The 63423-nt window shown below is 39.2% G+C and overlaps 1 protein-coding gene and 1 long non-coding RNA gene across 2 annotated transcripts in view; both read left to right on the plus strand.

Annotated features, from left to right (window-relative positions):
• On the plus strand, positions 36446 to 60457 carry LOC110405361. The gene is made up of 3 exons (XR_002442834.1): positions 36446 to 36554; positions 60024 to 60096; positions 60328 to 60457. It is a non-coding gene; the product is annotated as an uncharacterized LOC110405361 (long non-coding RNA).
• Positions 62592 to 63423, plus strand: part of TRPC7 (transient receptor potential cation channel subfamily C member 7) — a 69208-nt gene continuing 68376 nt past the window's right edge. Inside the window, exon 1 of the mRNA XM_021410853.1 lies at positions 62592 to 62620. Within this exon, the coding sequence (XP_021266528.1) occupies positions 62592 to 62620 (29 nt within the window). The remainder of the gene's footprint in view (positions 62621 to 63423) is intronic.

Raw genomic sequence — 63423 nt, forward strand, 5'->3', positions numbered from 1 at the left:
TTGCAAATGCTGCTGTCTCAGGCTCAGAACAGAGCCTGGAGGGAAGTTAAAAATGCAGTAATTCCAAGAAGAGAAGGGGAAGTGGTTGCTGCAGCAAGCCCTGCTCAGGTCTCCAGCCCTGCAGACAGCACGCCTTGGGCTCACCCAATGCACTTTGCATTGATTCTCCTCGCCCTGATCCCTTGCTAATGACCGGTGCTGGACAACCCTAATCACCAAAAGATCCTGTGGCTGAGTTCAAATTCCTCGTTTCAGTTACAAATAGGAGCAGATTGATGGGGGACTCTATACCTTTCATCCACCCCTTGCACCTGCAGCAAATTTCTCAGCATTCCAGGCCCATGAGTTCATACCAAATCTTGAGGGCAAAGGAAAGATCTCTTTGACATAACCATTTACTTTTCTCCCCTTTAAAAAGCAGACTTTTCCAGAAGTAGAACATTCTGTTTCATAAATTTTCATTATTTTTTTTTTCATGGCTTTGAGACCAATCTTTACAGTTCTCTGTTCATCAACACCACCCAATTAGCTACATTAGACTGAAATAGTTGTTATCAAACACTGTGCTTTTCCTCATCTTTTGGAGGCTGTTTGAACCGTATTTTTGCATAAATATTTACTATGTTTAATGGTGGTTTAAAAGAGAGAAGGATGCTTGCTGAGCATTTCTACTATTTTTCCCTCCCCGCCTTTGTCTGGTGCTTACCCAACCAACCTTTTCACAAAGCAGAGCACTGGGAATTGGTCCCTGTGATGAATCACCCTGTCTCACAATGCTCAAAAGCCCTTCTGTGCCATTAAATCAGCCTGATTATCTGGATTTTCTGATATATGGTTCAGTGCTTCAGCCGAATATAGGTGAAGTCAATAAAGACATCTCAGATGTACTGCATCAGCAAAGGTGAGGTGGGGGATGGAGTTGGAGCTGCTCACACTTGTGGCTCTGAAGTACAAATCTGGGAGGTTTCTAGTTCTTTTTTTTTACAGGCAGATTGAGCAGTTCATGGTTCAGAACTGAGAGGATGAGTCTTCTGGAATATAACTCTTCAGCTTATTCCTAAATTTAAGTATCCTCCCTCAAGAAAAAAAGCCTCCATATCTGTTTAAAAGAGATATGTGCATTTGACTCTAACTAATTTCTCTTTTCTTCTGCTTACCATTCCATAATTTCAAAACGTATGTTCACTTGAACACTGTGTATGTGTTTGTCAGTGGAAGATGGGGTAGGAGCTGGGGCCTCTTCTTGTAGATTTAAAGACACACTGTGAGGAGTGTTCCTGAGATCTTCAGTACTGAACTGGAATGATTACATGACATAAAATATTAAGATTGCTTGAACTTAATTTCTCAGGTTCCTAGATGATAACTTGAAATGACAGGTTTACACCTGTGAAAGTACACAGAGCTCCAGTGGGTACACAGCACTCTGTGCTACTGGAGAGGTCAGAAGCTGTTTGCAAGGAGAAATCCAGGTTCTCTCACGAGAGCCAGGGAGAGCGGGGGAGGTGCTTGTCTGCAGCAAAAGTTCTCCAAGGGATGGAACTCCTCCCCTGCACACAGGTTGCATAGGGAGCTGGTGTTGGCCAGACCCTGCAGACAGCCCAGGTCAGGCTGGAGGACTCTGAGCATCTGATGAAGCTGTGGGTGTCCCTGTTCACTGCAGGGAGTGGGACCAGATGGCCTTTAAAGGTCCCTTCTAACTCAAATGATTCTATGAAATATTGCCTCTGTTCTTTTCCCTTTGTGCTAAAAAAAATAAAATTAGACCTGGCACATAGTGGGGACTTATTCTGTGTTCACACTGAAAGGCAAACCTGAACCGGTCAGTTTTACTGCTACTTTTACAACACGTTTTTAAATGCAGTCATGCAAAACACTCCACTGCTGGAACTGCTGAGGAGAGTGTTTTGAAGAGTGAAGGAAGATGGGCATGTGAAGGAATTAGCTATTAACAGATGAGTCCTGGAGAGGAATGTACTAATTAAAAATCTGAGGAATAACTTCAGATGAAGTGGTTTTCTTTCTAGAGAAACAAGAATTCTCTTAAGGAAACTGATGAGGAGTTGTTAAAAAGAAATACAGCTCATCTTGTTTTGTGATGTTTTTATTTCTAATACAGTCCCCTTCAAGCAATTTTCAGAAGCTTTTATATTTTATGGAACAAAGATAAAATCTCAAAATGGGCAGAAGCTCAAGAAGTGATATAAAGACAAGGATGGAGTTACTTTATGATTTTGATATATACGTGAAATAGAAAAATACATTCCCCCATTTTTCAGAGAAGACCACGCTCCTCAGAAGGGCATACTGTGCTGTTAATTCACATACTCCTCTCTCAGACAGGAATTGGTGCTCGCAGTATGCAACCAACAAATAAATTATACTAAGTCACATGTGTTCCCAGCTTTTTGCTACTTTAACAGCTGAATTTCATTGAGTCCCAATTTACACCCATGGGGAAATGAAGGACAGAAAAGTCCAGAGGAGGAAAGCAGTGGTTCAACCTGCAGAGAAACATCCCCATGCCTGTTCCCTACAGTGTTGGACTGAACATCATCAGAAATGCTGTTTCTGTGAGCTCCCGTTTCATCCTGTGGGGCTGAAGATGCAGAAAGAATGCCTTTTGGGAATAGCGCATATTTAAGCTGCAAACCAGAAGACAAAAAGAAGAAAGAAAGGAATACTAAATGTAGAGCCTGCTCTGATTGCAGGGCAATATCTAGTGGGTATGGAGAGCTGGCGTGCCCAGCTGCCCAGAGACGGTCCATTGCCAAATCCCTGCCTGGAGGGTGCTGCTATTTCAGCTCATGTAGACATGTGGGAAGTGAGACCTAACGCTGTGGATTGTTCTAGAGGCAGTTTCTTCCCCCAGCAGTTCCCACTGTGGTACCCCATTAAATAGCAAGGGATGGGGATGGACCATCCTGAAGCTATCTCAAAGCAAGCACCTTACTGCGTTGTTTTGCTACATCTTGTATAGAAATCTTAGCCCCAAAATGCTTGTAACTGAACACCTTGAAAAGACATATTAATGATGCTCTGAATTTCAAGAGAAAAAGTCCTTATCTGGGACAGAAAAATGTCTCACAGGAAGATGGTGCTGAATGTGAGCAGTCTCTCTGGAAGATCATCCTGAGCTGCATAAAAGGCCAAACAGCTGCAAAGGAGGAAGAGTGAAAATATCCTTCCTTTCTCTCACGATTTTTCATCTACATGTGAAGACCTGTCACTGCATATAGCCCCTTTGATCATCTTCCTTGCCAGTTTCAAACTGGTGTGGTCAGAAAAAGCTAATGTAGAAAGACTTGATGCTGAGAAATTAATTGAGGCTTTGTCTCATCTGCAGCTGCTGAATTTTGGTGATGTTTCACAGACTTGATTTTCTCTTTTTTTTTCTAATATGGCACACCTGTGGATGAAATAAAGTCCTTTCTCCTTTCGTACAGATTATGGATAATAGCAAGAAAAATACAGCTCCTGACATACTTTTGTTGGAGCCTGAGACCAGGTGATTGACAGGACTGGTAACTGCAATCAGAAATTGTATACTGCAAAAGAGGTTTTTGCCTGGTTTTACATATCACTAGGGCCATTATTCACTGGAGAAAAAAAAAACAAAAAACAAGTGTATGGTACAAGTATTGAAACAAAGAAGAAATTGAAAATAAAAACCTTTGAGAAGCATAAGCAGAAAGACAAACAGCCTTGAAAGGAGATTGGCAAACTCCATCACAGCTTATTTTCCAAGTGAGCTCTGTATATCTTCCTTAAAGTAATAACCTATATATAAGACAAAACAACAAGAATAACAATAACAGTCGTAGCTAGAATAATGAACATTCTCTATTGTTCTTCAAATGAGGAAATGTGGTTTTTTTTAAAGAAAAAGACATAAAAAATATTGCAATTACATTCCTTTTTTACGAGTAAGTGAAGTAATGGGGAAAATTACCACTAATTTACAAAAGAGAGATAAGGATAGAGAAGGGACTGAACAATTCAAAATCCAGCTTGGTTAGTGAATGAAGATGTGACTGGGAAAAGGAACTGAAGGTCTCTTACTGGCTCTGTGCTGCCTTTTGACACAGAGCAGATTGATAGGGAAATGTACTGCTCCACAGAAAAAAAAAATGCTTTTCAGGGGGATAGGTAGAAAATTGCCAAACCAAGGTATGGTTCACATTAATTAATTGTAGAGCAGGTGCCACTCTATCCAGGTGTGTCAGATTGGTCTGCAAGCAAAATATTTCAGACCTTTCTGAAACTGCTGGAACTGGATATTCTCAAACCCAGATTGTCAATCTGACATAGACCTGGGGTATATAAAACAGTCACCAATTCTTTTGTCACTGAGAGAACTGATTGTGAGTGAAGGGATTGGTGGCTATGGCCAGCCTCCTCTGAGAACCTCAGGTGAATTGAGAGAACCACTGAGATCTGAGAAGCTCCCTGTAGATTAAATACACCCGTATTTAGCAAAAAAGCCTTTGTTTTTGAGTCTTGGCATGCATTCAGATGTCTCTTCCAGTTTGCTGTCTTGTGATTTCTGCATTGAGGTTGAGAAGTTGTTGTGAGGTAACACCAATTCTATTTGTCTCTCTGATGTTCTTGGATTTCCTTTTTGTACCGTAGGTCAGTTCAGTCTAACTCCATTTTGTATTTAGATTAAAAGGAACAGTTCATGTGAAAAACAACAACAACGACAACACAGAAACAGATCTGAAACAAAGTGAAAGGCACAAAACTGTGAATTCTACTTTATATTTGTCCCTTGTCACGGCCTGCAATTTGCACCTTGTGCTGGGCTATCTCACCTAGCTGCCTCCAGCATAATTACAGCGAAGCATGAGCAGAACTACGTCCTGGTGGCCACTGTGCCAAACGCTCCGAGGCACAGTGAGTGTCTGAGTCCATTACAGCATGGAGCCACACACCCACAGAACTGCTCTGTCTGTGGTCATAAACTTCAGTGGTGTTCCAGAGCTGAAAAATGACTGTTTCTTTTGCCTGTATAGTTGACAGAAATACCACAGTGGATATATAACATTTAGACATGATCTCCAGCAAGCAGTAAAGTCCCGCAGATTTTATAGATATAGATGCTGCCTCCAAGACAGCCTCCAGGTTTGGAAGTCCTTTCTGGTCATTATTTTTTAATTTCCCTTCAATCTTTCTTTAATGTTAAGATAAAACATCACCTGTTTTTCTTTGTGGAAGATAGAGTGTGAAGAATGGTCCAGCTGAAGAGTGGGCCTTGGGCCTGGCTGCAGGATCCACGTCACCCACCTCAGATATTCAGGTTTTAGTGTCCACTATGGACAGAGCGTGACCTTGTTCAAGTTTTCCCATGCAGTCATCCGATGTGGAAGCCCAGATGCTTCCTTACAGAAGCTGTAAGCTCAAAAGCTATGACAGTACAGATCAACAGGAATAACACAGGCCATGTGTGGAATAGCTAGAGTCTGTCACTGTATGTGTGCAAGAGCTGACAGATGCACCTTTGTGCAGTTTACGATCTTTTTAGACCTTGAACATACAACCTTAAATATGCAGGAGCTTCTCTCTTGCATGGATGCATATAGGCAGGTTGCTTCTTTTCTTGCTCTCTGTGTCACAGTTGCTTCCAAGTTGTGCTTTCAGTTTTAACATATGCATGGTAGAATTGTTTGTTTGTTTCTAAAGCCTTTCTTTTGGCTTGCTGAGACTTTTAGAAGTTATTATTGAATGGTTAAAGCAAGTCCATGATGTGTTTGTCATTAGAGCTGAACTACTGTGTGCTCTGGTTGAGAAAAAATCATGCTAACTTATTGAAATATGACTTTCTTAGTGGCAATTCTGAATCTTTCAAACTTCTTGCGTTTTATTTCTTGGGAATAGTTATGCTAATGGAAAAGATAACTGCTGGCAAGCTGCAAATACATGCTCTCCAGCTACAGATACTGGAGTTCCTGTACGGTCTCTCAGACGCTTAGGATAACTGAGCCTGGGACTTTCTGGAAGGCATTGTTCGATGCTGATACCAGCAGTGGGGAGATCTCAGCAGGTGCTCGCTGTGGCAGATCTTTAATCTGAGAACAGCAATTTAGTTTTTGAATGGCAGGTTTAAGTGACTGAGTGAGACTTAGTCTGTGGTTCTACTGATACAGACAAGTTGTGCGTTCACCATTTCAGCTCAAGATAAAGATTGCCCCTTTAAATACATACAACTGTTTTACCTGTGAAATACTGCCTTGTCTCTGCTCTTTACCTGCGTTACGGAATTAATCACAGGCCCTTCATGCTCGTGAATTAAGTCTATATGAATAGCTTGTTCACTTCTCACTACCTTTCATTCATGTGGTAATTTGCCTTCCTCCTTTTACACTGTTCTGCTCGGCCACCTCCTTCCTACGCAGCTTCTGTGCAGTTCTCTTTAAGTCCCTCCTTTCCCCCCCCCCCAGTCTTTATTCATTGTGCAATGCTGACTGTACTTCATTAATAAGTGTTCCACACAATGTCCCTCTTTCCACAATACAAAATTACTGTTAATCAGTCTGTCAGTGATACTCATTACTCATAAACAGATGCATGCTGCAGCGCTGAAAACAGACTATCTGTCTTGCTCTCACTTAAGATCCTTCTAGATCTTAAACAGAAGACAAGGAACAGTTTAGCATGCTCCATATTTTGAAAGGAAAAATCGAGCATCATAGGCCCTAGGAATTTTCCATTTGGAAGCCTCATCCCAGTGCTGACCATAAAGATCATGCAGTGGTCAGAGGATAGGAGGAAAAATACACTATTTCTTTATTTTGAAACATCTTTGCCTTCTAATATTCAGCAACAATCACTGTTGGCCTTTCCTTTCCATGCCTTCAACTGTCCTGAAGCACAGTTAAGATAAAAAGGAGGTCTATGAAATGGTGGGAGTGAAAAGCAGAAGAAAAACAGATGTAACAATTGTATCCAGAGAAAATTAAAGAGAAATGAAGGCTGTGTGGAGGCTTTGAACCACTAGCTCATTTTCTCCATCCTGTAATTGTTTTGTCAATCTCACCTGTTACATCACTGCTCATATAAAAGTCATGCTTTTATGTGAGTGATAACTTTTATTGTGTAAAAGCTCTACTCTAGAATTGCTAATGCTTGGATTCATTAAAAGTAACAGAGAAAGTATTATTCACTCAGAAATGGACTTTCACAGCTAGAAAGGGATCATTTCTTATGAGTAACTTCAAGGTAAAGAGTTCACATACAAATTTTTGGAGTTGGAATTGGATTAACTTCCTTCTAACAGAGAGGCACCGTGCTAAATTTAACATTGGTTCTCTTCATGAGCACTGAAAAATAAATAAATACTAAATCCTCTTGTTCTTGAAGCAAAAGCTTTGCATTTTAAGGTTTCCAGTAGGCACGCATTTGAACCTAAAAATCTATTCTTAGTAAATGATCTCCAAATGCAAATCTCAATCACCTTCCCTGAAGGGTTCGTAGTGATTGATAGCATTGACAAACCAAGCCTTGATGAACTTTGGACTTCCAGGTTCTGGGAGATGGGGTCAAGGTCATGACTATTCCCTGCTTCTTGCATTTTGCTCCTCCTCGGAACCACTAGTGAGGAGTTCTGTGTTACTCCTTTAAATGGGTATAATGCACAGAGATGCAGAAAGAGGCTGTGCTACCTTAGGTAATGACCTGATCTGCAAATCTTTTTTTTTTTATGAGTTAAAGAAGAATTTGGTTTGTCTGAAGGGTGGTAAGGGTGTTGAAAACTGAAAGGGGATATGTAGGATTTCAAGGACAGTGTTGTTTGGTCTAATGTTGTTTATCATTAAATATGAATGAAGACTGGGTTCTGGTAACTGAATTAACGTGTCTGCTTCAAATGAATTTGTTTTGCTTAGAAGAGGTGTGATGCATAAGGTTACTCACTAAACTGATGGATGAAAAGAGGAAAATTTTAAAGTGGATTAGTGTGAAGTTCTAATCTTTGCATGCATGCAGGCATAAATTTAATAATGAGCAAATTAATGTTTAATACAGTGAGTTGCGTGATCATTACCATTGGAAAAAAATGGTTATTAATGTTAGTGCTGAAGAATCAATGTTGAAAATTGAAAAACATGACAAAACTAATCTACTTTAATATTTCTCTGTTTTTGCTTAACTATTGTAAATCGATTCATTACAAATCCTGCTCAACTGGATCCATAACAAATAAAGACACCTTTTAATAAATAAAGAATATTGCTGGAGGCCTCCAGAGGAGTTACCTGAATATTATTAACTCTTAAGGGAACACTTTTATGTGGATGGAATCTTCCTGATGTGGGTACTGTTAATTCTTACACACTAGGAAGGTTATAGGAAAAGAAAGTAAATGAACAACAGCAACAAAAATGAAACCAGCACCCTCATCCAAGTTTATTAGCTTTATGAGAATATTTTATGGATGCTTATCTACAGATCTGAAGGACAGTTCCCCTCTATTCTGCTTGAAAGTAACTTCCTTTTCCTTTAAAGTATGGTATTTGGCTCAATTGCTCTTTGTGTTAAAAAATGTACAGCGCAATGATACAGGCTGTCTTCACAGATAAAGTTATGGTTTCTGACAGTGCTTTACTCTGCTTGGCATGCTCTCCATTGAACCAACCTACAGCAGCATCTCTGTCACTTCCAATAATCTCTTCTCCCTTCAAAAAAAATTTATGACTTTATATATTTACCAGATATTAATCTATATTCCTAGACTTATTTCTGCCACCATGCGACTGCGTTTATTCACGAGACTCAATAGTTTTCTCTTCCTTATAAAAATGTTTCGGTTCCTCCGTATCTACAAATAGAAACTGAAATTTAAATTTTAAATTCTAGATTGATTCAATTTTACGAGTCTCATTTTTTGATAACGCAGATTTTTCTCAAAGACCATCCCCTAATGAACTGAATTCCCTAATGAGTCACAACAGATCTGTCCCTGGCCATTTCACACTTACTTCTTACCTTGTTCCCACCAGATTGCAGTCTTCAAAGACAAAAGTCCTCCTTGAACTTCTCGAAGTGTACAAGAAATGCCCCTGGCCTGCAGAACAATAGAAAGGAGAATTAGATTCATTTCAGAGAGGTTTTTCTGGAGAGGTTTGGTCCAGGAAATGATGGCACTCAGATTCTGTGGTTTGATGCAACATCAGTTATATATATATATAAGTAAAATCAATAAATACATAATTCATCCAATTTAGGACTTAATAACAAGAGGAAAAGAGACTAGGAAAGGTTCTTTGTATGGAACAGGAGAATCAGCTAGATTTCATGTTTAAAATATGTTTTTTCAGTAATTCTCACGTACAGAGTACTAAACATTGAGCACAATATGTACACATATCTGTGAGTATGTGTTTTATATTTGAAGGAAAACAAGTAGGCTCAGGCAAAATGTTCAAGTATTCCCTGGGTGCAAAACATTTTTAGAGCTGCTCTAGCTTCTGCATTGATATTATTAATGCGTTCCATAGAGTGTATTGCTGGAGAACTGAGAACCACAGCAGCCTGTATGAGCTGAAGGAGCAGTAACAAACACTGCTTGTGCTGCTCCATAGCTATCCTGCTCAGTGCAGAGAGCTCAAAATGAGTTGTGAACGGAGAGAAGTTGATTGAAATGTCAAAGTGCTCAGAGCCCCATGGAGCTCCTGCTGAAGAGACTCTCGCAGCAGAGGATTGGTTTGACAAAGGAGTCCTGCTGCATGAAATTTGCAGCTATACCTTGTGATGAGCAACCGCGTGTTAGATTCGGCAGCATTCATCTTGCTGCCCAAATTGTGAGACATTACCAGGGAAAACTGCTCTAAAACCAAACTGCTCTTACCAACAGCAAGTCTATTACAATCAACGTACTTATACGAAGGCATTGCCTCGTTTTATGGTCTTTGAAGTCCATTCAGGAAAAGAGGCCATGGCTGTGAACTGGAAATAAGAAATCCATACTAGAATAAGGGAGAACATGCAGCAGAATCCACAGGCATTATGTGAAGCAGAAAAAAAACCTGACTGTGCTAAGGTCTTTTGGGGATTTGTGGTGCAAGCAATAAAACTAAATATCTGGTAATATACTATGTCTGATTTCTAAAGAAGTAAAACAATTGATACCCGAATTTACTGCAGTGACCTTAATAATGCAACAAATTGGAGTTTGATCTTCTAACTGAATGTATTCCTTGCAGTGAATTAAAAAATGTGTTTTCTTAGTTTCCTTTTAGATAAAAAATAGAAGCAATCTTGACACTGATCTAATAAGAAATACAAACATGCATATGTATTTTCTTGCATGGTGGTTGATGGAGCTTTGCAGCCAGGAAATAGTTGGGTATATCTGCACTGAGAAGCTGGAATCACACCTTGCGTTCAGCTTGTCTCTGATTTACAGAAAATGATGAACTCAGTACTTCATGAAGCGAAGTCTAAAGGAATGCATTCATTTCTTATTTGTTTGGGGCTTTCCACACCTCTATTTATCAATTCCTTGTGGCAGGCAGTGTAGTAGTTCTACTCCCACCAAGAACAGACAGAAAAAATTGTTCGCAAAAGAAGGCGTCATCCATGAGCAAAGAAAACAAGTCTTGGGAGCTAGAGAAGTGGGGTACATAAAATATCGATGTGCTAAGTATTTTAGGAATTCGAGGAGGATGGGCTTCATCAGTGTCTTTCCTTGTTCTCTAATAGATGCTGGTTCATTATGAAGGCAGGGGAAATAAAGAGATAGTTGGATGCTCCGGAAAGGCTCACTGTCAGCACCATTCAGTAGAGCTTAATCTCTCATGGAAACACCTAGTTGTGTGAGAATAGGTGCTGAACAGACTTGAATTTTTCTCTTTTGTAGCATTGGTACTGCATTGCAACAAGCCTTGTAAATTATTAAACGTAAGAGGATGTAGGAAGGAAAGCATGGTCAGGGGAAGCAAGTAAAGTGGGGTGTGTGTGTAGCAAGAGAGGGTATGAAAGAAATGCATTTCCATATTGCCTCTGGCTGACAAAGAGGCAGCTGGGGCTCTCAGTTGCTTAGAGCAAAACATGTACATGACTTCATGATAACCCAAGATAGGGTGAAGCTGAAATTTTCTATAAATTCATCTCTCTCAAGTCAGGCTGTGGGCTTTCCAACATTATTCCGTCAGCAGCAAAATTCATTACCAACCTGACTGCTCAAGCTGCAAGCTGTCACCGTAACAAATTGTTCTTCACTTGGCACCTCTGCTACAAGTGTTCTGGAGGAATGAACTATGATGTTTTTGTGGTATCAATTTGGCATTCAAGGAAAACTTGATAACAACTTAGTACAGAACAAAGTGTCTGTCACAGAAATGAAAATGTGAATTACAAATGCAGAGGCTAACTGTAAACGTTTAGCTTTGCTCTTGCTAGTATATAGGTGGAAAAGACTATGCCACTACAGATTATGTTGGCATCTTTTTGGGAACTTAGAGCTCGCATTTGGTTTGAGCAAAATGTAGAAAACATTAATTAATCTTCTAATATGTAGAAATATTCCCTGTCCAGAACACTCATCCCAACAAACAGTTCCATATCTTCAAACCCTGCCAGAATTCACTTCAACCAAATGAATGCTTTTGCATGGCAGGAGAGATGGATTTTAGTAAAGTATGAAAAAAAAGTGGAAGACAATGGCCGTGTATTTCGGGAAGCATTCTTTTATTTTCTCTATTAAATCTGCTTTTAAATGCTTCTAAACAAAACTAAAACATATTTGCCTCCCCTTTGCATTCACATTACTGTAACCAGCAAACTTCTCTAAGGTTTGAGCTCAGCTTGGCTATGCGACATGCCCCAGTTTGGATGCCTTTCTGAAGTCATCAAAGCATCCTGGATCAGCCAAAATTTGCTTGAGAACTCTTGAAAGAGAGCTGTCTCAGGAGCTTTCAAAAGTTACTGGCTTCCAGTCACATTGCAAATGCCATGGAAACAACACTTGTAGCAGTCCAGTTCCTGGCTTGGCGTTTGGAAGGAAAGGAAAAATGACAAACTGAAAAAAAAAAAAAAAAAAAGAAATTTAAAGCTCAGTAAATGTTCAAGTGTGGCTTTAAGGAAATGCTAGTAGATCTGCATTTAATCAAACCTGGTTTTGATTTTATTTTTTCCTTTTGTGTTCAAAGTGCCCACGCAGTGTTATTCTCCTTCACGTTTGGGTTTTCAAAAGTGCTCAGTGCTGCCCTAAATCTGTTTTCTTTAAAGCCAGTGGGAAGAGTCTGCGTTTCAGTGGGAGATGAATATTTTTAAAATCTTGCTGTGACTATGTGTTTGATCAAAAGCACTTCCACCTAGTGCTCCTAAAGGAATGTGCACGGGTGTAAGAGTGCTTCCTGCGAGAGGGGCAGGGAGTGGAGTGCATTCTTTGGAAACGAAGAAGTTAGGACTACCTAAACCTGATAAGGATTTTGTCCCTTCTTGGCATTAAAGAGATGGGGACATCAAGACATGGCCAATTCATGCACCTGATAGTCAAAGCTCCTGAGAATCTACAACTTGAGCTGAAATTCCTAAAGTTACAAGCTTTTCTCAGGATTCGAGGAAGAAGTGAGACCATAAATAAATTTAAATTGAGAGAGTCCAAAAGGAGCTGTGTTTTCAAGAAGAGGAATTATTCTATTTGATAAGTATTGTAAGATTCTTTAACTCAGTATGAAAGCTGCTCATTTCTCCACTAGAGCTTCCTTCTTCCCACACACCTTACCGCTGCTGCTTGCAGAATGGAACTGGCATAATCTTTAAGCAACTCAGTGTATTCTTCACCTAGCTGTGAAATTCTTAATCTCTTCTGGGCATGAGGAAGGCAGGATCTAAAAGGAATACTGCCTCTCCAAAGAACAGCAGGGTACTTCAGACTTGGCTGAGCACTTAGTTACAAGAAAGACACCGTTTGTTGCAGGATTGCCCAGGTACCTTGGCACCAGTAGAGGTATTGTGAGGTGGTGGGCTCCCTGACTTTGGTGCTGCTCAGGTTGGCAACAGCTACAAACCTGTAAGAAGAAAAAAGATATCTTCAATCTAATGGCTGTGGGAAATGTTGCGTTTTCAGGATCCATTACTGAGAAGTGCTTTACGACTAGAGCATAGTTTTATGGTGGTAGTGGAAGGCCAGTACTTATATAAAGGAAACACTTTTCAGTATGAGTGATTCCAGCAGTGTTTGGGAGAGACTTGGATGTTGTAAATTAGAGACCTGAGTGATTTGATAGAAGTTCTCTCAAGGCTGTGAGAGAGTGGCTTGAGTGGCTGTGCACTCAAGACTATTGCTGCAGATCAGCTGACATGGTGTAACTCGTTCTATTGGTTTACCCTTTAATTGATTTATCCTCTAAGCAGGAGTCCTGGATTAGACCCTATGGTGGTATTGGTGTGCAGCCCCATACCGCAGACACTGTGTGGTGCATCATGACCTAAGCTGCAATACTCCATTTATATTGATTTGATTTAACATTTACTTTTCCAGTTTGAACAGCCAACTCAGTTACAAACCATTTTTTTTAGCATGAGTATGACACCCTGATCTAGCAACAACAGAAAAGCTTTTACAGCAGATTGAGGTTTAAATGATTTAAATAGCTTGAAAGTAACAAATTTGAGTTGAAAGGAAACTGAGAGAGTTGAGGTAAAAAATGCTACATGATACATAACACCATCTAGAGGGAAGGGATGCTATTCAGAAGGATCTGGACAGGCTTGAGAGGTGGGTCCATGCCAACATCATCAGGCTCAACAAGGCCAAGTGCAAGGTCTGCAGCTGGGTTGGGGCAATTCTAAGCACAGACACAGGTTGGGCAGAAAATGGCTTAAGAGCAGCCCTGAGGAGAAGGATTTGGGGGTGCTGGTTGCTGGAAGATTCAGCATGAGCTGGCAGTGTGCAGTGTATATTTATAAATATTCATATTTATAAATATATACAGAGCTTTATATGGATATAGCAGTATATAACATCTGAAATTATATTTTTGATTATAAAATTTTAACATTTGATTTACCTTTCTTTGGGGTCATCTTTTCCAGAAAGGTTATATTTACTTTTGAAATACTAATTCATTTTCTCAATTGAATAAAAAGTCTTGGAAACATGTATATGTAAATTTCAATAGAAAAGGTCACGACAGTTTGTCAAAATATTCAGTTTGCATTTATTTCTTTTTTTCTCTTTTTTCCTTTTGATCAGATAAATATCATGTGGAGGGAGAAAGAAGATAAATGAATCATTCATATTATGATATTACAGACCATTAATTTGTGATGTGAAGTTATCCTATGTTTTGGAACCAAATCTGTTCTTCTCTTAAAAAAAAGCACATTTCAGTCTTCAAAAATAATATGTGCTGTACCAGGCAAAATTCTGCTTGGCAATGTTGAATGCATAATCTGTCTTGCACACTTGTGGCCATATGCTCTTGGAGAACTAGCAAATCCTTCAAAATGGTTTTAGACAATTCAGGATTTGCAGTAAACATAGGAAATAATTTTAACTGAAGCAATACTGAGTTGCCCAATCTGTATAATTATGCACTGTGCACACAAGAAAGTCTTGCATTACTTTCCGCCATGTTAAAAATCGGAACTGCTAAAATCATAACATTGCAGCTTCATGCATTTGATTACAACCATATCAGGTAATATTGCTCCATCATCTGATGATTTTGTAATCTTGTTCCAACCCACTCCAACTCCTGAGAAGTGATGTTGAGAGCTTAGTATCTTGAAGGACCAAGTCCTCCATCCCTCAGGTATCTACAGCACAGAATTGCAAGCGTGCTGCATCTGCAAAGTAAGGACACTAAATCTTCTCAAAATGTATAGGATTTAAGTTTTCTCATTGCTGTCAGGCAGTTAAGGTAGTAACAATCCAAAAGAGCAGTCATGGTAACAAGTTTACAGCACTGCATATTCTGCAAACACTATCCTGTGGTGATGCCTCCTGGAATTGTTATATGGCTCCGTAAGCTGTTCTCTCTCCAGCTGTGTTGGAGACAAAGCCTACAATACAGAATCTATCTGGGGAAATGTCTTGGCCCAGTCTGTGATGGGTGATGATTGACATGGAATCTGTTTTGGTTCCGTTCTTAAAACTATATTTGGGAGATTTATTCAAAATAAATGTTTAGAATCAAAACACAGTACGTCCATTGTGTTTGAAAGCCTCCATGTTTCACGTTGCTAGCAACAGATGAGCAAGATTATTCAATTTGGTAAGCTCTTTTTTAAGAAGCCTTACTTTGAGGTATCTAGGACTGACCATGAGTGCCAGCTCTATGCTCCTAGGTCTTAACCATGGTTTTTTGTGTTTTTTTTTTAATATAATTGACCCTCAAAAAGCACAGGTTATGTTTCCTTCAAAAAACGCATACCGTATGTGGCAAAAAAAATCTCACCATTTAGTCTATAATTTTTTATTTAAAGAAAAATATTTTTCTTTCAGACATGTTTCATTATTTTTCAGGCATATTGAGTTGTTAATTGTTGGCAAACTCAGTGTGTGCTGTGTGGGTGGGTGTGTTTCTGAAAACAGAGGTCTTATTTTAAACATTAAATTCCAAAGCAATTTGCGCAGGAGGAAGACAAATGTACCACGAGGAGACTACGTTATAACCCCAGTATATATCTCAGCTGAATTAGTCACTGGGGATATCCATACTATATCCATACTATATACATACTACAACCAACCTACTGACCAATGTGCTCCTTATGGACAAAATTCCTTATTTAACACCGAGCATGAATGGTCAGCAGAAGAAAAACTGCGTTACAAATCCTTTAAAGCACTGAACCAAAGCAAAAAATCTTTGAAATGTTTCCTCTCTTTGAAACCCACATGTAACACCTGATGGAGTCTGCAGTTTTTCTTCCATATCTACCTTGAAAAATTTTGCTCGGTCGGTCAGGCTGGCTGTCAGCATCTTGAGGTAAACTGAAGGTTTTGACAGAAGATAGTTTGTAGAGGGTGGACACAGTTTCAGAGGCCGTGATGTGCCATCATTCAGCCCCTCAAATATGGTGGAAGAAGGTGCCTACTCAGATCATAAAGATGACAGTAGCAGACAAATGAGCTCTCTATTGAAGCGCAGAGTGCTCAGTGATGCATTTTCAGCCACACTGGGGTGGAAACAATCTGAGATGACTGATACAGCATATATATATATATATATATATTTATATATAGGATTAATTATTAGCAGATGTGCTTTGATTTGTTAGAGTTTCAACCCTGGCCATAGTGTAGTTATCAGTGCAGTGCTTCCGGTTTTGTCAGATTAAAACTTCAGTAATCTCAAATGCCCTTGAACATCAGGTAAAAACTGTAAAAATAAATACTCAGAACAAGTGGGAGGAGCAGATCAATGAACCCATTGAATGGTATATACTGAGAAAGCGTGCTTCATTTTTGATGAGAACTCACATTTTCCCAATGGAAAATTGATCCTTAAATAAAAATTCCAGCTGGCTGCTCCTGCTGCTACATCAGGTACTGATCATAGTTGTGTAGCGTGACAATTTGGATAGCAAATCAAGAAGTAATTTTTTCCACGGTCACTTGAACATGGAAATTTAAGGGAAGTCCCTTGCTTCTGTTTACCAGCTGCTCTGCTGCATGGATGCTGAAATCTCTGCTGTTTCAGCTTATCATTCGTTATTCTGGCAGGTCCTTTTTGTGTAATTTATTCCACCCTTTACCATTTAGCTTTTCAAACTGACTTATTTTTTTCCTGTGTGTACTGCTGCAAAGACAGGCAAGAACCGGAGGTCTTTTCCTTGCTGGTTTATTTCTTTCAGTGTGCCTGAGGCATGAGCAGATGGGGAACTTTTAATCGTTTTCTCAATCTTTGTCAATGTGGACTGAAATATTTTTACTCTGTGCACGAGACATGTCTTCTGAACGGTCACCCAAGCAGGAACAGGAGCAAGGTGACAGAATCACAAAGACGTGGACCACTCATCTGTTACACAGCAATGAGTGATTTTAACCTAAAATCAGAAGTAAACTTCCGACCGTGGTATTATTGTACAAGCAGTTTGACAGCTGTCCGGCTGCACTTAAAAGACACACTATTTAGCACTCAAACAGAATAGAAAAGAGTACTGTCTTGAAAGAACGAGAGCTACAGACATAGGGTTCAAAGCTGCTCCAAAGTACTTTGGAGTAACTGAGAAGATCTGCAAACAGTGGGAGCTGTAGTACTCATCCCCTGATGAGAAAATGGTCTTACTATTACTCATTATATTCTAATCATGTTTAGTTAAAAAAAGGCTGCAGTGAAAATCAGAGGACAAACTCTTAATGCTTCATTGTAGACATGTTATTTAGAGCACAGTCTTTATGCAGGAAGCACAGCTGAAGCAACTGGAGCATGGAACTATGTGAGATTTTTTTTTCGGTTACAGGATGCTTATCGTTCGGTTTTCATGTGGACAGAAGATATATCCATATATCACTGTTAGTGTTAAGCAGCTCTGACAATCAATACCACAAGACAATTTTGGAGTGGCTAGATATGGAATTTCAATATTTCACCGCTAGCTGGATCAGGATGAAGATTGCTGCTGGGCTTATGACTGTTTCTTTGTTATTGTAATGGCTATTTCCAATGTTTTTGCAGCTCTGAAATCCATTTGGTTGTTCGAGAAGTGCTTGGATTTAATTCATTATGAAGTCTGAATTTTGAATTCAGCTGTGGGGGCCATTGAAAATCAATTTCTCAAAGTCTGGTATGGGATTTAGTATTGAAAGTCCAGATTTATGCTCTATTGAACCATGTCTTTATGCAGATTAAAGGTGTAGAATAACAATTAAGTGTTTCATTTTCACTTCTGGTTGCTCAGCAAACGGTTACCTCACTGAGAAGAGGTGAATGAAGATCTAGGTAGCCCCCATTTTGTGTTCCTCAGATTTCCAAGAACTTCCTCCTGAGTTAAGACTTCAGGCCTGATAGATGAGAGAGCACCAGGTAGAACCTGGTCAAAATCAAGGAGTAGTTGAAAATAACGTTTCAGGCTGAAAAACTGAAAACAGACTCAGATACACTGATAGCTGCAGTCTAGGATTTTATTTTTTCATGAACAAAGTGTTCCTGATCCCTTTATAAAGCTGCCAACAAAGATCGAGTTAAGCACAAGTGGCAGGAAGTGTATTTTAATCTTTCCAACAATGTTCTTGATTGAAAGTCAGCAAGGAGCAAAAAACGGGTCCCTCTGTGGTCCCAGGGTATGAAGAGCGTCAAGGGCTTTTCTTTCATCATGTGTTCAGGATGGCAATGAAAGATGAAATTAGCAGTCTCCAATGCATATTAAAGTGTTTATACCTTAAAAAGAACTTAATTATCATGTAAGGGCTCATCAGGTGGTGCATCATCGTTGTGTTGTGCTGGTCGTGATTGCACATGAAGTTCTTGTCTTCATTCCATCACACTGGGGTCATTGAATCCTCAGTGTATGTGCAACTACAATGTAACGGGAAAGATATTTATGTGCCAAAAACTAACTTAGAAAAATAGTTAAGGAAGGCAGGAAGGAATGTGGCACTGGAGAAAACAGAAGTGAAATCATACACGTAGTTGAAAGAGAGCTGCAGTAAGAAGTCTGCTCGTGTCTTTGTTCCTTTGGGTTTACAAAGGGGCTGATGCCAGTCTCCTGGCAGGTGTGTGTGTTTTTCTGGAAGAAATCATTGGACAGCATTGGTAACTACCTGGGTTTGTCTCTGCAAATGATGCCAGTGCTGTGGGTTCTGCTGGAGTTCTGAATGGGTCACTCTGTCAAATCTGGCTTTAGACACCATTGTTTAAAATCTGCCCACATCTCCTAAAAGGGGCAGACAAAGCATTATGAAACTAATCGCGTAACTATTCTTTTTGTGAGATTAAAAGCAAAGAGCGAGAGGCAAGGCCAGAGGGACACTCAGAATGGCTAATGCAATTTATATCTTGCTCACTCCGCTTTGCTGTCTTGCTAATTTATTTTAAGATGTTTCCTGAACCTGTCATCTAGATTTAGCATGCAATTCACCTTTCAGACAAAAAGGAATTTTCCACTGCTGCTGGAGCAGTGGGAGAGCAGATGGCTGAGAGCTGAGGAAGGCGGCAGCTCCTTGTGCAGGGCAGAGGGTCGCGTGCGACAGCATCCCCAGAGCCAGCATCCCTCCGGGAAGGGAGGGGGGGCCGCTCTCTGCTTCTGGTTCACTAATGCTTAACAAATTGTTGGAATTGCCTTGGAAAGCCATCGCTTATGCCATTAAAATGACAGTAAGTATGGCTGCTTAGTGTTAATCTTGTAAAATCTCTTGTCCTGGAAAAGAAAATACATACATCATGGATGTATCTGAGATGAAATTTTAGTTGGAGCACAGCACACGAACTCAAAAATGAAGTGCACTTCTGGAAGTGCCTCTTGGTCATCTGTGTGGATGGAAAGCTCCTCATTAGGTTTTATTCCAATTTATACGTAGATCAGAATAACACTGGGTTATCCTTATGTAGCTCTATTTAAGTCTCACTTTCCCTTGAATGCTTTAAGTCCTGCAGTATAATGTGGCCATGACAGAGGGCAGTGTTTTAGGAAGTGCTGATGAGAGAGACAGATTTGTTAGCTGATAACTTTTGTAAGCCCTTGGCATCACGTTGTATCCCTGCAGTAAGTGATGGGATTTCTTGGCTGTGCTGTGTCCTTCTGCTTCTTGTCCATCCCTAATTTACACTCCTTTCCCTCCAGGGCCAAACAGATGTGTCAGTTCTGATGCCAAATGGAAAAAAGTGGGTCCAAGAGGAAAGTAAAAGTGGAAAAAGCACTTGTTTGGGGAGATGAAAATAAGCTTCTTGAGATTCTCCATTGGTAATTTGTTTGCACTTAGCTAAAATGTTTCTTCCTTTTTTTCCCAAAGATTTACTTTGGAGACAAGCTGAATCATTTGTTCTGTTTTCACTGTGGTGTTATTGAAATCTTCTGACCTTTCTTTCTTTCCTCCCCCCCTCCCACCCCCCTTTTTTGATTGATTCAAGCTCTAAAATACATTCACTTTGACGACCGTGATACTTCACAACCCTAATAGTCAAACTGAACCTTCCTCTCAGAAACCGAACAGTGATGTCTCATTCTTCTGTTGGTACCCATCTCCCTCATTCTAAGTTGTTCTCAGTTAAATCTGAATTCACAGAAAACTCTCTGCTCTGCCTGTATTCTGATTTCATTTAATAGGTTGATTTTAACTGGAAACTGCGCTACATTGTTTATGAAGCTGTGAAAAACTTCATTGTATGGTGGAAAGAAAATAGCCTACAGAATGCTGAAAGAAGGAAAGGAAAATATTTAGTGCAGGACGTTCCTCTGATATTTCTCAGGGTGATGTTAATTTCACCCTGAAAAAGTGGCTCCACTCATTCAACCATTCTGAGCCTTCTAATGAAGAATAATCGGATATCATTTAATCTTTGCCAAATTGAATGCATACAGGAGAATTAATGGGAAAATACAGCTATTCCTATTAGATTGTCCCTCTGGTGTAAAATAATCTCTGCTGTTTACATCTCCTGAACCATTATCTCCCTCACTGGGGGGGGAAGCTTTAGTGGGAATTGTACTGGTTTGTGAGAGTACTTCCTGGGGGCTGATTTCTGGTGGATGGGAGCTTATGTGGCAAACACATCACACCCCAAAGCTCAAACGTTCCATACCAAAATGAAAAAAATGGAAAATGCACCATGAAGGAAAGTCTTCTCGTAAACCCAAGTAATTGGAAGGAAAGCACAACATGCAGGGACAGAAGCTGCTCTCTATTGGTTTTGGTAAATAGTAAAAGTGGCCACAACATCTCTTGATTATTTTCTTCATCTTGCAGGGAACAAACAACGGTATCAGACTTTTTATCTGGTCTTCATATGGAGAGGTATTTCCAATGGGAGTGCATCTTTGCAGACATTCCAGGAGAAAGATCTTAAATAATAAAATTATAATGAATCATGCCAATGGGCTTGCCTCAGTTATTTTACCACTGAGCCATTGAATTGAGATCATTAGATGGGTGGGAAACCACGTACTCTGACTTCTTTGAGGAGCAGAGCAGCCAGCATATGGGTACAGGTTAGCATGGCATCTCCTGTGCTCTGCTCACCTTCCTTGTCACTTTAACAGAGTGCATCCATGCTGTTAGTTTAATGTTGTATCACCTCTCTGCTTCTTCCAAGAGAGGGTTCATTTTAATCACTGCAGAAATATTAACTGTGATAAGAGGGACTCATAGTCTATTAATTTCTTTCTCCATAGTAGGCTGCCATCGCTAATAAGCATTGCAGGCAGTTCATGCAGTGCTAGCTGCAGTTGCCAGCTTTTTCCCATATAAAATCTTGTTTTAGAAACTCCAACTCAGTGAACTTTCAAGTGATTGGGATTAAATTATCCACATAGAGCTAGAAAGAGTTGTGATCTTTATTGCCAAAACTGAAATATATCACACAACTATATCTGTTTAGAGGAAATTTAACTGGGAATTAAAGCTAGGCATTTCTTATTATGGAGATAGCTATTAAAAACTAGAGAGTGAAGGATGACTCAGAACTTCAGGACCTACATCTTCATCCCGATCCACTTTTCTACCCCATCACCATCAAATGCTTTCATGTCCAGTTGCATTGCATTGCTTGGGATGAATCTAATTTTCCAAACATTTTCAATGTCTGAGGCTCTTGCTACTTTTGCACTGTGGAGTGAGGGCATGTCATAATGAAATTATTTTTTCCATCAAAAAATATAGCTAGATTACCAAGATCAGCAGTGTCCATCTTTGTAGGTGTGAAAAGGCTGTCTTGCTTTTTCAGCACATTGGCTACACTGGCTGATATCTGTATCCAAAATACAGTATTGAAAGTGTTTTGCTGGATATTAACTTAGACTTTCTTGGTAGAAGTAAAGGGCAAAAAAGCCTAGTAATCCTTCCTCCTTTTTCTAATGAAGCTGCAGCATTTCCTTTCTTAGCTTTTGTTCCCCTTTTATTCAGCAGTTGTGGAGCTGCATGTTCTGCCCTTTAGGGCTCTGCTGAAGGCTGCGGTGGTTATGTAGCTCAGTAATATTGCTTGATACTATATAATGAACTGTACTTTTGGGAGAAAGAGCATGCATTTTGTACGTAATAATTCAGAGGAAGATGGTTTTTATATTTCTTCTATGATAAATGATTCTATTCTCTTTGTATTCACAATTTTGATCTTAAAACAGGAACGATAGCTTCAACGAGAGCAACAAAAAATGACTCCACACTAAGGGGAATATAAAGTTGTAAGCCTGAGATGAAAACTGTCTTGGTTAATCACTCTGCCAGAATAAATTCCAGAGCTGAAAGAATATGAGTGAATTACAGCTTACATTAAAGTTTCTCTATTGTCGATTTCACATTAGTGAGATAGAGCAGAACTTAATAGAGTTTGAAGCATGTTTGTAGAATACTACTGGATGTACCTAATCTAAATGAGCTTTTAAAAACTTCAGCAGTGCAGAGGTGTATGAGAGGAACTGCACCAACTCTGTCACCTTCCTACTCTCTCTCCCTGGATTAAGCACCCCTGCCTGACACTCGTGTTTGCCTACGCATAGAGGATTAAATTTACTTTACATAGTCAGATGTACCATGGTCAGCTTCATTTTATAATTGAATTTTCTCTAATGCATTTTCTATGCTCATTAAGCCCCCCCAAATTAGAGGGAGTTAACTAACATACACTAAACTGAGCAGATGAATAACCGAGTGCTTGAAATGCTCTGTGGCAGTTACTTTGGACCTGCACTAAAAGCTGATACTTCCTTTTGTTGCGGTGCCCAGCGAAGCAGAGTAAAACTACTGCGATTTGCTATTTAGATGCTATGAAATAGAAGTGAGATAAAGGGCAGGTCTTTGTAGAAAACACTTTGGGTGAGAACATACTGGTTTAACAATATTAGTCACATCATATTTACTTATGCATTTATTTTTTTTGAAAGGCTTTCTGTAAACTTTGAACATAAATACAAACATAGTCGTCCTATAGGAAAACATTCCACTCCATCAAAGGATAAAGCAACGAATGGTCTGTGGGTTCATCAGTGACAGAGATCAGCTTTTCAGCTCAGCTCTTCAAATCTTTCACAGGAGTCCATGGGGAGGTACAGAAACCATCGGCATCCTAAATGTTTCATACAAATCTACACGTCAGATATTTACTACAAGTTCTTCTCTGACTCTGTGTGAGGTATTATCAATGATCAGGAAGCTCAGATCACTGTAGGAAGTACTGAATATCTCACTTCAAAATCAGTCTGGAAACCTTCCCAAGGACGAATCTGCTCTTTTAATTTAGTACAGAGGAGAAGAAATTGTGAGGAAAATTAAAGCTGGAGTAAACTCTAAGCATCCTACATTTTGATGTTGCCATGATAGAAAATGTACATAAAAATGGAAAAAGCTCCAACAGTTGTTCTGCTTTTAACTGTAAATTGTAACTGACAGCACAAAGGAGATCAGTCTGCATTACAGGGACAGTTCATTTTCAATAATTTGTATGTGATAGAAGTGTCAGATACATTAAATATTTGCTTTGTTTGCTGCACATTTTACTTCATATTCTGAAAGCCAAATTTCTGAGCTTTCAGAGGCTCTGCTACTTGGTGTAGCCAGGGCTACTCAGTAGCAGTCCAAGATACTGTACTATAAAACAAAGTATTTTATAGTGTACTATAAAACAATAGATCTGTGACCGATGCAATAAACCTTAACCAGCGAACCTGAGCCTGAGGTCTGGCTGCAGAGTATCCAGAAGAAGCAGGGGAAATGATGCAGTGAGAGCCCATACCTAGCTTTGCAGGCTTGCTGCCAAGGTGTCATTTGAACTTGCTTTACCCACCTGCTCCGAAGGGACTTGCTCCAGGCTGGGGGGGGACTTGGGGAAAAGGTTGTGGCCAGAAATGTAGCTGCCCTGGGGTCTCATTGCTTTGCTCTGACATGGTCTTTCCTTAGCAACACGCAAGCACTTTTCCTGAAATTCTATTTCCATTGAGAACACACCTTATTTCCCTCTTCTTAACCTTTATTTTCTCTGTCTCAATGTCCTTCATGCATTTATGGTTTCCATTCCTTCAGACTGCCTCGCTCACCAGTAAATCACCTCCCTACAGCCCCGATACTCTCTGGTTCCATTTTCAGCCTAACCTACTAGGTGTGGCTTGGAACAAACTGATGTGCTCTCCTGGAGTAGGAAATACATGAAAAATGCACTGCAGGTAGCTTTGGTGGTGGTTAGTGGCATAACATCAGGATTACTGCAAATAAATCCTGGAGGCTGGCTGCTCATTGCTTGTTCCTGACTATGCCCAGTACAATTCTTGTGATTTTCTTTGCTTTTTTTTTCTGCATCATCTAGCACATAACATTCAAGACATATCATTATAACTTAATGCGCTTTAATGCATTTGTTAAAGAAAAAAGGTTGGTTGTATGTGTTTTTGTTTTCCTTCCATCTCAGGAAGAGGACTCTTAAAATCAGTTTATGCTCAAAATGTTCACGATGCTGAATTGCAGGAAAATAGTCTGTCCTGTAGGAACTATCCTGGGGAAGTGATCCAAGGAAATTATTTTTTTAGTATAAATTTGTTGGCCTGATTGATGATGTAGTTTGCACTTTCAGCACTGTTTTGTGCTTTGCACACCTCTCTTAATAGTACTAATTTCTCATCCTGCTTATTTTTAAATGCTTCTGCTGCTGTTGAATTTAATGAAGTTGTGGAGGGAAATTAGTGTAAGCATGCTCTGATTTTTTTTATTTTTTAATTTTTTTCTGCAAACGAAGTTCTCCCACAATCTTACGCAGCTATTTGAAACAGGAAAATGTAATCTCTTTTTCATTACATTGACTGTGTGTCGTGGAAGGGAATTGCACTATATGTCAGACAAGTGGTATAACTAGTTACAAGCCTGTAATCAAATTCTAGAACATTAAAGCAGTTCTATGCATTTTTCCACCTCAGTGACCCCAAAACTCAGTTCAGGTTACACCTGGTAAGTACTATTAGACAGAAGGGGTCCATTACAGCTTAGCTTCACTGGAAAATGTTAGAGCTGTAGTCAGGTAAGTCAGGAAATATTATCAGTAACAGATCTTGAAAGTGGACTCACTCTTAATGGCAGCTGCAGCAATGGCACTATTGCTGGATGCATGGTTGAATCTAATTTTGTGTTTTCAGCAACTCAGTAGAGCTGTGTTTTCATGAACCAAGCACCATAACCATCAGTATTCTCTGTAGCCCTGCCCTACTTTGTCATAGACATATAGCATGCAGTATGAACTTTTCTGAATGTAGACGATGCATGAGCCAAGGCAAAGTAGGAGCTCAGTATCGCAGTGTGATTTACTGGCCCTTAGAAACTGTATTTTCATCTGATGTAATTTTCATTTGAACTTTAGAGCCTGCCTTTTTTTCCCCTTCAGTTTTATTGTGTGATTTATCCTTAAGTTATACCACTGCTTCTTTTGGGTTCTTCCTGTGCATGTAATTCCTTTGGGAGCAGCTGCAAATGAAAGGCAAGTTGGATGTGTCTGTTTTCTTGTTTTTGCAACGAAGAGTGAGGCTGCACAGAAATGCTTTTATTCAGATCACCGCGCTCAGAGTGCTTTTGTTTGTTTTCTTGGCATGAAGTGCTGCTTCCATTTTCACTTTCCTGCTGGAGTGAGAAAACGATGAGCGCGAATGGTGGAGCAAGGGTTGATGTCGTGGAGAAATAACTATCTATTTGCCCAAGTTATTGAAGAGAAAGCCTTCAAACTCAACATCCTTGTAAGAAAATAAATCAATGAACTCCAGAAAATATTTTTATCAGTCACCTACGTTGTAGGTCTTGCTGATGGCTTGATATGTTTATGCTAGTAACTAGGTGCTTTATTTAAGCACCTAATTCTTGTATTTAAGCTTGGTTCACAGCTGATTGGGGGATATCACAGAAGACAAATCAGAAGAGAAAGGCTGGCTCTAAGCACAACTTTCTCGATGCTCTTCTCAGAGTCAGTGGTTCTTGAATGAAACATGGAGGACAGTTTCTAGAACAAAAGAGCAGATCTGAAAGTTGTGAAAAGAATCTCTCTGAGATAAATACTTTATTTATAACTGCAATAAATCTTAAACCTTCCTTCAAAGCTCCATGCATGCTGGTTTTATACCAGAACATGACATTGTGCTCTGGTCTTGAAACATGGAATGCAGAGGCTAATTCTTTTTCTGGGAAACCGCATCACTTACAGATGGACAGAGAGAACACATTATCCCTTGTTTAAGAACCAGTTGGTCTGGCTTTACTAGTCAGGTCTCTCTGGTATTCAATTTGTCTCTCCTTTGGTGGAATCCTATTTTTCATTTGTGATTATTCTGATTTTTTTCTCCAGTTGTTGTAACAATGCTGCCCATGATATCCAGAATATACAAAAAATCTTCATACCATATCTCTTCCCTTTTAAAGATTTAACTTTCATTTTATGTCCATGAATTGTTACATACAGAATAACAATTGGTAGATCCCTAAAAAAATAATCTTACAATTTTCCACTTCAAGAATTTCATTTTCCAAGACACATTTTCCTTTACTTTTTTTTCCTTCTCTTCCCTGTTGTATCTTTTAGTTATTTAAATCCAGCTGTTCACCCTTCTCTGGTTCATAAACTTTTCTGTTTCTTTGATGAGTGAGTGCCATCATCATCTTGGAATGGATAAAATGGAAGAATTATGAATCACTACTGCAGAAATGAATGTCATAAAGAAGAGTCTGCTTGGATGTTAACTTGTATTCTAGAGCCTATAGGAATACCTAAGGAGAAAGGAAATGTTCTCCACTTGGTTCAGCCCAAGCATTTAAAGCCTGCCATGCATCAGCCTACTAAAAGCAAGCCTTGGCTCTTGTGTGTGCCTCATGTCCTGCATGGACACAGGGCTTTCTCTGGTGTGTGTCGTGGTGACCTCAATCCCACACATCTGCGGTCCTGCCTGGGTGAGGTTTGTGCACAGATTGCCCGGATTTAAGGGCTCTCAGTTCCCTCTGTTAGCAAAGCATCTTGCTGCTAGATGCTGGAAGGGTTTTCCCTCTGGAGAGCCTCTTTCCCTTCTCAGTGCCGCTACCATTGCTGCCACATCCCCTTCCCACAGAAGTGCAGAGCCGAAGCTAGAAAATAGGCAGAAGTCTGCAAACTCCTCCTAATCTCCAACTTTGGGAGCAGTGCCCAGGCAGTATTCCAAATTTTCACTCATGCTGTCTGGGTAATCTATGAGGGGATTATGACCTACTTCAAACCTTCTGGACAAGTGGGCATGCCTCAACTCTTCTTGTTTCCTTCTAACATGAGTCATGAGGTGTTAAGAAAAGGGTCATTTTGTTTGTTAATTTTGTAGGACAACAGAACCCTTACATCTTCAGACTCAGCACCTCTACTCCATAGGATTGTTCATACCTGTGCTTTTACTATTTTATAAAGAATCTGTGTGTATACTACTTAGAAAAATATTATACAAATAAAGTAGGACAGGCGTAATTAAACAATTTAGTGTTTGCCTAGTCAGTGTGATTAACTTTTTGTCCCAGTAACCCCTGAAATGATAGCACTAACAAATAGCACGAGGCGTTTTAAAATTAAATGAAATGTTCCATTGATCACATTAAAGATAATGCATTTTAGAGCTATTCCTTCAGGAGCTGTTTCTCGCCCGTGACAGCACTGATCAATTTGCTGTGTCTTTCCCTCCAGGAGTAATCTTTAAATCTCCCGAGTCATTGTTTGATCAAAGTGCACGTGCAATTGGATGATTGGAGAAGTCTGAGTTGTCATCTTAATGTAAAGGTCCTGTGGTAAAGAAAAAGGAAAGAGAATGTACTTATGCTTAGGGTAATAAATTGATCTGAGTACGTGGGTAATTGCACACAGGCAGAAAAAAAGCAAAAGTCTTCAAGGAAAAACTGTTCTTAAAAGTCTTGATAAAGATCTGTGAGAGCTATTATTTATCCAGGCAAACCAAGTCATGACTTAATGCTACCTACAGGTGTTTGCAGATGAAAAATGACTCCTGGATAACAAGGAAAAGACACAGAATTCACTTATTTCACAAATTATAGTCTATTTGTGAAATGTCGTCTGTAGGAGGAGACCATGAAGGATTGCCAGCATCAGTCCCATGAGCTACGGAGGCCAGTTTGGTTCCTCTCCAGTACAGGCAGGCTGTTTGCTGGCGGAAGCTCTCCACAACCCTGACAGGACCTCACCGGAGAAGCATTAGCACTGCTGTCCTCAGCTCTGGGAGAGGTAATGCCTCATTTGTGGGTGGCATTAATTCTTTTGGCCAAATTGCAGAAATTTGGACTGCTTCCATTCCAAGCAAATGTGAGTGAATTTGCATTTACACTGCGCTACCTGAATTTGAATCCAGACCCTTCTCAAATCCTGTGCCAGGGAGCAGACTGGTGCACTGTGTGCATTCTTGGAGTGGAAATGTTGGCTGTAGTGAAAAGCAATTTTCTGGGCAAAAGACGTATGGAATTTGTCAGGAAAAAAGAAGGAAAAAGGTTGATGCCATTATGCCATCATAAGTTTTGCGAGTACATGTAAAAACAGCTTCAACTTAGAGAGATTTTTGGCATTTCTAAAACAAATTATGGAAAACGTGCTTTGAAATTATTTACAAAACTTGAAATTCTGTCTCATGATTTGTCTTTTCTTTTTTCTTCCCCCAAAGATACCCGAGCAGTATCGAAGATAAGGAGTTCCAAGCGGGGGGATCTTAATACTGGGAGTAGAACGGTGGGAAAAGGATACAGGAAATTAGTCTTATCCCATGTTTACAGCCCATTTCCACTTTTCAGGATGAGTAGAAATTCTCTTTCTGGGTATTTCCATGGGCATTTGGAAACAAAAAGAGGATGGTTAGAAAGCATGAGGGCTGCAGTGATGTTGTTCTCATGCATAAGCCAGTAAAGCCAGGGAGAGAAGGAGGATGGGGTATATGGGGCAGCTGGGGCAGTGGCAGACTTGGCTTAGCAGGTTTTAGTGTGGGTCATTCCGGGGAAGCTCAGAATAAGCTCATCAGCATTCTCACTGTTGAGCAATACATGGCCAATCTGGGGATATAAACACCAGGAAACAGCCTCTCAGACCCCTCTCAATGCTGCTGTTGCACATGGGCAAGAGACCAAAATGTTTCTTAGAAAACCACAGAGAATGAATTGCTGAAGAGCAAGCAAGATACTTGCCTGATGGTGTTTTTCAATTCAAATGATAGTGCGAGAATATTGATGCTATCCAGAAGGCAAGATGGGATTTCCCACAGCTGCAGATCTTGAAAATATTAGGCGAAAAGAAACTAAAAGCAAAACCACCGAACTGGCACTTCTCTCCCTCCTCCCTTCATATCCTTCTTGCCTTGCCTAGAAAAAGATTGTAGAAAAAGGTCCTAGAGGCGGTTTGGGGACAGGGTTCAACAACAGGAGCATTTTCCACAACATAAGTGCCTCTGAGAGATCTTTTTGGGGTTGCGATAGCACAGTCCTGGTGCAAGGACATGTCAGCCTTCGTTTTTCACCTATTCTGTTAGGAACCTGAGGTGACTGGCTTAAAAGCCTTGAGGTGAAATGGGCTCACATCTGCTGCCCTTAAACAACACTGAGTAGCAATGCCAACTCTTGGTCACAAGCCTTGTTCCAGGCTTGAAAGAGGATAACAGCTCCAAATAATATCTTATAATATTGAAAAAAAAAATATATATTTGTGATTGTTTCTTAATTTTCCACTTGTCCTCTCCTTTCCTATTCCCTATTCTTTTAGATTTATCACCACTGAGTCAACAAACTATGGCAGATATTTTCAGACTTACCAAAATCTGATAATTTATGTGTATTTATACGATGCCAAGTATATGATAAGGTTCAGTTTGGTTCCATTCACTTTAATTAAAACAGCTAAAATGCTTTAAGCCCTGGTTTGAGAATTTTAGCGTTGGGGCTATGGCTTCCGTTTATGACGAAACTTAAATGGGGCCAATTCCTCCCTTTCCCACTTTCTTCAGTGGAGTTGCAGCTTCGAAAGTTGATAGAAATTAGTGGTTCCAGATGACTTGTCAGCTTCTTGTAATTCAAATCTGTGGTTTCTGAAAGTGACTTTCTTCAGTCCTGCGTCTTTTAAAATGTGTTTTGGTATGTTCAGAAGGAAAGGCAGAGCAATTTCATTTATAATTAGAATTTGCTTTGTGAAGGGTCATTTTAAAAAATTAAATAAAAAGGATATTTCATTTGGGCTGCAGTTTAATGCGTGTGAAGAGGAGCCAAAAGTGGTTCATTGATTTGGTGCCAGTATATTCATTGACAAGACAAGCTGCTACTTTACGCAATCAGTTGCGTTATTTTATGTGACTGACACACATGAACTTGAATTGATAGTAAGAACAAGAAATCAATCATTTTCCTTATTTTTAAGCCTTTCAGCTCATTGAGGTTTGAAAGCTCAGTTCACCTTGGGAGACTCTGCATAAGGAATCAGAGAGCACGGGTTTAAAATTAGTGTAAAGAACTATGTACTATACAGCCAAAAAGATGATGTTACTCAGTGCAGTCACGTTCTGTGACAGATCACCATTGGTTTATGCACTTTTTTCTTAGGAGATAAATCACAGCTACTTAGCTGAAAGATAATTTCAGTAGCTTTTTACCTATTTAGTAATGAAGTGGAAAAAATAGATTGCTACAGTGACATGAATGTTTAGATACCACCCGTTGGTAAACATCTCATATAAAGTCAGGCTGTTCTCACAGAAAAAATTAATCTCTAAAAATTAAGCACAACATACTCAAATACATTTAATCTTAGAAAACTTCAGTACCTGTTCCTCACTGTATACAACGTACCCATTCTTATTAACATTTCAATCCAAGTTGCGATTTAGAGGATCGTTCTGGAATTTAATTTTTCCTGACTTTTTGAGATAATATATGTACATTTTGTTTTTTTGCGTGGACACCAATGTAACCATGTTGTTCACAGAATTCTGGTGTTAGCTGCAAGGGCAGGAGTTTTCTTTCTCGTTTCAAACCACACTCCCCATCCTCACTCCCCTGGCACTGGACCTCAGTCCTGCAATCCAGAGCAGGTAGTCCCTCCCCCATTAAGTGAACCAGTAAGAGCATCTAAATCTTAGAAATAAAATAATCTATTTGTAGCAATTACTGACATTAAATATTACAGTGAATTGTCAGCAATGTACTTTTTTGGGGGAGAGGAGGGAATTAAAAGCATATTAGGGAAAAGTAAGGCACTTCGAGCTGGTATGAGTTATACAATTGCTTCAAAGCACAAAGGACTTCCCAGCAATAACGCATATTGAACAGGACATGAGAATGGAATTTAAGATGCAAAATAAAAGCCTTTAACAACTCCTTGTAGCTTCATTTTGAATTTACAGACAGTCTGAGGGATAAGAAGTTAAGTAGTATTAAGGCTGTAGCTTGACAGATACTGAGGATTTGAAATCTAAAGCTTGAAGTTCTCATAAATCTTTCTATTAAGCTCTTTGACAAGTTCCAGAAATCCAGGCAATAGGATCTGCAGTTATTTATGTGCTACCTGACAGTAGGTAATAAAAGTGTCCTACTTTCTCGGAGGTATGTAAAAATGTAAATTGTTTTGAGACATCTCTAATTTACACATTAGATTTTCTGATGTGTATTTCAATTTTCCACATTTTCATTAAATGAGCATTATTGCCTGAAGGGAGAAAAACGCCTATGAAATCGTACAAGGCTTTGTATATCGAGACGTGCTTTCTGGATGCAACTCAACCTAATTGTTCATGCTCTCTGACACTGTTCAATACAATACACAGGAGCCTCAAAACTAGGAAAAACTGCACACTGGGCACTTGAAAGCAATTTCTGCATTAACTTTAGGTTCCTCATGCTATGAGATGCTTACATGAATGGCAACATTCAAGCAGATGAGTAAACCTATTTAAATCCTGATACTCTGATAAACATTTAATAACAGCTTTTCACTGAAGGAGAAAAAAACTGAGTTTTTTTAAATGAAGTACACATTTTTCTTTATGTATATATATCATCTCATTAATTCCTCTCCTTACTTGCAAACTGTAACACAGATGAAATTTTGATTACCAGATGCTGCCTAGTGACAAGAGATTGCAAGTTCTGCCCTGAATGCATTACTCTGTGATGCAGGAAGGCTGAGAGAGCTGAGACTGAAGAGGGATTGCAGTAATTGTTCAACCAGATTGAATATTGCAGTGCAGTATTGGAGTGATCACCATGAAAGGATATATTGAATATTCCTGTGGGAGAGAGGCTTTAGAAAAGGCTTATTCTTCATAACTCGTATCTGATGTATTTCCTTTGCCTCTGCCACACAGGGCATGATTTCACCCCTGTACCTGGACATAAGGAACACAGAGACTGTGTGAACCCTTTTCTCGTATAATTCACCATGTTTGATATCCTACACTGAAATATTCCAATTTACTCATGAGATATTCCCAATAGGAGTTAGTCACATAGTTCCTGTTAAATTACAAATTAAGTCCCCAGAATCATTTAGTGACTTTCAAAATCACAGCCTTGGTGCTGTAAAATCAGTAATGATTTCACTGAATTGGGTACATCAGTTCCCTATACAGCACTTATTTTTCTCACCTGAAAAAGGAAAATACAGTGTATTTCCCTCACTGAGCTGAAATTCTTGATGACAGATTTGCCTCACATTATATCATAAGACACAAGGAAAAATCTGAATCATAAAAGAAAACAGAAGAAACTGGACAGGCTGATGGGTTTGTCTTGGGCGTGTATTAAATATTCCTAAGGCAATGCAGATGCCTACATCAAAAAGTAATTGTATGTTGCTAAGATGACAAAATGTTTCCAGTGCCTGTTTATGGGATTTAATTCCCTAGTTTTCTGGATGTAACAACTTCAAATGGTCAGTTGTGCATTCACATTGTGTACAGTAATCCTCTGCAAATAGAAATCATTCAGGAATACCTTTAGATAGGAGTAAAAAGAATTTGTTTTAATAGCCAAATACAGTCACTGCAGGAAGCTTCCCTCAATGCTGCATCATTTTGTCAGATGGATAATGCAATTTACAGAAACTATAAATGCTTTATTATATCCTTGCTTTGGGAAGAGGTGGATTTGTTTATAGTCTGTCATAACCATAATAGACTAGCATGTTTCCAGCATCACAACGTATTTTTTTCTTGGGTAAACTAGAGGGACTTCTTCAGGAAAAAGAAAGCAGCACAGCTTTCACTGGCTGAAAATGAACAAACAGCATCAAAATATGTTCCTATATAATATTCACTCATTAAAAAAAAAAAGGCAAATGTAGAATTAATAACAGTAAAGCAGTATTTACGTCCTTGTAGGTTTGGGGATGTTTTCAGTGCCCATGCATAATCTACTTCAATGCCAGTTGCAAAAATCAGAGTAATGTTCAAGTTGTTCTCGTACATTCTCGCAGATCAAGATTGTTTGGGTTGATGCTGCTTCTGTTACAAAGTTTATCACTAGCAAAAAAATATTCTTTATGACTTTTCCTTACATGAATAGTCCCCACTGGCCTCAAACCAGGATAATTTACATTGTACTTGTCTTGGTGGATTGATGCTGATAAAATTAAAGCCAAAGTTAAACTTCAAGAGGAATTCCTATGAATGGAATAGGCTGAATTTCTGCACAAGGAAGAGAAAGAGGAGAGCAAGTAGAAAACCTGCAGAGAATGAGAAAAATATATCAAAAATCCATTAAACACCATAATAATAATAAAACATTAATGAAAAAATAGGTGGGAAAACATAATAACAAATTTAAACATAAAGCATTTTTCCTCGTATAGTTTTGCTACACTGTGAGAACTCACTCCTATTCTATGAAGTTACTATACCAGAAGAAACAGCGAGGGGCCAAAGTGAGGAGAGCTTTAAGGAATTCCAGCATGCTGTGTTTGTGTTTTATGCACAGGAATTACTTTTCTGTATCATCTGCCATTTTCCATTTTCTGACCATTTACTTCGGTTGATCTGATGAAGCAAAAGTCTCAAAAAAATTCTCTCATATAAATGGTGCGGTGGACTTGAAAAGAAAAAGGAAAGGAATCAGGAAGCTCTCATCAATCGAAGACTTATGATCAGGCGTATCTGATGACCTTATGTCTGCTTTTTTGTGAAGTATAATCTTCAATGGATTTCTGATTAGTTGTGTTTGCCTGAATGATAACATTATTGTTGCATTAAAGAAGGTTGAAAGATTTGGTTTTTTTTTTCCTTTGCCTGTGAATTATGAAATCCTTTTTGTTATGATTTATTCCATATTCAGTAGCTTCACTCTATAGTTACAACCCAGGTTTTCAATTTTTCTTTTCAATATATGTGCACCATGTAAGAGTGGAAAAAGTTGTTACAAGGTCGTAACCTGTTTTGGTTAAGAAGAGAAAGAAGGGAGGAGGAAAAGAGAATTAGAAGTATGGGATTCAAAATCTAGGAGGTTGTCTTATGGGAAAGTTAGTGTTTAATCATATTTATTGAGTTAATTCAAATAGTAAATATATCTCAGTGTATGGACAACATCATTGTATTTATGAAGCATTACATCTTTTGAGCCTGGATACCTCAATTTATTACAATGGAAAGCAATTCATCGAGCTTCATTAGTTAAAGTAATTTACACAAGCAATGTTTAATCTGTCTCTCATTGAAAGAGAGAATGTTCTCCTTGGCTTTGATGCAGGAGGGAACAAGCCTTTATAATGGTTTGCATCAGGAGAGTATAGACACTTCTGGAAAACCTTTTATTTCTTTATACAGAGGGGTAAAGTGAGGAATGGAGAGAACAGGAAAATGAGTTGAGAAATTGAATTGGCCAACTAGTTAATAACATCAACTATGGGATATATACGGGATGTACAAGCTCTGTGTAACAGCCTAGGATGCATTGCACTGAGCACAGGATAATCTCTACTGCATCTTCCTGGTGTTCCAACAACCAAAGTAAAAATTGGTGTTTTTTCTGTTTAACCCTTTGTTGCTCTTTGATAAATATCTTAATCTTGACTGTTCCAGGTGTTTGCTTTGCCTGTGAGGCAGAATACCATCTTGTTTCAATGTTAGAAATTGAATTGTGGCTGTCTGTTGTTGATCAGTCTATCTGGACTCCAGAAATACCTTGTATCCTTCAAGAGCTCAGCAGATAAATTGCAGAGTTCATTGCTCATAGAACTGCAGGGAATGAGCACTGTGGTGACAAACCTTGACCAAACCACTGAAGAAGGTCTCATCTTCAATCAATGCCATTTATCCAATGACAGACCAAACCAATATCACTACATGGTTTCCTTGTTGCCTGAATATGGATAAGGAAAAAAAGTTGCTTTGCAGCATTGTGGAATTATAATAAGTTGATAAATTATCTCACCAGAATGTCGCATATTCTCTCGTCGTGCAATTAATCTTGTAACAGAGCAAACAATGACATAGAATTAATCAACCACCGTGACAAAAAAAAGACTGTGATGGAAAGATGAACCCAGCTAAAATTAATTTTTTGAGCGACAGCTTGAAGCTCAAACAAGTGGAAAACATGGTGCAAATTGTACCTTGCTTCAAGAAAGGGATTTTAATGAGAAATGCAATGGCACGGCAATACTAATCAGTTATAAAAACACAGTCCTCCTTGGACCACTGAGTGATGTCCTCCCATTCCTGCACATTCTTTTCTCTCAGATAACACCACGGACGGAAGAAAAATTCTGCATCGCTCACTCGGAGCAATCTGCAGAGATGAAGTGCATCGGAGGGAGCAGCTGAGTGGGCTGGTGTTTGTGTGCTAATAACTGAGGCAATGTCCTTTGGCAAAGGCGGTATGATCACTGATAATAGAAAGTGATAGAACTTTCCATGTGTGCCCTGTTTCTTGCTAGGCATAAGATAAACAGAAAGTGTCCTGTGAGCTACATTTTGTGTCTGTCACACACTGACAGCTGTCAGGGAAGGAGAGAAACCCTCATGTTGGCACCATTCTGCAGCTGCAGACAGGACAAGAATCAGGGAAATTGCATGAATGTCAGCTGGTACTCAGCCCTTTCAGCCTCAATTCCCAGCTATAATACAGCAAATATCATTGCCTTCTTATATTTAGGATGTTCAGCTTTACACGTTTGACTTTTTTTTGCAAAGCTGGAAATTTTCTGGGCTCCTTATTTCCTTGAAATGTCAGAGAGAATCAGGTAGCCTTTCCCAAAGATACATGCTTTCCTGTATTGCCAGGGCTGATGGAAGCCAAGGAGCAGCCTGATTACTCCTCCCACGGACTCCTGGCTGAAGGAAAATTAACCCTCAGGCTGCAGCTGTATTTCATCTTGAATGACAGGAAGGGAGGGGAGATCCCGGCCGTTTTTCATGTCCTGCCTAACTGCTGCTTTCAGTGATTTTTTTTCCATACACGCAATTGGAAGACAAATAACTGCCCCTTATCCACCTAAGGAGAGGTGAGACATTACAGAATTATTTCTAAATGTGTGTTATTATCATGTTATATTCAGCTTTGGAGTTTTAAATCAGGTTTCTCAATATTGTTACTTTCCTTCAAGTCTCCTCTAGCCTGGGCTAGTTGGTTCCAATTACTTCTACTGTTCATTGTAGGTCATGTTTTCTACTTCTACAGTCATTCAACTTTTTCATTTTAATTCTAAATAATTCACAAATATGTATTAAAAAGAAGAAATTAAAACTAACTGAGAATAGTACTCTAACTCTTGTTCAACACTGGGTAAAATGAAATGGTAATTTCTTGCCTCTCCTGAGGAATATTCCAGCTTATGCATTTTGAGTATATTGTTATCCTTCTTCTATGCTGTGTTTTGTATGAGATGAGCTAGATTCTTACCTTAAATTTTTGTTGCTTCACAAATTTCGTCAGGTGAATTTCTATTCTTATTATTGTATATTCCTGGAGATAACATACTGAAATACTGAGAACTGCCTCAACCTAGCACCACAGTCTCATGAATTTTGCAAGAATTAAAATGCTCTTTTCCTCTTTTCAATTTCTTAGTTTATATTTAACATATGTATACATAATTATTATATATATAGTTAACGTTCTTACTTCTGGTTTTACTGCTTAGAGTGTGACTGAATAAGGAAAGCATTTTACTAAGACACAGGAGCCCTTTTTTTAATTGATTGTAATTGCAGAAAAACGCACTCAATTGGACGCAGTTCTTCATAATCAAGGCTGCTTCTAGATTCTCTCACCATAAATAACCTGGTCTGTGAGCTGCAGGAGCTCATCTTTTTTCCCTCGCATCTATCCCATTCTGAGCCATACAGAGACATCTACAGCAAAGCTCATCATGGTTTGCAGCAAAGTTTAAACAGTCACAAAGCTGAGAGTGAGACTAGGATTTCTCCAACTCCATCAGGAGTGTGTTGTAAAGGTTTCAGCTTAAATAAATTCAGCAAAAAAAAATTTAGGTAACTTCTAAAACTTGGGTTGAATTTTTATATTCAAGCTCTTGGGTTTGTAAGATGACTTTGTAACACAAAAGAACAACAGCTGTGATTATAATCTTCCTGTGACTGTTCCACCTGCTGTACTGATTTATCTGTTTCCTCCTTTGATTGGATTTTTGTTCCATGACTTTCTTTTTGTAAGAAAAAGATGTCATCAATTAAGAATTCTCATCTTTACTTATTATATTTTGCAAACATCTTTTGGAATTACACTTTAGATTTACTTTGAAGCTTTAGTTTTTCAGACCTTCCCAGTATCCATTAGTAGATAGACAGAACTACTTGATGTCTGGGTTCATGGCTCAGGATGACCTTTGTAAATGTATTCCTCAAAGTTTTCAGAAGAGGGTACCAGCTGGCTCAGAAATACTACCATCATCTCACTGTGCCAGTTTGGGTAGCACTCTTGCCAGCAAGCAGCTGGAGGAAAGGATGATCAGAGCGAGATGAAGATGAGAAAAAAGTGAAATCAAAGTTGTTTGTCCCCTATCAGCCCAGCAGTATCAATACTTTGAAATGAAAGAGGGAGAGAGAGAAGAACTGGAAGACCCTAGAGGACCAGGAGAAACATCTGATTTCTTGTCCCTTGTGGCCCTGGCATATGGACCCTCACGAGTATTGGCCTTTCTGTTCTGCTTCTCAATGTGTATTTGAAATCTCTAGGGAGTCCCTTGCCCTGATATGCTGCTGACACCCAGCTGTACACATCTTCTGCAACAGATGTGATCTCCAGATGTCCTCAGGACTTAAACAGAAGTTTATGTGGAGCAGCGGCCAGCTACGCTTGGCTCCAGAGAAAGAGGAAGCTGATAAATGAAGGCAGTGCCCTGGGAACCTGCCCCAGTGTTGGTTTCAGCTGCTGTCACTGAGGCAGACTGGAAGGTTCTGCACTGACAGAGAGAGATTTCTGCACATTTGCAGTTAGTGAGAGCTTGAACACGTCCTGTATGTCAGTTACTGCTAGGCTACATAAGTGCAGGCAATGGAGGTCTCAAATCCATCAGCTGGTTGTATTCTGGAGTGTAATAATATATGGAACAACCCAAGCTGGTTTTGCTTTTAAAATTGAACGTATTCCAAGGCAAGCCTCCTTCTGAAATCTGTTTTGAAGCCCGGATGAACACAAAACCAAAAGACACACACAACAAACGTATCTTGTATGTAATCAATACAAAAGTCAAAACACCAGTTTGACACCTCCCCAGGCAGCATACAGCATGCCCTTCATTTTGTGTGGAGTACCAAATGAGTATGCTGTTGCACCGCCTCCAGGTTTCTACTGCCAGTAGAAATTTGTAGTGTGCAGCTGCAGAACCATGCAGAATGTCACTGATGGCATATTTGTGTTTGGTGCAGTGTGGGGATATTCAGGAACGCTTATTGGCTCTTTGGATAATACATTGATAGCTGGAGAATGATGCTGCTCAATACTAGAACAACTGGCATTATGTTCTTTCTCTTAAGGCAAAAAAGTTGGTTGTGCATCATTTTTTGTACATCTGCCATGCAGACGTTGGTGCTGATGTTCCAGATTTGTTAGGCATTTTGCTCTGTGGAGACTGCTAATTAGCTGAGCAAGACACTTTCCCTTGGCAAAAAAAAAAACCCAAACAACATGAGGTTAATACATCACTTAATTTTCACCTACACTTCATTTTGAAAGTTTAAACATTTTGGGGGGGGTAGAGAAGGGGAAGGAAGGGGAAGTTTCAGGTAAACTTGATCGTGTTAGCAGTAATAGAAGAAAGATAAGAGGAAAAATAAACAAGAAAACCCAAACTACAGAGTAGATATAGCTCACACTCCAACAATTAGGACAGCTGGCACTGGGCAGATTGAGGATGGGTGGAACAAGAAGCTGGGTGGAGTTTTCTTCTTTCCTCTTTTACGATGTATTTTCATGTGAAATGACTTGCGTTCTCCTGTATCTAAGTGCACTGATAGTTTAAAGAAAACGAAAATACAAGCAAAGAAAATATGGTTCTAGCCCAGAAATAATTTAGTGGAGTCATTTCAACTTACAACTGCTGTTCTATTTTCTGTAGTTGCAGTCTCTGTCAGCCCACCTGGACATTCCCTTTGCAGGACCATTTTTTCATGTCAATCATCTGCAGACTCCCATTTTAAACAGTGGGTCTTTTGTTATCAGAAATCAACTTTATCTTCAAAACAGTTATCTTTTAAATTACTGTCATGGAAAGGATGCGAGAAAGAAGGTTTATTTTCCAAATTTTTCTCCTTCCCTTTTATGCACAAAGGCTCTGGGAGGAAAGGCATCGTTAACACAGCATCAAGTAATCCAAAGAAAGAATAACCTTTTCTCCAAGCAGGGGTGGCTATTTGATGAAGAACTGGCTTAATTTTTAGCCACCTTCTCCTTTCAGATGAAAAGCAATAGAAATACATGTCAAAGAAACCAATCATGGTGAAATCTCTGTCCGATAGGCAGGCTGTAACAGAAAGGGATGATAGCACAAAGGGCTTAAAACAGCGGCTGTTCTTTCTCTCTTCCTTTTGTTGTGAGCACAAAGATAAGTGCATGGCAATCAGATGATTTTAATGAACAATCCAGTTGTTTGGCCTGGATGGTGTAATTCCAGATGCAATCTGTGGAAGTTGTTTGAATTTGAACTGCTTCCTTTCTAAATTTTCACTCTGGCAGCAGCCAGCCCTGATGCAATGGAACTGCCTTCTCTGGAGGGTGCAGATAAAGGTGTCTGAGACAGCAGTCGCAAGATAAAATGGTGGGGTTTGTACTGAATGCTTTTTCCTCCACACAATTTGCAGGGGTTCAGTTCTATCACAATGTGCTGGACTGATTTTGAGTAAGAAGTTCCATCTGCACTGAGTAACATCTATGGTGATTATAAAAAGCCCTAAGCTTTAGAGCTAAAATTCTATGTGCATGAATGTGAAGACAAAATATGGTCTTTTTTTTTTTAATTACACTTAACAGCTTGTTTTCGAAATATCAGTATGGTAGGCATGATGTAGAAGTGGGATTCAGGAAACCACTGAGAGGAGTAATTGAGCACGATGGTATAAAGAGTTTCAGTTCATAAGTACATAGAGAATCTTCAATATTCTGTGAAACTATGGAGTAGCAAGATGATCAGAGAAGTCGTAGAAAACATGCTTATTATTATTATATATTTTTTTCCCCAAACACATTGAGAGTTCTCTTAAACTTCCCTAGCAGTTCATAGAATCATAGAGTTGTTGGGTTAGAAGGGACCTTAAAGTCCATCCTGTCCCAAGCCCTGCTGCATGCAGGGTAACCACCAGCAGGTCAGGCTGTCCAGGGCTCTATCTATGGCCTTGAACACCTCTAGGCACGGGGCATCGTATTGTATTAGTTTTAATACTTGTTATAAATGATGTTCTCCCTCATGAGGAGGGAAAGAATGGGATTTTAAGGATAAGCAATCATAGAATCACTGAGGTTGAAAAAGACCACTAAGATCATCTGATCATCAACCCACCCCCATTAACCATGTCCCTTAGTGCCACATCTACCCTTTTATTGAATACCCAAGGATGGCGACTTTATCACTTCCCTGGGCAGCCTGTTCCAATACCTCACTACCCTTTCTGACAAGAAATTTTTTCCTAATATCCAACCCAGGCCTCCCCCGCCACCACTGAAAGCCGTTACTTCTTGTTCAAGTGAGGCAGTCTAGCAAGTTTCAGGAGCATCAGGAAGAAGGACAGCAAGGAAGGTGACATCTTCTTTAAATTTGACACACAAAAGATGGAAGTAGTACGTACTTACTGTTTAGGTCTGTGTTAGCCATTCAACCTTGAGCTAATGGAGCCTGGAAGCACCATTAGAGTCATACTGACGTAAGGCAGTATAACATGGGAAAGTATGGGTGTAGCAGCCACCAGGCCATGCAGAGAAACAGACTGAACAGATAGAGGAATAGATTTTGGGATGCAGAAGAATCTTCTATGCTATGATAGGAAAGAAAAATAATAAAATATAATGATTTTTCCTGTTCTTGGGTTAATTTCTGCCTACTAACGCATTAGCTAAATGCACGGAGTGCTGCTTTGCTTGACGATCAGGAAAATATATTTCTAGTCACTGTTTTAGGAGCATAACCTAAGATTTGTGTTTAATTTCTGTTATTTTTAAATTACAGAAAAACACTTACATAAAAAGCAAACAGGGATAACGTTTATTTTGCTGTATTTCTTCCATTCTCCTGTTCTCTCTTGTTTTTCTAATTACATAATCCTCTCTCTCTTCACTTTTACATATGCTGGAGATTTTGCAAATCTGTTCAGAGACCTTAAGACATATAATGCATTGTCTAGAATGCATTCTAATGATGTCACTTTCTTTTAATGTAAAACAACCTTTCCCGCTGCCCACCCCCACCAAAATAAAAAAATCACAGACCTTTGCAGTGAGGATCTCATAGTGTGCGCAAAACGATGAAAATCTGATAGCCACTTTTTCACATTTTTCACAGCTTTGTTTTGTGCAATGAACTCTTTGCTTTTGCCTTAAGGAGAATTTCTGTGTCTACCTTAATGTGTGGAGAGGTCTACAAGGGCAGAGCGGTACAGTGAAGCGGTTCTTGCAGAGAATTTTCTGCATTTCAAAATGTTCAGTAGCTGAAGGCTTTGGTATCCTTGTGAAGGACTGGCTCAGTTAGCTGTGATAGACTTTGCTGATATGAAGGCTGTATGTAAAGTCAGGCTTTTGTTCCTACCTCTGATAGAGGCAGGTTGGAGTTTGAGTGGTGTGTCTTTGTCCTGTTTGTAAAGCATCAAAAATACTCTGCAGTACTACTACAGTAATTATTCCTTAATGAAATAGAGGTGTGTGACACCTTCAGCATTCAGAAATGCTTAAGATCAGGAACGACATAATGATGTGGTGCTGTCACATTTGTTGTATAGAGCTGTCCTTTTAACACATGCATCTATGAAACAGTTTGGTTATGTCAGTCTTACAGATAGTTCATAGGACGTTTCATTTTATTTGTTTTGTCTGGACACAGCCATTCAGCAATCCTTCTTCACTGTTATAGTGAGGGTTTTGATTTCTATTTCAAGCCAGTTTTAATTTCCTTCTTGGCTATATTTAAAGGAAATCTATTAATACAGTCCATTTCCCCAGAGAAACTTGATGGATATAGCTTTTGTAACGTTGCATAAATTAGAAATATATTCCTCCTTATTACTTTGTGTGGCTGTATCATTTATTAACTTGTGTTGTGGAGAAAAAAATGCTTTGAATCGGATTCCCTTTCACTTGCAAGTAATTTACTGTGAGATGGTTTGCTTTATTGGATTCAGAGTTAGCTTCCAATATGGCAAGGGAGAGAATTAACCATTTAAGGGAAAACGTGTTTTAGTATTGTATGCATCTCTTATTTTATTATTTACTTTGCCTCTATTCTCAGTTTCAGCTCTTACTTTTGCTTTCATGTGACAACGAGTACAGTCTACGTCTTCTGTGTTAGAAGTTGTGGAAGGGCTGAACGAGTGCTGCTGTGTTTCAAAAACTTAGTTTCCCTGAAAAGGATAATCAAGATGCCCTCATTTAATCAAAATACAATCATTGCCCTTGTAGTACGTCTCTGAGTTCAGACTTCCAGAGAGAATTTATGGGATCCCTTCTGTGTTTTGCTGTGCATGGTTCCTGAGCACTGCAGCAGGAGGACAGAAAATGAAGCATAGCCAGGTCCTTTGCAGTACTTCAGTAGACTGCACAAGGGGCCTGTCCTTCAGAAAATAAGAGCAAGAATACCGGTGTATTCTTAAGATTTTTAAATATCTGGGTTATAAGAGATCTTGTTGCTGTCTTCCTGCCTGGAGCCCCAGCAGTGGGCTGGCAGGGGCAGCCATCAGCATCTCTCATCTCTTATCGCTGTTCCAGGGTTTCCATCAGGCCTTGGCTCTTCCATTGGCAGCAACTCCTCGTGAGCACTTTGCAGGACATTTTCCTGAGCCAAACAGCGAAGGCAGATACTTGGAACAAGATCTCCTCGATCACTGAAATCTGGACTCAAGTCCTTAGTTTTCCAAGTACATCACTTTGGCCAAAGTGCTCAGACTTTTGCTCTCAGATTGGTGCCCCTCTTCCCATCCACACACTTCAGTGAGTGCACCTAAGAAGAAGCTGTGTTGAGAAGTCCCCAGATCAGCAGATCCTGGGGGAAAAGTATTCACCTCCAATGCATCTTGCTAACTTGTTTCCCTAAAGCTGTTTCACAGGTAGAAATATCACTGTTAGAAATGCGCAACCAAGATCTGACCCCCAGCACAAGAGCACTGCTCTCCAGAATAGATATAGTTATTAAATATATACATGCTCTCATGGTTCAGTGCTGGGGAGTGGAGCCCTAAGAAGTGGATTTCTGCTGCTGGCTGCGTCTCAGTGCCCCTCTGCAATGCTGGGGGGAGTAAGGAAAGCCGTGCCTGGGGAGGCTGAGGGGAGACTGTGGGAACAGCTTCATTAAACCCTTTTGTGTGTCTGTTTTTAAATATAGGTTTTCTCTATGCAATTTCCTATATTGGTTTATAATAGGGAACAGTTTTCATGTCTGCTGCACTAGAAACTCCTCCGTCTATCAGTGACTCATCTGGCTGTTCAGCACAAAGAAGCAGCCTGGCTTAAAAATCCATTTGTGTATAGAGCTGAGAGAGATTTGTCAATGTTGGAAACTTTTTCCCATCGTGAGAGATTTTTAATTTTTTTTCCTTTGGCTGTCACTGCTGTACATTATCATTCCTAATCGTTTAAGACTCAGAAAAAAACTAAGGAAGAAAATGGAAGCTTTTTTTAGGCAGAACATGAGGCAAAGTTTCAAAGTTTGCTGTTTCTCCAGTTACTGTCACACTGTCTGTTCACACATGGCTGCTGGTTCCCCCTCTCTGTAAACAATATGATCTGCTCTTACACTTTGATTCGTTTCCATAGCCTCAATTCTGACGCCATTTAATCTACTTTTATTGGACTACAATAGTAGAAATGAATGCTTATGTTTAGATTTCATTACACAGAAAATTAATCTTTTTTTACACTTTTAATAAATATGAGCAGTTGCCCAAGACTTCTCATTCTGTTGCTGCTGCTTTTAGGCTCAGTCAAGCTCCCTTTGATATTAATTCAATTCTGCTATTTATCTCAAGGTGGCAACTAAAGATGAAAGTCCTTTTGTTACTATTTTTTTGTTCATCTGCTCAAGGATGACCACATGTGCTTCAGGCATGTCCCTAGCAGAGAAACCACAGCCTTAACGATAACTTAATGAAGTAAATCCTACTGTGTACACCCAAACAGAACAAAATTGGACATTTCCATCTACAAGAGCATGGCTGCCACTGCGTTCTAATGAAAGCACGGCCAGAAAATCTTTATTGTGAAGTACTTTATGCATTTAAAAGGAAATAATAAGATGCTTAGAGGCCATGAACGTTTGTCTTCAACTTTTCTGTGGAGTAAGTCGCTCTGTAAAGTGTAGCCAAGGATGGACAACGACTTTCTAAATGCTTTGTTCTAGCACAGGAATTACCATTGTTTTTTGTGTTACTGTGACTCCATGAGGACCCTGCAGTTCTGCATAGCAATGCACCTCTGGCAAGCTTTGCACGCCAGTATTATGGACTTTAAATCTAGAGGCAGCTTTTCTCATATATTTCTCTCCAAGACTAGACTGACACATGCCAGACAGTGTTTGGGTCATTCTCCTGCTGTCACTGCAGCGAACAGCAAAATGAATATTCCTCATGTTTTGCAGAAAACATGTGGGAGGCAAGAATAGCATAAATGACACATCAGGTCTATTAAAGCAGAGGCTGACGCTGGTGGCAAACTGTTGTTAAATCCTGTCAAGAAGCAGCTTTGGAAATTACTGTGTCATCTATTGTTGGCTTTTTTTTTTTTTTTCTTTTTTTGCTTTTCTGAGAGGTCCTGAATTTGGGGCTAGGATTCAGCAGGAATCAAACTGCTTGACGTTTTTGTAATGTTTTCAGGGAGCGGTAATTGGGAAAGCACTGTAATGGCCAGATAGCCCCTCGACAAGAAAGCGTGATAGTCTGTCTGTGTTTGAGATGGAACTGAGACATAGCAGGGCTGGACTTCACTCCTTTCCATAGCAAACCAGCAGAATGCCTTTTCAGCTGAACATGGATCTAATGAGACTCCTCTCCCCACTCACCCACCTCAGAAGCTCACCAGGACTGGAATAGAGTTTGCTGTGCATATGCAGCTTGATGGGAATGCAACCCCTGTCGTTTGTGCAAAATTCAGGGAGATCAATGGTCTCATTTCTACCCCTTCTTCAAGAAAAGTTTCAATAGTGTCTCTTTTTGAGTCTATGAGACAAATTAAATGAAATAACACAAGAGAAGATATAGAATTCAACCCTTCCTAAAGCTTTAAATGTGCTTCCTGGTATTGACTCACTGATCAAAGATCACAGTACAAAAAATCCTTTGGTTCAGATATTAAGGTCGTCTTCTTATTTTTATTTTTTTTAATAGCACAAGCCTGCAGTGGAGTGTTCTTTTGAACATTCCTATTGCCCTGATGGTGCTGAACATGATGGGGAAATTGTCTGAAAGGAAATGAAATGCTAATTATACCTAAAAACGGCAGTGTCTGCTCCATCTGCATAACCTAACTTGTATGGCTGTCAGTAAAATGTCAAAACTCCAAACAGGCAAGTCTAGTATTTATGAGAGTAGGTGTGCCTTAAAATTGTAAATAAAGGAAAACTCTATTCGCTCTGAACAGCAGATTAGATTTGGGGGAGCCAATTCATTTGCTGGGACAGGAGAGCAGGGGACAGGAGAACAGAGGACAGGCACTGTTTGAATGAGCTTTGGGAAGAAGAAAAGCCTTGTTAGTCACTGACTGAGGAGCAGGCATCACACTAGAAATGGTTACAGACTTGTCTATCCTCACTCTACGCAGCAGGTACTGTCAATCATAGATAATCCTTGGAAATTCAGTATTGATCTCGTTGGCTTCTTAAATATGGCAGCAGGAAAATCTTTCCCCATGCAGCTGCTCTTGCTCAGGTTATTCTTCTAAAAGGCGCAGCCCATCTGCCCAGCCCTCCTCTTGTGTTTGTGTGTTAGATGCAATTCCCTGTTGTGTCAGCTTTATGTCTTCAGCTGTGAATGTAGGTCACCTGGCTGCTGTGCAGTGTTCTTAGCGGTTAAAGCACAAGTCCTCACACGCAACTCCACGGTGTGCTGCGTTTGTCTCATAAGAAAGCTCATTTCAATGGAACAATGAGAGGTCTGGTTGCTCTTCCACCATCAGCAGTGCCAGGAGTCCATTCTGTTGCCATCCCATGGCACCAGCCCTGCTGTGATGTGCCCACCACCAATGTACTGTACACTGGTGCCTGGAGTTAATGCTGTGCCACTGCAGTGCTGTTGTTGTCTTCCACTGTGTAAACAAGAAGAAATTAAATAATGATAAAAGCAGAAAAATTATGTCTTCAAAATAAATAATAATAAACAACAACAACGAAAAACAACCAACAAACAACCCACTGACATATAATACTGTAAAGGGAGATTAAAAACCTGTGCCAGCGTTTTCGAGAACAGTAGCTTGGCGAAGGTTAAAAGGCAATTAAAATCATTAAGTCCTACCCACTGCCCAATTTTAAAGGCTTGTATGGCCTTTGTTGATGAGGTTTGTGAGTTTGAAGGCTAAATTTGGCAAGAAAAATGCTTTTTGACTAAAGGATAAGGTTCATACCTTAGAACTAAAAGCATATCCAATGCCAAACTTGCATCCGCAATTGACTGACAGTGGGTGAGGAAATACTTTTTAAAATCATGGTGGTGACTGAGCACAGGTGGCACAGGTTGCCCAGTAGGGTTCTGGAGTCACTATCTTTGGATATCTTGAGAAGAATTCTGGACACTGTCCTGGATAGCTGGCTCTTGGTGGCCCTGCTTGAGCAGTGGGTTGGAGCAGATGGCCTCCAGTGGTCCCTATCCAGTCTCAACCAGTCTCTGATTTTTTGAATGCAAAATATGTAACCTAAAATGAAAATAGGAATGCTAGTATGATTTTTTTCATTAATTGCATAATTATTGTGAGTAGTCTCTGAACTTTATGTATTGTGACTCATTTCCTTGTTCAGCCAAGAAATTCATTTTCTTTTTATCCATAGCATAAATAGTGCTGAACTATTTATACGAGTTTTTTTGCCCTGAGCTACCTTGAGGTTTTCATACCTGAAGCCAGTTCCTTTCTTTCCTCACTATAACTCTGCCTGACTCATTCACTTCCAACTCCAGAGTAAACCACAGGATTGCATGTCCTCAAAAAATCCTCCTGTTGCTGTAATCACAGCTTAAGAGGAATCTGAACTTCATATTCTTTCCAATCTCTGTGTGTTTTCAAAAGGATATTTTAAAAGTGATTTTTTTTCCTTTTGCTTTCAAGCACCATTAATAAGCCTCCTGCAGATTTTTGCCTCATCTCTCTGTGTAGATACTGCAATTGGCATATAGGAACTCTTTTTTCCCTCTATGATCAATGTATTTGTCATTTTGAACATGATTAGGAAAATGCAGGGTTTATTTTTTCCCTTAAAGCACTTAATTTTTTTCCCTTAAGGAACAGAAATCCATCAATTCACATGTAACATTCTTAATCCCTCTTTTAATAGGCATGCTGCTTTCTTTTTTATAACATAATTATTTCACCTTCCCCAAAAGATCCACGTTTCAAGATAAAAAACACAAATTCATTTGGAGTATTTACTTGGCCCTGTACACACAGTTCTTTTGCAGATTCTCCTAACCACTTTCATCTCTTCCAATAATTTTGCAAAGACAGAAATTCACCAGCAGCACTTAAGTTCAAAACAAAACAAGCTTTGTGAGGGAAGTTTTCTTTTTCTTGGGCAACACTTAATTATCCACTCATTTTCCATGGAATTTGTTTTCCCATTATGCTTACAAGGAGCTGCAGCTGTATCCTTCCCTTCCATCTCCCAGAAATACTCCAGTCCTGTATTTTCTTTCTGGTCATTTTAGCAAACAAATTCAGTGAAAAAAAAAAAATTACCAAGTTGCCATTTCTGGAAACTGAATCCCTTGAATAATCTACCTAAACAGGGACAGCTCCAGGGACTCTCCTTTTTACCTACTGCCATTGAAGAGCGGGTTCTATATCTGCCACAGCAGGTACGTTGATTTTGGCCTCAGGAAGTAGCAAGTCTGCAGTAGTTTTGGACTTCCCTTGCTGGGTTACAAGATGAAGTAGGCATACATGTTACTAGAGGGGATGCAGGTTTTTTTAGGATTTCTGCTTAAAGGAAAGGAACTGTCTTTGCTGCTACCCTTATGCTAGCAGACTCAAACTGGCTGCAACAAGGATTTTGTCAGCACTGCCAAAAACCCTCTCCCCAGTGAACTTCATTTATTTTGGTATGGTTTATGTTTTGGTATGCCAAAACAATCGTGTGATACTACTTTTTAAAAGAAAAAGTATTCTTTTGTTGTTTCTGCCAGCTAAACAGAGTGGAATCATGGAATTGTTTGAGTTGGAAGGAACCATGTCCCAGGCCTTACTGAAGTCCAATCAGATTTCATCAGCTCTTCCCTTCTCCACTGATGCAGTTATACCGTCACAGAAAGCCACTAGGTTGGTGAGGCAGGACTTGTCCTTGGTGAAGCCACGCTGGAAGTCTCGTATCACCTTCAGATCTTCCTTGTGTGGTAGCATAGCTTCTAGGAGGATCCATTCTGTGATGTTCCCTGGCATAGATCTTTCCCTGGGTCGTCCTTCTACCCTTCTTAAAAATGGGTGCAACACTGCCTTTTTTCCAGTCACTACGGGCTTTGCTTGACTGCCATGATTTTTCACATATCATCGAGAGTGGCAAGTTTACTGATGCTCAGGGACTTTGTTGCAAAACTATTTATTCCAGTAAAAAAAAAAAAAAACAAGCTTTGTCAAGATTGTGAAAATATGACCTGCCTGTTTGTTTAAGTGATCACTGGAAGGAGGATTTCCATTTAATACTCTTTCTTCCAGTCACTGCTGTGAGAGTGTAATATTAGATAAAACAGCAGCCACTGTGTATTATTTATTAAGCAACGTGAACAATTTACTGCTAACTAAAAGTGCAGAATCTACAATAATTAGATTTAGATAATTTTTTCAGGAAATAATTTTGTTCAGCTGAGATTTCACTGGGCAGTGGCTTCACAAAATACTGACTTGTCACTGATTGGGATGAAAAAAGAGTTAGAATAACAAGGTTTCCTGCTCATACAGCTAAATGGATCTCGCTTTCCTAGAACAGAAGCAGCAGTGTTTCTGGCCTAGCTTAAAATAGGATCTTAAAAATGTACCCTAAAAATGATGGGTTACTGACTTTTGATATTAACAAGAAAGACTGAAAGCAGTTTGAAGTTTAAATTCCAGTGTGAGCCAGAGAAAGACTGAGTGAGACTGGAGGACTTTTGCTGAAGTTCTTGAATAAAAGCAAAGGCAAAAAGTAATTGTCAGGCTTAATTTGGATCAAGAAGGTAATATGGAGGGTGGAGTGTGAATTATCTTGTGCATGTGTTAAAAGAAATGTGGAAATAATGTCAATATTGGATTCTGAAGTTATGGAAGGTGATGAGCCTGTCTATATGTGGCGAATGAATTTGTTTCAGACTAATATCAGGCAACTGCTAACTCTTCAGATTTAAGAACATCTTGCGGCAAATGTTCACTCTGAGCATCAACTATTATGGCTTTAGATAATCTATAAATGGTGGGTTGGGTCTCTAAAAGTGGGATATGTCCTTTCAAACTCAAGTGTCTATAAATATACCTGAACTCACAGTCTAGAATAATTTCTACTCGGGAGAATAGGTACACTGAGAGCAAATTTAAGTAATCTAAGCAAAGTAGATTCCAGGACTGCTTGTTTCTCGTCTTTTACTGCAAAGAGAGAGTGGATGTCCAGATAAGACTGTCATTACATCCTCTGGTCTGTAGGCTCCTAAAGATAGGTAAAATAAATCCCACCCCTAAAGGGCAGAGAAAGGAGATGGAGATTTGCTCCAGCAACAAGGTTCTCAAAAGGAAAGAAGCTCTGAAAAGGTCAAGGTCAAGCTAATTTTTTGAGCAATCAATGGTGGCTCCTTTCTCTGAGGTTTTAAAGACACCTTAGGTGGTCTGCTGTGAGTGAATGATTGCTGGATAATTCCTGCAGGAGCTGTAGTAATAGAGCTGAATCTTTGTTAAACCTCATTGTTCATAACTTGTCTTGCTTGCTTGTCTTGAACAGTATACAAACTCTAACAGATATTCACATGATACGCATTAGTAAGAATGAACTGTGCAGTAATGCACTCAGCTGTAGGGTCAGGCCCGTGAAGAAAGGAGAATTCCTATTGCTGGTTGTTTTCCACAAGGAATAGGAACTGTATGATCAGGAGAGCATTCACTTGTAAGTAAACGGGAAAGAGTCAAAACCTGCTTAAAATATGATCTGATGTATTCTGTGAAGAATACGTAGCAAAAGATTGTTCCCAGACTAATATCCTGAGGTATGGGCAGAGCAGTGTGACGAAGGTGTGTGACCCCATAATTTTCACACTTTGGGTTTATCGCTTTAATTTGGAGAGAAAATTGAAACCTGGTGTCTGGTAAAAAGGTTCGTATATAAACAAAGCAGCTTAGAGGACCATAACTGGTCAAAGCAATGACTGTAATTAAAAATAAATATTAAAAAAGCACCATATTCATTTTCCAGTGTAAAATTCTGATGTATGAAGACTATCATTTACCTGACCCATTGCTGAGTAAAAGGAATCTTCTCATCTTTCTTTTTTTTCTCTGCCCATTTTGCAATACGCACCAGTGGTTTAACCTCTTTGTGTAGTTCTGGCATGGTTTGAAGAATGAATAGTGTATCTGATCTCTAAGTCAAAGACCAATGGCATAAGAAAGGAAGATAGTGGACACAAAACCTTCATTGCACCATAGTTTCACAATGATCACCTTTTTCCCCACTAAATATATGTATAGCTTAAAAAAAAAAAAAGAAGAACATGTTCTCATAGCCTCAATCAAGGGCAGGGAAGACTCTATAAAGTAGAGATATTAAAAAATCACACGTGTTCTGGAATGAATTACTGATCTGGGCTCAGTGAATGATATTTTATTTTGCTTTATACTCAGCACATGGAAGCATTTTTTTCTAAAATATATATATTTTAAAATATGATAGTCAATCATCTTTTGCCCACAATATCTTCATATTTTTCACCAATCAACCATTGAGACAAAGTTTCTGAAAGCTCAATCATCTCATGCAGGATTCTTAAATGTCAGAGTTGATTACTACATAGATTAAAAATGACAGTATAAACATGATGTGTTTATCATACCAGTTAGGTTCACAAAAGATATGATAGAAAATCTGGAATGTGGAAGAACAGAGAGACTTTCAAATCCTTTGGCACTATTTGAAAAGTATTTGGATTCTGATATCTTCTTGTGATGACATAATGTGAATAATCTATCTCTATTGTTTGTAAATCTAATTTTCTTGTATCCTTCCTTATAAAATAGGAGCATGCCAAGTATAACTATATCTGACTTACAAATGCACTTGATGTGGTGAAATGAAAGACCTATTTTCCCTGACTCTCAAGGGTGACAGTGTTGGCAATTTGTTTTTACCATGAAACAAAATGTGCAGTTTCAAGGTTGCTCAAATTCTACTGGCTTCCAAACATAGTTGATTTCGGATACTTTGAGGTGGTCATTCACCAAGCTTATTTTCCAGAATAATAAAAAACAAGAAATATCTTTTCTAGGCATGTGAAAAAAAAAAGAAAATACTTCAGGGTAGTAAATGCAATGGAATAGAAACTTTGTATGAAGTCAGTTGGCATACACACTTATTTATTGCAATGTGCGCCCTAGCGTAGCAATATTAGTTTGATTATGTTGTTCCCCATTGAGCTGAGATGAAGGAATTTGCAGGGGATTTAACCCATTTTTCCCCAGGTTGATAAGTAGATGCTAAATAGCTGTCCTGTCTTTGCTTTACTCATAAGCAAGAACCTTAGTGATACAAATATGTGGCTTATTGCAGATGATTATGACATTTCAGAGGTGTAAAATTTTACACCTAGCATGCCTGAGTAGATGTGTGCAGTACAGCTTCTGAACTACTGTGTTATCGTAACCATCTTCTTGTGCTGAATCTGACGGTTTTTATCTCTGAGAGCATCCTGTGGTATATGTAATTCAGGTTTGTTCTGCACATTGCCTATTGTGAATCTGTGATAAAACTATGGATGATGAGTGAGAAATAGAGATGTTAATATCAGTACTGCAGGGCATGGCATTGTTGGGCGCAGCCCTGATTTGCAGTAGGTAGGAGAAAGAAGACGCACCCTTAATCACATCATCTTAATTCAAATACTAAAACTCATTGTGAGCTTTAAACACCTATTTCTGAGCTCTCTTCATTTCAGCGGGGATGGAATTGACAGTGATAAGAAAGAGCTCATATAATTGAAGCATTGGATTAGAGTACAAAAGATGAGGCAAAGGAAGAAGACTAGCTCTATTCCTTTCTTGAGTTCCTCTTGTTCACGACTGCAAGCAAAGGCAGGAGCTAAGTTAGAATTAGATCTTTAAGAAAGACAAGTAATTGATTGCTGGCCTTCAGAAAGAGATCTGATGTGAATTTATCTTTAATAGTACTTCTCTTGCAGCATGTAATAGAATGCAGTGTTGGAAGCCAGGTATCACGTATCTAATACTGATAACCATTTAATTTAGTCTTCAGATTAATGTTTGTGTAATACCTTCCTTATGAGGGTGTTTTCAAGATTAATATGAGATTATCCTACTGTTCAAATAAACTTATCCTTAGACTAAAAACAGTCTTTTCTTAATTAGGAAATATATCCAGAAATATATCAATGTAAAGTGCGTCTCAGGTTGCTTTTTTTTGTTTATTTTTTATTATCACTGAATATAAGAACTTTGTTAGACACGTGTGAAGCGCACAATCTACCTGTCATGACACGGACAGTCTTTACTAAAGTATTTCAGAATCTTCAGCCTTTGTCAGTCTAAGCACATTTCAACCTTGATATTCTCGAGTGTAGGTTTTTGAGAAGGAACACACTCTTTGTTCACTCCTTAATGACACAGATTAATCTGAATCTTCTCAAGTTGTGTAAAATGTTGCATTTGCTGAGTTTGTCCTGAGGTTTGCTTCAGCTTCTGTCTTCACTTTCACATAGACTGTTAATTCCTTTTAAGCACTAATGCATGAGCAAACTAGTAGTGTTGGTGACAAAGTGAGCTGCTTTCTTTGTAGTGAAGATACCTGGAGAATCTTTGTGAACCTGACAAAGCCAGCATGAAGGGACATTATCAGTCTCACCAGAAGAGCTGTGTTGTTTCATATTTTCTTATGTTTTCTTCTGTGTTGAGAAGGAAACATAGTAGGATTTTATACGGAATAGCTTTTCTTTTGTGGATATTTTTAAGGTCAGAAAAATTATTTGAGATGAAAGTGCTTGGGATGAAAGTACAAAAACAGAAGGAGCAAACTGAATAAATACAGTGCCTTGAGCATCTCGACTTCATTCAACATACTGTTGACAAGGAATTTGCTAGTGGTTTTGTTAACTGAGGTGGCATCTTTGCTAGTTCTCTCTTTTGTTCTATAAATGAGTAGATATAATATGTGAGAGTCTTTGGAAAAAGCATGGCATTTTTCCAGGCTAAATTTGGTGCACTTACTAAATCTTTCTGATCAAATCTATCTAATCAAATCAGGTCCAGCACTACAATCTATCTATCCAAAATCTTAATCTTTTTGCCTCTAGAGAGAGCAAACAGGGACTCTTGTCTCCCATGTGAAATTGTTAGGTATTCTTGGATTTATGTTTTTCAGATAGAGAGACTGATGTGTGTGTGAGCTGATCCTTTCTCACTGGCATTGTCTTAAAGCCAAAAGACTCCATTACGTGATCTCTCTATCTCAAATACCGCTGATCTCATCATACTGTTTCCAAATGTTACTGCTTTTGACTAGTTACTGACAGTCCTGAAAAACACTTTCTAATGAGTTTCTTGTTTTTGAGAGATCTATTTTATTAAGATTAAACTTTTTGAAGTACTACTGGAAAGCTCATCTTGAGATACCTTCCATTAGCTGATAACTCTGAGAGTACTGGCATCACACAAGTATCCATAAGCAGATGTGCTTTAGGCAAGCTTGGTCTGGTTATAACACTATTGACAGTAATGCTCCAGAGAAGAAAGGCCAAAACAAACTTAGATTCAGAAATGTATTTTGAAATGTCTTTCAGGGCTAGGACTTGTAGAGGGATGCTTTACAGCTGCTAACTGCAGAAGTTGACAACATTTGTACTGAAGTGTACTATCTTAGAGGGCTCAGACTGTGTTGGTGACAGCTTTGTTTGCAAGTATTAAAGGGAAAACGTAATGGAAATTGTGATTTGAAAGGCTAAGCTTTTCCATTTGGTAGCTTGGGTTATTACCTAGGGCTCCTTCAAATTCAAGTAAAACTGAATTACGTAGACCATCGTCTGTCATATACTGTGTATGGTTTCCAGAACACAAAAGTTTAGATGGAAAATTTCTTTTAGAAAAAAACTAGTTAATCTTGGTTGTGTTTCTTGTTCTCTCAAAGTACTTGAAAGAATCAAAAAGCTATCCCAAAGTGTTATCTTATCTCCCCTTAGGAACAGAGAAATTGTGAACAATAGCAGTCTCCATGCTCTCAGGAGATTGTCTCTGCACATGAGGCTCATCAAAACCACACTGGACACAGGGAGAACTTGTGACGTCTTGCTTTTCAGCCTTGGTGACAGTCCCTGTGGGACTTTAGAGCTACCCTGAGTTAACCTACAGCACTGAGCTACTCTAAATTACCCCTGATGAAAAGTAGGGGTAAAGAAAAACAGCTTTGATATCATGCCTCTATCCTCTGATTGCTTCATTGCTACAGGATAAGCATAGCACACTGGAGAGTTCGCACTTACATTGGTAGAACTTGTATTTGCCTCCTAAGGCACATCAAGAATACAGTGTAATAGAAGGGCTAGAAACAGTGCATGTTTCTGGGGGCTGAAAAGTCAAAGAACATTTTTGTGCTCAAAATCTGAACCAGAGCTGAAAGCTTAGTGGAAAGAGAATGGTCATTTCTTCAAAATACATTTAAAAATTTATTTAAAATACATTATAATGCTGAAATCTATTTTTCTACTTTGAAATGGCCACTTATTTACAGATTACACTCTAGAATCAGATAGTGAAAATACTTATACAGTAATTTACTATCGTAAAAGTAGAAATATTTCCTTTAAAGCACAATCTTATCTATGCTCTCATCCATAGGAATGCTTATAAGGAAATACAAATATGAGAAAATCGCATTATAATTATGAATTCTCATTGCAGTAATCACGTAACTGTATGCAATTTCATATATCGTGAAGTTCTTTTCCCATAGGTAATTACTTCATTTTCTAGAGTATGGGGAGATTTCTACACTAACAGATGTAAAAGTTTTAGACCATGTAATTAGAATAAAATCCTGTTTCCTTGAAATTATGCTGATTTACCATACAGTGAAGAGAATAACAAAAAGATGAACAGAATGTTGCAAAAAATTGGGAAGGTCTGAATAGAAAATACACTAATAGAATAGATAACTGTACCTGGACACAAAATAAATAACTTTTGATACTGAGGATAGATGTTATCCTCAGTTGATTCTCAGTTTCTATATATTCTACGCTCAAGAAAAAACTTTTCTTGACTAAATGCTTCAGGATTTGTCTTGTAATATGATATTTCTGGAGGGAATAAATTTAACTGAGATATAAGTAATTCAGGAGACACCAGTGAAAATGTTGAGAAGGGACATCACTGTGAGTGTAAGACATATATTTTGACTTTTAAATGCAATTAGAGTGGGATCCAGAATGAGAAGGTATCGGGGGAAAAATGTCCATGGGGGTTGTAACCAAACATATTTTGGAACCATGCGGGAAGTGTTGCATAAAATCTGATTAGCAAAGACAGCAGAGGGAAAGAATTCAGAAGGGAAATGGGAAGTGTTCAAGGCTAAATTAATATATGCTCAAATGTAAGAGTGGCCATCTGGCAACTCACCCTTAACCCGTACCCTGAGGAGAAAGGAAACAATGGAAAAGAAGAAAACATGAGCAGAAACAATCAACCACTTAAAAATACAAATAAAGCAAGTGAAGAAGGCTTTAGAAGCTTTGGTAAAGCTTGGGAAGAAACAGTGGAAAAGTAGGTGATCTCAAATGCAAGGTGTGTGTTGTACAGGGTAAGGGTTAACGAGGTGTTTGTAAGCACATAGCTTTTCACAGACTTCCATTCAGAAATCCATAACAAAGCTGCATCTGCTGCTGTAAGAAGTGAAAACGAATGAAAAACCATTGTACTGCAGTGTTTCCAGACCCCTGACGTGATCCTGACCTATGGAATTGTTGGCAATTCAGACAGTAAAGAAATCGTGCCAGTACAGAGGAAAGCTCTATTCATATTTGTGAGAGCCACATGCGTGTATCTGTGTGGCTTTGAATATGTGCTCGGAGTGCTACAGTGAACATGTGGGTTTGAGCAGGTGCTTAACATTAAGTACACATCCAGCCGTTGTGTTAAATGAGAGTCTGAGCAAACTTGGAGAAGTTTAATTTGTTTTTAACATGTCTGAAGTCTGTGGAGTTTCAGCATCGCTGTTTGGTATGAAACAGCAGCAGTAAACTCAGATACATGCTCATGAACTTTTACAAGCAACAACAGATATATAGCAGGTAACAGCTCGCATACAGAGCACTCATTGCTGTTAAAATAAGCATCAGAAAATGCAGGTGCATTGCTTTCTACAGCCATAACTACAAGATGCATATAGAAGTATCAGTGTCTAAGTTGTGACTTTGACGAAACCTGGTCAAAGCTTTTAAAACAAAGTCTGTAATATAGAGAAGGGCACAGGTTATGTTTATTGATAGCTTTTGAACTTGTAAATTTTCTTTTTCTGTTTTTTAAACTTTATAATGGGAATGAAGTTCTCTAAGAAATTCAATAATTTATTTGTATTCCAGAGTTTCTTCTGATTCAAATGCTAACTCTCCCATTTATTAACAGATGACTTCTTTTTTTGGCACGTAAGGCTCATATACTTTTAATGGGGAAAAAAAATGCACCAGATCTGATTATCATATAAATTGTTCTTGAAATAAAATGAGTTCAAAGAAATAGGCAGTTGCCAGACCAATCCTGTTGTTAGTAGTATCTTAAATCAACCCATCAATTTCATTCCCTGGCTACACCTCTTAACTTGAGGAATATTGTTTATGATCAAATTTATTTTAGGCAGTAGTAAAATGCTTCTAGTCTTACTAAAGTTATCCTGGAGTAGTTAGGTCACCAAAAGAAGTATTTAGAAGATCAAAACATAACAGAGAAGAGAATATAACTATCTGTAATAGTTCACAGCTAGGCAGAATGAGTAATCATAATGTATTCCAATTATGTTGTCTAATATGAAGACCCTTTGGCATTTCTTTTTTTTTTTTTTTTGTATTCAAGGATATTATCATATTAGATGAGACTGTATAGCCAATGGGGTTACTATTCATAGATATCCTTGTAAGCTGCCAGTGTCACAACCAATAGCTCTGGAAAATGGAAAATTCATGATATTATAAAAGCAACAATAAGATGCAAGGCAATGTTTGCCTTCTGTACCTGAGTCAAAGCTAGTTCAGCTGGGTACTATTCCTGAAATAATTAGAAATACGTGATATACATATTTGATTTATCTTCTTGAATTACGCAGACAGGCCTATATGCTATTATCTAATTATAAGTAATAAGATGGTTGGTACAGGTAGTTCTATGTAGGCTTAGTAGGAGACGACTTGTACTTTAGCTTGCCCACAACTCTCACAGGGTATAAGTGCTAGCTGGTTTCAGCCCTTTCCTCCTTTCCCACCTTTCATGTTTTGGTTTCTCCAAAGCACAGTAGAACTCTGCTTCATTTCTTCTGATTTTTTGGTTATCATTTCAGCCCCGGGGAGCAGGAACAGTGGAAAAAGGGAAAAAAAAAAAAAAAAGAATGAACTCTACCAAAATCCACTTATTCTGTTAACCCTTTTGCTCTATTGCTTATATTTTAGCTGTTCCACTGAGCTGGCCAGTTTGAAGTGTTGGTGCTTAATGTATGCATGCATTTGAAACAATAATCAAGTCAAGATTATCAGTAGTCTGTCGATAAAGGGACTTCATAATGAAAAGTGTTTATCAGTGGAAGCAGAAATGCTGACAAATCACTGCTGAACTTCATCTGTGTTCTTGTTTTTTTCATGGTTGATAAAGCAGTGAAAGTATTGAAGGCTGGAAATGGTTAACAGAAAGCAGAGACTATTATGATGAATAATGGGAGAATTAGCTACTCTGAAAATGAATCTGAAGTTTAAGATCATGATTTTTTTTTTAAACTCGTTTTCTCCATTTCAGTTAAGCTTTTCCTCCCAAGTAGTCTTTTTCCAGGTTTCTTTGGTGGTATAGGTTAGCTGTCTAAAACATCAGACTTAAACAAAGAAAAGTAGAGCTTCACCTTCATTTTAGTGTTTTTTTTCGTGCAGTTCTCTCTCTGTAATGTATCTGTGAACAAACTAATATTTGAGAATAAAGAATACTGAGAATAAGATTTCAAAAGCTTTCAAAATTATACACCTGGAGAAGACATTGAAGTTGTCATAGTTCAGAAGTTGTTGAACTGTATGGCGATTTCCTGACATAACTACATAATTCCACATCTTACAGAATTGCTTAATTGTTTCCAGATTTTTGCTCCTGCAGAGAAATGTGTGTTTAATTGGTTGTGGTAAGATGCAATCTTTCCTATGTATTTTGTTCAGTGTTAAACATAATAGTGAGAAGAAGAAAAAAGATTCTTGATTCTTTCAAACAAGTCTCTTGTTCTTAACTCCAGTGAGGTAAGTACATTTTCTGGTACAGTGTACGACAATGCAAAATGTTGATGATGTGTAGGATAAAACCTTGTTCCATGTGATTTTTCAGTCAGTAAGTCCTTTGTCAGAAAGCTTCTGTGTAATGTTGTAAGGTAATTTCTCAGTACACTTCTCATGTGAAACTGTTTTAATAGCAAAATGCAAAGGCTAACCGAGTTTGTAGACGTCCTGAACCATGCTATAGGTTTCTTTTAAGATTTCTCGGTTTCAGTGGCTGTGAGTTTTTACTAATTCTGATATGCATTACCTTAAACCCAAAACCATACATTAAATGTTTATTTTTTTATCGTCTATTGAGAATAACAAACCATAGACTTCCTCAATCCCTTTTGCCTTTCATAAATAATTTTCACTCTCACTTTTTCCATTCTCAGGTGGTGATTTGACATAATTAACTGCAATTGGGTGTACTTTCAGTATTTTATCAGCTGCACATTTTTGGAGTGGGTAAGCTGTTGATTATCACGATTACTAAAAAGGTCCTCCTGATATCTTTGAGTGCTAGATGCCTCTGAGGTTTGACTATTTTATTTAGAAAAATGATATGCATGAAAATGTATGCAGTGAACATTTTTTTGTTCCAGTTGGAGCTAAAAAGATTAGGGAGACATAACTTGCTGCTGCACAGATACATGGAGCAACACACTGATTCCATACCTGATTTCTCTTTTTTCCCAGATATGCATGGAAGAAAGTTTACCTGTGTTTAGTCAAATTAATCACATATTCAATCCCAAAAAAATGTTTTTTTGGATAACCTGACAGTACTGCCTATGAACAATATAAACAAATAATGTTCTTTTTTTTCTGATCTCAACTTCTCATCTACCCAATTTAAAAAAAAAAAAAAAAGTGAATAAGCTGACCTTTTGCAAATATTCCCAATTCTTGGGAAGACAATACTAATGAAAGAATATGTCATTTCACGTTGATTTCAACAGTGTAAGTATGTATCAGTGAATTCACTCTCTTGTTTCCCCTCCCCCTAACCCCAGATGTCTTTCCCAAAAGAGTGCCATTCTCCTCTGAGTGCTGTAACGTCCATGTTCTTCTCATATGGTTTCCCATCTGGACTTTTCTGACCTTCTCAGTGCATTCCAAGAAGACATGTGGTGGGGATATTTGTGTCTAAATAAATAGGATCAGATCAGCAAGGGAACTGCACTGCATGGGGAAGGACAGAGAAGGTCATGGGCTTGAAGGAATGTGTGTGGCTGAAGTTACGTGGGAGATGGTGAGAGTATTTTGGGGAGTTGCCAGGCAGAACGCCAGCTCTTAGCACTCAGAATAGAGAGCAGAGAGGTGCACAAGGGATCCTGTGTGAAGTCTGAAGTGGTTGTTCTGCTGACTCTCCTCTGTCAGGTAAGAGAGGCTATTGACTGATATATTTTTTTTTGCCTGTTGATTTCATTCCCCCTCCCCCCCTCCCTTCCTTTCCCATCATCATAAACATTTACACCCCTCTTCTCCCCCTCCCCCCCTCGCCCCCCGGGGACAAGCTTTCCTAGGTAAAGCAGAAAACTATCTCAACCTGGGCACGGCAGGCAGAGAAGCAGAGGGGACAGCACAGTCGGATGAGGCAGACGTGAATCCTGTGAGAGAGCCGCCCGCCTCTCTGGGCGGCCCACAAGCAGCTCTGCCCTCTCCAGGAGGGCTCTCTGGCCACGCCTCCTCTGGGGCAGCCCTTGGAAGAGCTCGAGGGCACTTGCACTGCTCCGGACGAGAAGGAGGCGTGCCGAAAAACATCAAATCCACACCTACAGGAGGAGGACGGCGTGGGAAGGGAGGGAGGGAAGACGGGGAGGACAACGCAACTTACATGCCAAGCTCGCAGAAGCCTCTTCCACTACGAGGCAAATCTCCGGCGCTCCCGGGGAGCTCTGCCCCAGCAGTGAGGAGGAGATAAGGATGAGGGGATAAGGATGAGGAGCCGCCTCGACCGCGCCGCAGACAGCTCCCGCCCCGTCCGGCACAGCTGAGTGCCGCTTCAGCACCACGGACAGCGCCAGCAGCGCCGCCATGGGGAGCCGCGTCCGCGCAGCACCGCGCAGCGCCCCGCGCCTCTAGAGTGAAGCCGAGCCGGCCCCGACGCGCACATGTAAGCTGCTGCCCCTGCGCGGAGCGGCGAGCAGCGGGTTCTGCCTCTTCCAGAGCCGATTCTCTTTTCGTCTGGCTCCGATACCAGTCCTTAGTCGTGTTCTAGGAAGTTTTTTGGGATTGGAGATGTCTCGGTGTAGCTCAGTCTTCCACGACCCTGGGTCTGGGCTGGCATTGAGAGGGGTGGGTGGCTATGTGTGCAATCGCTTTGGCTTGCTACCCTTGGAATTAGTGAAAGCTGCTTGGTTTTAGTGCACCTGCAAGGGTTTGCTGTTTGTTGCAGGATATATGGTTTGGAGCCACGCTTTTGTCTTCCCTTATAGCTGGACGATTTTTTTTAAGGGTTTGTTTGTCTTGGAAACAGTTTGACCAACACAAAAAGAGAAAAAATAACAGGTCTTAAAATTCAACATTGTATCATGTCTGTTTCACCTTGCTGGGTCTGAGTGTCAGGAATCTTTTCATGTTTTTTCTTGTCTTGTGACAAATATCAAGTGAGCAAGTGAAAAGGGTACAGCAACTGGGAAAAACAAAATACACTCAGAACTGAGATTTTAAGTTCTTTTCAGACGTTTTTCTTTCTTTTTTCAATAGAACTGTTTGTTGAAATTCAGCGTTACACTGCCCCCTGCTTGCACAATTAGAAAAAATTTTCATTATTGTCATCAGTAGTAAAAATTTATGAATGAACAGGTATTCCTCTGTTGTGTTCTGGGTGTGATCTCAGCTTGACTTTTGAAGTGCTTCAGCAGATAGGATAAATCAGTCTTAATTCAACAGGCTAGATGTATTTATTTATTCACAGTAACAGATTCTCTTCATGGCAGTTCATTTGGTGGCCAAACATGTTAATGATTGAAGAGTTGGAGACAATGTAAGAGTAGAGCTGATTTTGATATATCTCACAAACATTCTGTAATAGCTTTGGAATAATCAGTCATTTTCAGTAGTATCTCTGAAGGAGCAATAAGAAATGGAGAAAATAACCCTGTAAATATGTTATAAAACAAGAGTAAATTGAATACAAGAATCCGGATGATTATTTCACAGCCTCTTCTAGCATTAAAGACTTGTATTGGTGAGGTTTTTTTTTGGAATGGGAAAGAACATGCTGATCCTTAGACTATGGGAAGGGCTAACAGCTAAGAAGCAATGAACTTTTATCTATTTATTTTCTTTTTTCTCTGTGTGTGTGAAAGATATCTGCTAAAAGTCATACTCCATTTCTTTTTCTCAAAGCACAGGGCAGAGCTACCTCCATTAAATCAGGGAGGACTTCAGGGAGGACATTAGAGTTTAGGTGCCAATAAAGATTTAGTGTTCTCTCAGTGTTTTGGGGATATTGGCCTCAGACCTTATGCTTTATGACAAGTAGATTACGGAAGTTAGTGTGTATAATTCATCAACATCCTTTAATGACATGTAAGACCTGGTTTGTAAAGCTGAATGTATCTTACCATGCCATTTCTCTCAGGGCTTTCAGAAAGCGAGGCTTTGCTGTTTGCACCTGTATTTCCTCAAGGCCTCTTTTCGGAGATTGACCTTGAAATATCATTTTCCTTTATCTATGAGCCGTAGGAATGCTGGAGGAGGGGATATTTCTTTCTGCAACTGCTTTGAAGGACTACTCTGCAAATGAATTAATTTCTCCAATATTTATTGGGCATATGCCACATT

Source organism: Numida meleagris, chromosome 12 (genome assembly GCF_002078875.1).
Source record: "Numida meleagris isolate 19003 breed g44 Domestic line chromosome 12, NumMel1.0, whole genome shotgun sequence".
Lineage (NCBI taxonomy): Eukaryota > Metazoa > Chordata > Aves > Galliformes > Numididae > Numida > Numida meleagris.